Source organism: Phragmites australis, chromosome 10 (genome assembly GCF_958298935.1).
Source record: "Phragmites australis chromosome 10, lpPhrAust1.1, whole genome shotgun sequence".
NCBI lineage: Eukaryota > Viridiplantae > Streptophyta > Magnoliopsida > Poales > Poaceae > Phragmites > Phragmites australis.
In genome coordinates this window covers 16,435,601-16,507,689 of record NC_084930.1, presented here as the reverse complement: position 1 = coordinate 16,507,689, position 72,089 = coordinate 16,435,601, and the positions used below count along the sequence as shown (strand labels likewise).

General features: G+C 47.1%; 1 pseudogene; it reads left to right on the top strand.

The window, feature by feature from the left end:
* Positions 1-30,529: 30,529 nt before the first annotated feature.
* On the top strand, positions 30,530-56,173 carry LOC133930128 (uncharacterized; annotated as a pseudogene).
* The last annotated feature ends 15,916 nt before the right edge of the window (positions 56,174-72,089 follow it).

Genomic DNA, 72,089 nt, shown 5'->3' with positions numbered 1-72,089 from the left:
TCCCGCCTCGTTATCACTCGCCTCAGAAGTCGGAAGGGCATGCGTCCTTTCGGTTTCCCACCTAGGCCATACCAAGAGCCTGGGCCAAAAAGACTACAAAGACCGCCGCAAGAGTTTGGCACCTGATGACAAGCCACGTGGCACCGATGCTGTGATCAGCCTCGAAGAAATAGGGCCCCATCCGCAGTCTCTGGGCCATCGCCTGCCGATGAGCCCGGGGGCTGCTGTTGGTGACATGGGAACCAGGGGTCCCCGAGTCCCAAGGTCTGGAGAGCAGAATGCCACGTGGCGCCTTCCTTTGGGGACCATCTCCCCGAAGCCCGAGAAGACCCAGTTCGGGGAAGGGTGCTCGGGGCCATGAACAGTGGTTCTCGAGTACCCATAGTTCCCTGAGGAACCGAGAAGACACAGTACCGAGAGGGGTGCTCGGGGCCATGTACAGTGGTCCCCGAGTACCCATAGTTCCCCGAGGACCGGAGAAGAGCCAGTTTCGGGAGGGGTGCTCGGGGCCATGAACAGTGGTCCCCGAGTACCCGGAGTTCCCCGATGACCGAGAAGAGACATATCTGGGAGAGAGCGCTCGGGGCTATGAACAGTAGTCCCCGAGCACCCAGAGTTCCTTGAGGGCCTGAGAAGCCCCTTGCCGGTGAACCCCACAAGGGCTCAGCGGTGAGGTATCAATTGGTGGGAGGTCCGATACTGCATTTAAGAGGGAGCGTGGCCAGTCACTTCCAAGCACTCCCCCCACGCCTGTCGTACTGAGTACGTTAGTCTCTGCCACCGCCTGGCAAGAAGACGTGGGGACATTTAATGCGACGGGTCCCATCGCATGTCACCCTGCGGGGCCCATAAGGGAAACGGCTTGGAGATATCGTCGCTGGGCTCAAGGTATATCTCGTGTCCCCCTGCTGTGTCATACCAGCTCTGACCGAGCGGGCATGCAGGGTTGTTTGGTGGCTGCCCGGTGGGCCCCCCTGCACCTGCTAAAGTTGGCGTAATGAGCGACAGGACCGGCCGAGGGCGCATTTTCAACCTCCTCTAACATCAAACTGCAGCCCCATGATGGTTGCTTTCCATTTATGGCTCATGGGAACTTGTGCCCTCCTTTCTGGGCACGCCAAGCCTCCCCTAACAAGATAAAAGGGGGGGGGGGTGCACTCCGGAGAAGAACAGGTCTTGACACGCCTGAATAAGCCGAAGCATACGGCACACAAGTCTAAGAAGCTGAGCAGAGGTTCACCAAGCTCAAAGCAAGACCGAAGCTCTAGACTTAGACAAGAAAAACCTTGTAACACAAGAGATCCAGAGAGAGGCATTCCAAGAGCATTAATAGCATACACACTGGAGTAGGGTATTACACTCCGTGCAGCCCGAACCTATCTAAAAATCCCTTGAGCATTTACTCCTACTAGCAGACGATCATCCGTCCCGCCTACATCTCACATACTCGCAGTAAATCCACGTACGAGGTAGATCCAGAATCAACCCCCCGGTTGAATCTCAAAGGGGGTCCCTCAGGATCCCCGCTTGTGGAGTTCATCCTCCGACAGATACAAACTCAAACTCTTCTACTACCTTTTCTAGGTCCAATGAGGTGAGCAGATCACAAACGTTTTCCGAAGATACGGGTATAAAGGTAATGTGACACAAACTCAAACTTCGGAACTTTGGATTGCTCTATTTTTGCTATGGAGTTGCTACTCGAGCTTTGTTGGAAAATGCTCGATATGAAGGTTCATGGGGATGTCGGAGAGCAACTAGAAACAGAAAATCTCCATCTAGATTGTGGAGGCGAAACCGAGTAGGTGGTAGAATTCGAGTAGTGGTCGAACCCAAGTAGATAGTCGAAGCGGCTATCGGTCGAACCCGAGTAAATGGTCGATGTGACAAATGGTCAAACCTGAGTAGGTGGTTGAACCTGAGTAGATGGTCAATACAACTAGAGGTTGAACTAGAGTAGGAGGCCGAAGTGACTAGTGGTCAAACCCAAAATACTCAACAACTAAAATAGCAAAGACTCGACACTAGAATCTAGAACACGATGGCTAAGACCACAATAAAGACACTGACAATGGGCTCAAACTCAACAATGCAAAAACTGAAAACAGAATTGCAAAAGGCACAAAGTGGATTGGATGGCGGAAAAACTAAGATCTAAATCTTTTTGTTGGGCAATTTTCTGGACTGTAGGTAAATGAACATGACTAAACAAAGGGGATAACTAAAATTGCCTAACATGCAACCAAGGATTTGATACCACTTGATGGGAGTATGCCTAATCTTCCGAAGATAATATGATAACTTGATTGGTGGAGTTTCGACGTTGATGATCCAAATGTTCCGATCAGAATAGATAGAGAACCCTCGCAACCACTACACCACTACTCCGTAGTTATCAACAATGCCAAGATACGATTGACCTTGCCAAGAAGGTCTTTCCTGCAAGAGAATCGATAACACAAGCACGAATAGGTAGGTGCAATCTAAATATTGCTAATTACCAATGAAGTACTCAAGTTGGAGTTCCACAAACGGAACAAGCGGTGAAACTATCTAAAACAAAATAATTCAAGCAAAACCCGAGCCTGAAATACAATGACTACTATATATAGGGGTTGTAAGGATATCAACCTAGGGTTGTGCAGCCATAGAAAGAGGCATACACAACCTGGACTCCGACCCTGACACGCTTACAAGACCTGACAAGGCCCAAAACGATGATGCAACAATTTATTTCATTAACTTTGACTAAACTATAAGGAATCTATGGTTGATACTATATTCATTGGAAAGGTCTTGTCATAAGCTTTCCAGAAAGTCCAAGAATGCCTCAATTGGACACCATATGCAAAAGGTATGCCCATTTTGTTGATGTGTTATCTTGTGACTCGACCTCCAGCTCGAGTAAAGTTTGGAGTTCGACTAGGACTAAACTTGGAGTTTGAGTAGACATGGTCTTCGAGTGATGTTGTCCAAATGAGCTTGTGATGCTTCTCCCATATTCCTAAGTGTTGGGGGGAAAATAAACTAGCCTGAGGATAATGGTTGAAGATCACGATCCAGGTCCCTCCAGAGCCTTGATCTCCGGACCCTCTGTTAAAAGCTTGATCTTTGATGTCATCAAATCCCTTCACGGTACCCTTTCATACCTACGAAGCCTTCCCTTGGCACCAGCGACTTGATCTCCCGAAGCCTCCCAAAACACGACCTCCTGAAGCCTTGGTCCTCCGAAGCTTCGGCCTCCCGAAGCCCCAGCCCTCTGGGGTCCTGCTTCCCAAAGCCTTCATCACCTCCCGGTGACTAACATTAAAGGCCTAAGCTAATGGACGCCACTCTGACACCCCAGCATGATGGAGGCTATCCTGACACCCTTGACAATTCGGCGTCGGGCCACAATCGATGACCGGCTCACCCCCTTCAGGACGTAGGCACCACGATAATTACCACGGTGAATATTTATCTCCCCAATAGGGTAGAAGGTAGTTATCCAGAATAAGGCCCAGTAATTTGGTCAGATCCTGGATATTTGTACATTATGATAACTTGTACGCCAAGCTATGCACAGTACTATAAATAGGAGGCCATGGTTTTCTGGGCAAAGGAGACAGGGGGAGGAGGATGGGCAAGATAGCAAAAAAAAGACACAAAGGTGAAAACACACCAAGTCACGCTGTGATACTCCTCCCAGAGTGATACATTTTTCTACCATCAATACATCATGGTTTTTCTTCCTCTTAAACTTCATCTCCAAGCTTGAATCTCCTCCTTAGAAGAAACTCTCACCGTACTTGCTATGTCAAGTGCTAAGAGAGGTAGGAATCTACCAGGAAAACCACCAAAGGGTTAGCTAAAACCACCATACCCGCCGTTGCAAGCATGCAACCATATGCATGGCTGCCTCAGCCATACACACCGTATGCATGCTCCAGCCCTGCTGCCGTGTGGGACGGCGTTCCTCCAACCTTGGCTAACTCGAAACCTTGGGTCGGTATAGGAACTCCAGACAGCGCGGAGGCCTTCCAACCTCTGCACGACGAAGACCTCACCGCCTCAGGAGAGGATGCGGCCAAAGCCACGGCCAAGCAGGCAGCCTTCCAATGGTTTTGGGTGGTCCAACCCAGGAGTGCTCTCACCTGGGCTTGGCCCCAGGTATCCCCTTCGACTACACCTGGGATACCCTGAGCGAGCCAACATCTTCGGAATGTCTATCCACCTAGCGCCCTCCTTGGGCCCCTCGGGGGAAAGAGGGTTCCAAGGAGATGGAGGGCTCCAGGGTGAGCAGTTCCCAACAGCGCCTCTGACGCCACCCTCGCAACGCCAACTGTGCACAGGGAACCCCTAGCCCACCTCGTCCGAGGAGGCATAGTTAGAACCACTTCGGCCCCAAAGGCCGATGCACCGGGCAGCCTCGATGGTCTTCCAAGGGGGGAGCAGACCCGGGGGAAACCATAAGCTCTAGGACACACCACCTTTGACAACGACCCCAATGACAACTCCAAGCTCCAGTGCCCCCGGATGCACACGGGTGCATCCTGCACGGACCAGGGCATGGCCACAACACCAACGACCAGAGTACCTCCAGAGCCGGGCATCAGCTTAGGGTTGATGGGGTCGCGGACCACCTCTCTCGACTAACCTTTGACTATGCCTCCAACATGCCATCGCCTGGCTCTGGATGGATTACTTCTGGGACCGGGCAACGGCTAAAGGCTGAGGGGGTCAAGTACCGCCTCTCCCAGCCTAGCCACAAGCTTCGAGGCCACCAAACCTCACAATAAAGGCCTTATTCCTACAAAGGTAGGCTCACTATTAACCACCAAGTAGTTTACCTAGTGATCCATCTTTCATACGGCCAGGTTAGAGTCTCTTGGAGGCCTCCAACCTTACTGCTAGAAGTCTTTTTTCAATAGATAGTCAATAGGTAGAAGTAGTGGAACTTAAGTTATATTCTCACTTAGCATGAATAGTTATATAACCTAGCTATGTTTTATGCTACAACTAGCTTTTTATTGCCAACAGTAGACTGTAAAACTTAGCTAGTATAACCATGCAAAATCCCTACACTCCCTCAGACGCATCGTGCCTAGGTCGCCTGGGGGGCGAGTCTGCCCAAGTTTCCTGGAAGGCATTGTGCAACCTCGGAAGTGTAGTTGCCATGTATCAAGGGATTTCCTTGACAGACTGTGTTGCGGCACCACCCGTAGGACATCTTCGGGTGGCGTGACAAGCCCACGTACCGCGGACATAGCATGCCTAGGTCAAGTGGAAGGCAAGACTACCTAGATTTCCCGGAAGGCTGTATCACCCAGTTTTAAAGGAACAAAACCGGGCACAACACATGTATGCCAGGATCAAGTTTCATACATGTGCTTACATCGTTAGTAATATCATCACAGTGCCTTTATTACAACATCGTATTTAACTTAATACAAAAGGACCCGAGGGTCTAAAGAAAACACAGCGGGGAAAACTAAAGGGTCTTCAGAGTCAGCGGCTCCATCTTCCACAAGCGCCGACCGGGGGCAACACAGCCTAGAACAGCAGTTCTGGGTCGAAGTCATCATCGAAAACTCCAGCTTCATTGCCAGCTTCTGAACAGCGGTAGGATGCAGGGTAGGGGACAACAAGTGTGAGTACAAAGATTGTACTCCGCCAGTGTAGGGAAAAACATGATATGTGGCTTATGTCAAGGAATGGACTTTGACACTGGCTAACAGCACTAAGCAACTATGATCTGCCTACGACTCCAACATCAGGCATCCTATTTACTAAGTGAAAAGACACGACTATATCCAAAGGTTCGACTCATCGGATTCCATCCGACTACCAAGACTCACCAGATAATTACATTACCTGGCTACCCCAACCCACCATACCAAACCATGACCCCAACTAATCCTGAGGAAGTCCAAGCTCGCTCTTATCCGTGAGCACGGCTGATCGACCAGATTGACACTCTGCAAAGTTTGCACTGCTTTTCCCACGAGTTGTGATTTCCTTGTTGCTCCAAACTTCCAGGGTGTGGAGTAGGGGTCTCACTACAAGGCCTTTACAAAGCTCCCTCTAACCCGTAGGCACCCACTGAGGTTTCACCGCTAACAGGCAATTACATTGCTGCAGAAGCCCCCTCTTGTGCCACTATACTGACCTATGGTGCCCACGAAGCTAGAAGGTAACGAATTAGTTGGCCAGGCTGTACCCATATAGGTCTCGTGGTTGTGTGGATAAAACTTGGTTACATGCCCAAGAACCGGTCCTTAGGACCCCACACAGATACAAACACAAACATGCCATAGGCTCCACCTCAAACCATCCATTCTGTTGGGGAAAAACCTATACCATGTTGCTACAAAAAGAATTACCATCTCCCAACATTGTTGCATAGTTCATTAATCAATATTAAGATTTCCCAACCAAGACTGCGCTAGCATAAACTACCCATTTTCATAACATGATGAACAACGGTGACAAGGAAAATATTGATTCAAAACTAGTAAACCCTAACATAGGATTCATGTTTAGACAAGCATGCATTCTGAAGGTTGAAAACTACACCTGCAATTCTAAAATAGGATAAATACACTCAAGGTCACTTGCCTTCGACAGGGTGCTGCTCAACGTCTTCAAACACTTGATCTTGCGGATTCTCGAACTGATCACCTCCTAATTGACAGACCGGAAAAGACATACAACACGAAAACCTAAGAACAGTACACCAAATAGTATTGAAACTAGACAAAAACCCTACAAAAAGATTCTACACGTCGCTACGAACATTTGGGCGCAAAAATCGCCCAAATCAGAGCTAGAGCAAAAAGTATTGAGCTTTTGAAGTTATAGGGGCTATTTTGCAAATGTTACTTGAATTTCAGAGAATTACCGAATTGTTTTTATACTGAAAACCTTATTTATAAAACAAATCCAGGAGTTTCTATAAAAGTACAGGGCTTTTATAAGGTTATAGAGAAATCTAGGGGCTAAAGTGCAAAAATACCACTTTTCCCTAATTAAAACAAATATAAATCTGACTGGGTAAATGGATGATGATGTGGCATTGCTACGCGGGCAAAAAGGATGAGGTGGCCAGCTTATGTGGGCGATGAGGTGGCAGTTCTTTGCCGACTGGGATTACATAACACACGTGGCGACACACGATTGGCTCAGCGAAGGGGTAAGGCTATATCTAATCGTGGCCGCCCACGAGAGATTCGACGGCCAACAACGGATGAGGGAGAAAGGGGCGGCCGGCGGCAACAGAACACGGTGGCGCCGCTGCGGGCACGACCGGAGGATCGCCGGTGAAGCACCAGATTATGCTACGGGCTACCAAATTCAACGGGAAAAGGCTCAATCGAAAGAGACGGCGACAAGGAGTCTCACCAAGGGCTTCTCGACGGCCGGAAGAGCTCGGGGACGGCGAGCGGTGATGAGGAGGCGACGGTGGGCTCGGAGCTCAGCGGGAATGGCTTCCGGTGGTGAAGGGACGTCGAGGAGTGGTGGGGTGGACACCACGGGAGCTCACGGATCCGGAGATGTCGTCGGTGAGGGCCGAGACTGCTCGGACGTGGAGATCCTGCACGGTGGAGCTCCTCGTCGGAGCTCAGGAAGAAGGCGATGCCGACGGAGAAACCGAGCGGAAAAGAGGGCGTGAATGGGTGGAGAATAAGCGGAACCTCACGGAGGTGGCCGAGGGCGGCTTAAATGGGCGCGGGAGCGATTGGAACGGCCGGGCGCACGGAGAAACGGCCAGTGACAAAAATGGCCATAAGAGCGTCGGTTTCCCGCATTCAATCGAGCAATAGAGAGGGGAAACCGTCGGGGAGGAGGGAATAGGGGGCGTGGAACCCGGCAACGGTGTTTAATTGGTGAGATAGTGTGTGGGGCGGCTCGGATTTGAATCGGCGGTGGTGTATTTTGGGAAAAAATGGCCGGCGGCCGGAGGTGGGAGAAGCAGAGCCGTGGCTCGGGCGAAGTGGCTTGGCGCGGGGCGGCTCGGCGCGGGCCCCGCACGTCGGAGAGGGATCGGCGGATGAGGCCGGCTCGGGAGCGGCTGCAGGCCGGCTTGGCCAAAGGGCCAGCGCGGGGAAGGAGGAGGCGGCCCACGAGAGAAGGAGAAGGGGGAGGGAAGTTGGGCCGAGGGAGAGAGAATCGGCCTAAGGGCATTTTTCCTTTTAGAAATTCTTTTTCCAATTTGATTTTCAACAATTTTCATATAGGGGTTTGAACGAGCGATTTCTAGCGAATTTTAACAAAATTTTCCACACAATAAAAACCTTAATGCATCTCTAATGGCATGAATGCATCAAACATTATCCTAGGACAATTTAAACTTAGAAATTAATTTTCCTACTGAACAAAATTGCAACCACCTATTTAATTTCTAGCAAAATTTTAAATTATTGCAAAAATTGAAATTTGGGGTGTTACAAAGGCATTGCATAGTCTCGGTAGATAGTGAGACCCACACACCGCGGGCGCCCCTTATGCCTAGGTCACCTGCAAGGAAATTATGCCCAGGGTGCCCTGGAAGGCATTTGCATAGCCTTGGGTGTCGAAGCCATGCCCCGAGGGATGTCCCCGGTGGCAGAGTTGCCGGTGTAGCATATATAGGTCACCTGGAAGGCAAGACTACCTAGGTATCCTGAAAGGTATTGTGTAGCCTCGATAGTGTGTAGATGCGGTTATCAAGGGACTTCCTTGGTAATGTAATTGCGGCGCCCCCGGGGGATTTCTCCTGAGGCATGACAAGCCCACGCACCAGTAAGAATCACTTGCCTAAACCCAAGGTCACCTAAAAAGGTTTCGCAGAGGGTAGGTTTTGCCCTGGTAGGAAGTGGAGCCCACACACCGCGGGCGTAGCATGCCTAGGTCACCTGGAAGGCAAGACTGCCTAGGTTTCTTGGAAGGTATTGTGTAGCCTGTATAGTGTGTGGACGCCGCATATCAGGGGACTGCCCTGATGTGAGGATGCGGTGCTCTGTGGAATGCTGTCGCAAGGAATCCTCTCTGCATGAAATGCTTATATACCGCGGGTGTCGCTTATGCCTAGGTCTCCTGCAAGGCACATTATGCCTAGGGTGCCCTGGAAGGCATTGCATAGCTTCGGTCATATAAATGCCATGTGCCAGGGCACATCCTTGGTGGACAGTGTTGCGGTGCACCCTAGGCGTTTCCTCGGGAGACGACAAGTCTCCACACCGTGGGCGTAGCATGCCTAGGTCACCTAGAAGGCAAGACTGTCTAGGTTTCCTGGAAGGTATTGCGTAGCTCAATAGTGTGTAGGACCTTCAGCATTAATACATGCCAAGGAACCTTACAAAAACCTCTAACAAAAATGGAGAGCCTTACAAAAACCTCCAACAAAAACGAAGAGTCTTATAAAACCTCTGGTAAAAATGGAGAACCTTATAAAAACCTCTGACAAAAATAGAGAGTCTTACAAAACCTCCGGAAAATAGGGAGCACTTTACAAAATCCTCTGACAAAAATAGAGAGTCTTACAAAATCTCCAGCCAAAACGGTGAACCTTATAAAAACCTCCGACAAAAACGGAGAGTCTTACAAAACCTCGGGCAAAAACGAAGAACTTTACAAAACCTCTGACAGAAATGGAGAGCTTTACCAAACCTCCAGTAAAAACAGAGAGCTTTACCCAACCTCCGATAGAAACGGGGAGCTTTACCAAACCTCTAGCAAAAACAGAGAGCTTTACCAAACCTCTGGCAAAAACGAAGAGCTTTACCAAACCTTTGATAAAAACGGAGAGCTTTACCCAACCTCCGATAACAATAGAGAGCTTTACCAAACCTCTGGTAAAAATGAAGAGCTTTACCAAACCTCCGGCAAAAACGGAGAGCTCTACCAAACCTCCAATAAAAACAAAGAGCTTTACCCAACCTCCGGCGAAAATAGAGAGCTTTACCAAACTTCCGCACAACAGAAGCCTTACAAAACCTCTGGAAAAATGAAGAGACTTCCAAAAACCCCGTGATGGAGATGTTTTCCTGAAACTTTGCCGGGCGAAAAGGTTCTGAAAGGACCTAACGGGAAAAGTACCTCAGCATCTTGAAGGCTAATGCCTCCATGCCGAAGGGATACGAACCCCGCTAGCCTCCAAAGAGCACCACACACAGATCAGAGGGGTATAAAAATCCCCCTCCCTACAGGGAAAGGTATGACCTGCGTGACTCAAACACGTATGGTAAAAGGTTAAATCATTACCCTCCCATATCCTTTAAAAACACATTTCATATGTCATCTTATGAGTCTTATGCTAACATTTAATAAAAGCCCACGCTTCATGGTATGGGAAACATAGTGGAACCCTCGACTATCCATTGCAGAGACTGCAATTCATGGCAGCGGTTAAGGGCCAAGGGGGTCGTGGACCACATCTCCTACCTAGCCTTCGGCTTTACCTCCGACACGTCGTCACCAGGCTCCAGACGGAATATCTCCAAAGCCGGGCAGCAACTAAGGGCCAGGGGGGTCGCGGACCACCTCCCCCACCTAGCCTTCGGCTTTGCATCCGACGCATCGTCGCCAGGCTCTGGACGAAATACCTCTAGAGCCAGGCAGTGGCTAAGAGCCGAGGGATTGCGAACCACCTCTCCCGCCTAGCCTTCGGCTTCATCTCCGACACGCCGTCACTAGGCTCCGGACGGAAGCCCTCCAGAGCTGGGCAGCGGCTAAGGGCCGAGGGGGTCGCGGACCACCTCTCCCACCTAGCCTACGGCTTCGCCTCTGACACATCGTCGCCTTCAACCCGGGCAGTCGCTAAGGAACCCGAAGGGTCAAGGACTACCTCTGGAGCTCGTCTCCAAAGGTTCCAGATGGATTTCGCTAAGTTAGAAATCTGGAATAAATTAGGAAGACGATACCATACTCAAGTCAAGGTTAACTGCTTGCTTGTAGGGCTGTGGAGACTCCAACCAGGTAACCCTGGCTTTATAAACGGGCCATGTGACCACATAGGTCCGGAAGATGAAGCGGGATGAACACCACCGTGTACCCCCTATTGAACACCTAGGGTGGCCAAGGCCATATCCGGTTTCCCTCCAACACGTGGCAGCGCTCCATGATGAATGCCTCGTTTTCTCGCACGGACATCCCATCACATTAATAACTCAAACCCCTTTTGGCGCGTGACAGGATGGTGGGCACAAGACCATAAATGACCCCCCGCATTATCCAGTCAGAACACGGCAGTAGTACATCTTGTCCTGCCAGGAGAACGCGTGGGATTCTCCAAACCCACACGTAACCTCTACTCTAGCGACCTCAAAGGACAGAGAATTGCCATCAGACATCCATGATACTATACCAGGCTGGGGTTGATTTTTCCTCTGCATCCTCTCCCCCCTCCGAAACATCAGGGCCTAAGAATGAGGGGGTACTGTTGGGGTGAAAATAAACCAACCTGAGGATAATGGTTGAAGATCACCATCCACGTCCCTCCAGAGCCTTGATCTCTGGACCCTCTGTTAAAAGCACGATCTCTAATGTCATCAAATCCCTTCACGGTACCCCTTCGTACATACGAAGCCTTCCCTTGGCACCACCAGCTTGATCTCTCAAAGCCTCCCAAAACACGACCTCCCAAAGCCTTGGTCCTCCGAAGCCTCGGCCTCCTGAAGCCCCGGCCCATTGGGGTCCTTCTTCCCAAAGCCTTCACATCCTAATTCCATGCCTCCCGAGGCCCGCCTTCGCGAAGGCAGCAGGGTGAGTCAGCAGGCCTTGGGAAAGATCTGCTGGAAGGGGAGCATCGATCGTGCTTTGCTTGCAAGGAAGTGACTGGCATTAAAGGTCTAAGCTAATGGACGCCGCTCTAACACCTCAGTGTGATGGAGGCTTTCCTGACACCCCTGATAGTGCAGCGCTGGGCCGTAATCGGCGACCGGCTAGCCCCCTTCAGGGGGTAGGCACCACGATAATTACCATGGTGGATATTTATCTCTCCGATAGGGTAGAAGGTAGTTATCCGGGATAAGACCCAGTAATTTGGTCAGATCCTGGATATTTGTACATTATGATAACTTGTACGCCAAGCTACACACCGCACGATAAATAGGAGGCCATGGTCCTATGGGCAAAGGAGAAGGACGGGCAATATAGCAAAAAAAAAGACACAAAGGTGAAAACACACCAAGTCACGCTGTGATACTCCTCCTAGAGTGATACGTTTTTCTACCATCAATACATCATGGTGTTCCTTCCTCTTAAACTTTGTCTCCAAGCTTGAGTCTCCTCCTTAGAAGAAACTCCCACGTACTTGATGGGGCAAGACGAACTCTTGCCCCAACACTAAGTAACAAAACATCATAAGAATTTAGTGGAAACCTATCCAAGAAAATATGAACGAGGAACGAGTTAACCTAGTGGTTCAATTGTCGTGCATGTGCTCTTGTAATTGGTCCTTGTATCTCTTGAGTAGTGTTGCACGTATCCGAAGGAGTGATGTCCTCATCATTTGCCAGCGAGTGAAAGCCGAGCACTAGAAACCATCCAGTTTGCTACAACCTTTGAAGATACCTGAATGGAAATGGGAAGAAATTGGTATGGATTTCATAGTTGGTTTACCACATACCCAATCAGGCTATGATTCTATATGGGTTATTGTGGATCACCTCATGAATGTAGCTCACTTCATCCCAGTTAAGACTACATAAAATGGATCTAAGTTAGTAGAGCTATACATGTCAAAGATTGTGTGCTTGCAAGGAGTTTCGAAGAGAATAATGTCGGATCGAGGTACCCACTTTACCTCTAGGTTTTGTTAGAACCTACTTGAGTCTCTTGGATATGAAATTGAAATTTAGTTCGGCATATCATCCACAGACAGATGGACATAGAAAAGTGTAAATCAAATAGTCGAGGATATGTTACGAGCATATGGTCTTCACAACTGTAATAGTTGGAACAAGAATTTACCTTGCGCGGAATTGTTGTATAACAATAGCTACCAGTGCAATTTATAGATGACTCTATTCAAGGCATTATATGGAAAAAAGTGTAGAATGCCTTTGCATTGGAGTGAAATTGGAGAAGGCCAAGTGTTTGGACTCAAGATACATAAAGAAGCTAAAGAGCAAGTACAGGCAATACAGGAAAAAGTTAAAGACATCTCAATCTAGACATAAGAGGTATGCAGATAACCATTATCGAGAGTTAACTTTTGAGATTGGAGATTATGTATATCTCAAGGTTTCACCTTTAAAAGGATTTTGTCATTTCAAGTTAGATGCAAACTAGCACCTCGATATATCAGACCATTTAAAGTGATTGCTAAATGTGGAGAAGTGGCTTACAGTTGGAGTTGCCGCCTAAGCTAGAGGATGTGCATGATGTATTCCGCATATCACAGCTGAAGAAATGTCTAAGAGTGTCAGAGGAATAGTTACAATTGGAGGAAGTAGATCCTCAAGAGAATCTGACCTATTCAGAATACCCAGTCAAAACGTAGAGATAGTAGAGTGTGTGACTAGAAGAAAGGTCATACGTATGTGAAAAGTACAATGGAGTCACCACACTAAGGATGAAGCAACTTGAGAACAAGAAGAAGAATTAAAGGCATAGTTTCCTCATCTGTTTGGCGACCAGCTAGAATCTCAAGGACAAGATTCAATTAATGGGGGTAGGTTTTGTAACAGCCTAAATTCTGAAGGTTCAGAATTAAATAAATCATAAAGTATATATATACGTGCTTATACATACATGTATGAGTATATATATGAAAGGACTATTTTCGTTAGATGAGAATACATATATATAAACAAATGATTGCTTGTTGATTGCTTATGTAAGCTAATATATATGTGTTTAAAGTATATGATGTATATATATATATACAAGAGAATACAAAGAAATAGAAGAGAAAAGAAAAGAAAAGGAGAAATAAAATATTAAACTCACCTTGGGCCAAAACCCGCGAGGTATCCCATCTCTTTCTCTCTTCTCTCGGCCTGCCTGGCTTCCAGCTCGGCCACCCTTTCCTTCTCTCTTTCTCTTTCTCTCTTGAACTGACACCAGACCGGCCCATCTTCTCACACGTCAAAGTAGCTAGCCCATCCTTGTCTCCTTCCTCTAGCTGCTCTCTCCTCCTCTCTGTGTGCTGTTTAGTAAGAACAAGACAATGGTGACCGCGCAGTGAACTTGCCAAGCCTGAGTCAGACTCCACCCGAGTTCGCTAGAATGCATCCACCTACGTGTCATGAAGCTAAAGTCCGAGCTGGTTTCAAATGAGCCCCACATGAGGAGATTGAACTCAAGTTCAACCTACCGATTGAAGGACATGAACGAAATTAAGCTAGGATTGGAGCTCGAGTGCTTCTAGAAGATGGGTGGTTGATTTCCTATGCATTTTGCGAACTTTTTGCCTAACTTAACTACACCAGAGCCCAATTTGAATTGAAGATCAGCTTGGAAAGAGGAACACAAAGACCGTTGACTCTAAAACCCTAATCGTATCAACTTAGGACTCACCGATGGCCCTGGGTATAAATGGAGACCCCCTTGACCTTCTCTGGAGCATCATGGAGCTTTTGCCCAAATCGCCGAGGACAAATAGCCACCGGAGCCTCATCACCGATGAGCTCCATGACGGAAAATCGCAGCCTCACGTCACTAGCCCCATCCTGACATTGACGTATGCCCTAGCTGAGTTTGCCATCTCTACCAAATGCTTTCCGCCGCTCATCGGAGCCTTTGGGCCAGGGGAGCTCAACTCTGATGAGGGTCCAGCCAAGCGCCGTCGTTCAATAGTTATCGTCGCTGTCTATCATGCCGGAGATGGGCATGAACATGTGATAGCTATCAGATTAGAAGGGAACGACAGGGATTAGGCTAACCCATACCAGTTCAATAGATTGACCTAGATCTGTCCATCGCTCGATCAACGGTTAGGATTTAATGAATCCCTAACGACATCAAGATGCCTGTTAATGTCGTTTGTTGCAACATCAGCGCTTTTGCATATGTGGCAGTGCCACATCAGCGATGTGCACACGTGGCAAACACAATCGCTTTCTTTTTCTTTTTCTTTTGTTTTAATGTCGTGCTCACATGATAAATCGTATATATGACACAATAATTTGGTTTTCATTACAAAAATAATTCTAAAAGATAGGAATAATTTGAAAATAAATTCTAGTAATGTTTAATAATAGTTTAATAGTTTTAATTAATTATTTTTAATGTTTCTATATAGTTTTATAATTCAAATAGATGTTAGAAATTTTAGAAAAATCCTAGAAAATTCCAGATGACTCTGGAAAAATTCTAGAAAATTTCTAGCAACATAATTTCATCTATAGATAATCTTTTTGGTCATGTTGTAAACTTTCAGAAGCTATAACTTTTAAGTCATAGCTCCGTTTTGACCCATTCTTTTGCCGAATTGTTCGAAAAGGTGTGGTCTTATGTGTGATGTTGTTTGTTGTGTGATATTTGGTTAGTTTTTGGATCTTATTGTTTATGTGTTGCCTTTTTTGGTTATGTTTGCTAGTAGACGCTAATATTCTAAAGGAGCTAGAATGACTGCAGGATCAAGACTTTGAATACCAACTGAGTACATTGAAGACAAGTTGAGTTCTTAAACATATTTATCCCAGTTTTTTAAAATGTTTATTTTACAAACATGCATGCTAATAATTTTATCAGGAATCCCAAGAGTTAGAATTTACCCTAGTTTTTCCTTATCATCCTTGTAGCCATGGTATGGTTTTGGGTTATGGAAGGGTAGATGATGCTTAACTTTGCTTTGAGAGGGTGATCATGATAATTGCACTACGAACTACATAATGGTCCTATGTAACAATGCTAAAAGATGGGGTATATTTTTTATCAATATTGTATGGGAATTTGAGCAATGGTTTGTTGAGACTGTTATATGAGGTATGGTTGGGATGTAGTAGTCTTGCTAAAAATCTAAGGACTAGTTCGTGGAGTGATTTTTCCGAGTCAACAATACAACAACAAACCTGGGCTAGTTTGGGCCTAACCAATTAATTTGCATACTCTTAACATTGTGTAGACCATCCGGTTGTGTGGAACGGAAGTATGTGATTCCAGGATGTTCCAACGGCGCAAAACGGAGCTTCTGTTGATGAGGTTTATTCACGCAGAGGTGAAACCTTAGCGGGTATGCACGTGCTGAGAGGGGAATTGTAAAGGCTTTGTAATGATTTCCTGGTCTCACACCTTAGGATTATGTAATTGTTTGATCAGCATGGGCACAATGGATAATCATGACTTGTGGATAAAGTGTACAACCTTTGTAGAGTGTAAAACTAGTTAATTAGCTATACTCACGGTTACGAGTGGCAAGAAAAACCTCATGTGATTAGAAGTAGGTTGTGTTAGGGAACGGGTAGGCTGCACTAGCGCAAAACAAAAATTTCTACCACAGCCAATTAGGAAACCATGGGAATAGAGGATCATGGATCATTACCACTAGACACGCAGTGCAATAGAAGAATAGTCAGAGCAGACCGGTCTAGCGTCATGCACATCGATGTGAAGGAAGCAGTCAAACTCAACACGGTTGTTGTCGGTGGATGAACACCGCGAGCAGGGATCCTGAGGGACCCTCTTTGAGATTCGGCAGGGGGGCTGGTCCTGGAACTACCTCGTACGCGAGATTAATGCGAGTGGGAATTAGGTAGGATGGATCGTCAGCTAGTAGAAATGAATGCACCAAGAATTTAGACAGGTTCAGGGCGTGCGGAGACGTAATACCCTACTCCTGTGTGTCCAGTATGCTGTCAATGCTCCTCTCCTTTCGTCTCCCTCTTTTTCTTTTTTCTTTTTTTCACAAAGTGCTCCCCCCTTTATCTACCAGGGGGAGGCCCTTTAGCGAGTGCCCAAAATGAGGGCACAAGTTCCCGTAAACAATAAATGGAAAGTGACCATCATTGGTCTATAGTTGATGTTACAGAGGGTTGAAAATACATCCCTCGGACAGTTCCATCGGTCTACGTGTTCCAGCATTAGCAGCGCAGGGGCGCCCACCGGCCAGCTTCTGAGTACTCTGTCATGCCCGTTTGGTCAGAGTAGGTCTGACGCTATTTGATTTAACAGGGAGATAAGCCTCGAGCCCATCAAACATATCTTCAATCCATCTTTCTTCATGGGACCTGCCGTATTAATTGTGCCAATGCCTTTCTGCCAGGCGACGGTAGGGACTGACATATTCAGAGCGGCATGCATGGGGGAGAGTGGTTGGATGTGACCGTCGACGCTCCCCATTAAATGCGGCATCGGGCCTCCCACCGACCGACACCTCATCGTGGAGTCCCTGCAGGGTCCACCGGCATGGGGCTTGCCGGGTGCTCGGGGCTCTCTGGGTGCTCGAGGACCAACTGTTCTTGACCCCGAGCACCCACTCCCGGACCGTGCTTCCCTCGGGTCCTCAGGGAGGTGGTCCCCGATGGAAGACGCCGTGTGGTACGCGCTGTTCGGGCCTTGGGACTCGGGAACCCTCGGATCCTATATCACCAATAGCAGCCCCTGGGCCCATCGGTAGGCGATGGACTAGAGAGTGAGGGTGCAGCCCTATTTCTTCAAGGCCGATCACAGCATTGGTGCCACATGGCTTTCTATCACCCGGTGCCGAAATCTTTGCGGGCCCGAGCTCTTGGTATAACCCAAGGAGGAGCCGAAAGGGTGCGCGCCATTTCAACTTTCGAGGAAGGCGACGATGAGGCAGGAGACGCCCAGGCTTCCGCGCGGACCAAGGAAAATGTGCCTCGCTTATTGCGCTGAGGAATAAGGCGTTTGAAGTTCCAGCGATAAAAAGGGGAGAGGCAACAGACCATCGCCTTCCTTCATCGCCATTCTTGCCTTCGCCATTCTTGAGCACTGGGAGCCTCTCTCAGCCTTCAGTGCATCTTGACTCCAGCCACTTCCAGTGCATTTCCCACCCTTGAAAATGCAAAGGGCAGGAGGCGGCCGTCGGGGAGCGTCGAACGACGGTGCCATTCTACCAAAATCCTGCCTCTTTAATGAGGAGGGCGTGAAGAAGGTGCGGAGGCTTATGGTCCCCGCTGGCCAGCGGGGAGCATCGGTGGTGACGCCAGCCACCCATCCGCTCGCCCCGCGTGGGCTGGTGCAGATCGTCATTTTCGCCTCTTTCGTGGCCGCCGGTCTAGTGCCACCGTTTTCAGCATTCTTCATGCAGGTGCTGGACACCTACGGCGTCCAGTTGGCCCACCTGAGCTCGAACTCGGTGGAGATCCTGGCAGTCTTCGCCCACCTCTGCAAGATGTTCGTAGGGATGCCACCATCTGTGGCACTGTTCTGGCACTTCTTCATCCTCCGAGCGGTCGAAAAGAAGAAAGGGTCAAACGATGTAGAGGTCGTGGGCTACTGTAACTTTCGCCTGCGGGAGGGTGTCGGCGACGCCTACATCTAGTAGGTGATGCGTGGCAAGTGGGATGACTGGCGCTAGAACTGGGTCTATGTTGACGTCAGTCGCCACGACCGCCTTTTGCTACCCTCGGTCGCTGGCGGAATCCAACAAGTGGGTCTGGGAGTCCGCTCCTGTGGAGGATGCCCGCCTGCACCCAGTGCTGAACCGCATCGAAGATCTGCATCGGGCGGGGCTCACCTCACTAATGGTGGTCATTGACTTCCTGCGTCACTGGCTGGCCCCCCTGAGGGAACACGTCCGTCCCGCCTGGATGTACACCGGGTCTCACGATATGACGAGTACGTGTATAGGCGACAGTGGGAACCTCGATGAGGGGGCCCTGGCGGCGCTGCTCAAGGTGATAATCGGCGTCGAAGACCTCGCCCAAGCGGTCCTACCACGTGAAGACCTAGCGCTCTGTTTGTACCCGGGCTGGACGGCTCTGTAGGAGTTGATGCCGATCTTTGATGCCCAGGGGCCGACGGACCGCACGAGGCGCCTAGACCCTGGGGCACTACACATTCCTGGGGTGGATGATAATGGAGGGCGGGGCACTACCGCAGATGATGGCAGATCGCTGAGCCAGTGTGCAAGGGGAAGCGTTCCTAGTTGCCCATCACCCTACCGTCCTCGCCCTCTCTGTCGCCATCACCTCCGCCATCCCCCCGCCGAGTCCCTCGGCCAACTGCTGGTGGCGCGACGGCCAGTGGCCGAACTGGCCAGCCCTCAGGAGCAGGTCCCGGGGTGGATGCTGGGGCCAGTTCACAATGACCTGGGGGCCAGAGCCCACCCCAAAAGAGGAGAAGGCAGGAGCCCAGGCCGGAGGCCCCTGAGTTCTAAATCCCGCAGTCCCGATGGCGGTACCACAGTTCAAAAACCATGTAAGCCCCTTTTTTCTTCGAGCTCGTTTTTCTCGTGTTTTTGCTCGGGGTTGACCTCTTCCCGTTCAAGGCCGCCCAAGGGCTCTTCAGGAAGCCGAGCATCTCCCGAGCAACCGAGGCCTCCCCCTGGCCCTGAATTGAGAGGCCAGGCTAGCTCTGCCCTGAGCACTCTGACTGGGGAGGAGCTACCAGCTTCAGGGGAGGCCGTCGCGACAAGGGTGGCACTGGCACGGCCGTCATCTGGTCGCCGAGTGCCTCTACTGAAAAGGCGCGGAGTCAATTCAGCTCTCGGCCATCCCCTGGCTAGGCCCCAGAACCCCTCCCCGAGGTGCTGAGGAGTGCTCGGGAGGTCATCGGACGGCTTGAGGCGGCCATCGCGGCGGAGAGGGCTGAGCTCAAAGAGGAGCGCGCCACCCTTGTTGATGAAAGGGGCCGGCTGGAGGAGGCCCGCAAGCTCCTAGAGACCCATGTGGCCATGGCCCGCATGGCTTATGAGAGGTCCCTACAGGAGCTGACCACGGAGTGGGAAGCCTTGGAGGAGGTCCGCGAGGAGGCCGTCGCCGCACAGAAGGAGGACAAAGGCTTGGGGCAGCTCGTGGCGAAGCGCGACCAGGCGTCGAAGGAGCGCGCCGGCGAGCTGGCCACTCCTGAGGAGCAAGTTGCTTTGCGCAAGAAGGAGGTTGCCTTATGGGAGGAGGCTATTGGCAAGAGGGAGGAAGCCTCGCTATCTGCTGAAACAGACCTCCGCCGCCAAGGCCAAGATCTCAGACACGACCGCGCCGATGTTCTCCACTAGGAGGAGCAGGTTGCGCTGCGTGAGATGGACACCAACCTGGTGTTGTCAGCGCTCGCCGCCTGGGAGGAGAGCCTCGCCAACCAGGAGGCACGCGTGACTGCTCGAGAGCAAGCCATCGAGGCCCGGGCTGAGCAAATAGAGCGGGCCCGCACCGAGGTGGCTGCAAAACTCCAGGAGGCACAGGCCACGAAGGATGTCCCCACCGGCAACAAGGGTCTTGAAGCTCAGCTGAAGAAAGCCAAGGAGGATCTTAATGTCGTCCGCCAAGAGCGAACGCATGTTAAAGCGATGATGCAGGACGTCTTTCCGCAAGCGCGGGGCTCCGTGGAGGCGTTGGGCTTGGGTCCATGACGGTGGGTTCCCAAGGGCTGGACACGCTAGGTCATCTTGCCCTTGGGTTCTCGGAGATCGCTCGGCGCCTCAAGGCTCTCCCCACCACGGTCCAGGAACTGGCGACCCAGGAGGGGCGTGCGCTGGCCTAGGATGTGGCCGAGCACATTCTCACCTACTACCGCAGGCGAGACCCTGCCCTCCCACTGGAGCCAGTGCGGCAGGGCGTGGTTGAGGCGGATGAAGACGCTGCTCAGGCAGCTGTCCGCGAAGTTGCCACCGAAGTGGCAGAATTTTTTGTGTGGGAGCCGGGCCTAGGCAGAGATAGTGGTGATGACGCGTGATCTCCTTCATGGCCCGCAATGAGTTAGGGTTTCTCTTCTTTTTGAAAGTTGTAATTCTGGAAGTGATTCCCTGTTGATTGGCTCCCTTCAGTATAGTAGAAGCCGCCCTTGGAATCGTACTCCGTTTTGTACTTCTCCTTCCTTGATTTCGCTTGTACTAATGCCTGGGGTGGCACTGACCAGGCCGAGCACCGGCAGTTTACCCCCGAGAACAAGGTTCCCCTAGCCACTCATGCTCAAGCATAGGATCCTGTGCTCAGGGCGTGCAGCCCCCGGGCTCTTGCGGGTACGCTGCTGCTGAGTCAAATGGACACAAACTGTTTTGCTCGGGAAGTGAGTCCACTTGGCACGGTACCCGCCGTGACTCGTGAACGCTTTTTGTCTCGCGACCTCTCAAACATATAGACCGGAGACGCGCACAAGCGGAAATGCAACCAAGATTCCCCATGGCTCGGTGGTGTCCGGGGTAGGACTAACTAGGCTGAGCACCGATAGCCTGACCCCAGGGACTTGGTGGTCCCAACCACTCATGCTCGAGCGGTAGGACTACCCGAGAACCCTAGAGACTCGGTAGTGCTCAGGGTACTACCATGTCAGCTGGGCACCACAGCCTACCATAAAAGACTTAGGTCAGCGATCGCCGCCGCCTGTGCGGTACACCGACTATGGTTCATCTTTGTCGTTCCGAAAAAGCGAATACGAGGGTGAGGTTTTGCACGTGAGGAGATCGCCTCGCCGAGCACATTAGTACTAGAGGGTTCCGAGAATAACTCAGGAACAATAGTTATTACATATGTATGAACGGAAATTCACATGACTTTTTTATGAAGATACCCCAAGTAGTAACTTACCGAGTTGGTGTTAGCCTCCCGGCCGACCAGGCTAGGAAAGGGTGGATGCCCCGGTGCTTAGGGTGCCCGGGAACGTGGATTCCATTGTGCAAAGTGCTTTAGCCCCCAGGCCGTCCTTTTAGCACCCGAGCATTTCCCAGGGGCTAGGTTGTCCCGACCACTCATGCCCGAGCAGTAGGATTACCCGAGAACCCCAGAGGCTCGGCAATGCCCTGGGTACTGATGCCCTGGTACTTGGGTTGCTTGGTTCTCGAGAATTTCCCTGGAAGCTTAAATGGGCATGGTTTCTTTGCTTGGTGCGCTTTGTCACTTTCTCTCATTTTTCACCCGCGTCCTCTCAAAAGCCCAGACCAGTGAAGTGCACAGACGGAGATACGACCAAGAGATCCCATGGTTCGGTGGTGTACGGAGTGGGACTAACCAGGCCGAGCACCGACAGCCCACCCCCTTGGGACTAGGTGGCCCCGACCACTCATGCTCGAGCGGTAGAACTACCCGAGAACCCCAGAGGCTCGATAGTGCTCAGGGTATTGCCACAGCAACCGGGCACCATAGCCTACCACAAAGGACTTAGGTCAGCGATCGCCGCCTGCGCCGCATACCGACTGGCATCCATTTTTTGTTAGCGGGAAAACGAGAGAGAGCGTGTTTTTCACGCGTGAGTCGAGCATCAAATCAAGTAGATTAACACATGGATTCCAGAGAAAAACTCAAAACAAGAGCAATATAGGTGTATATTAATGATTCATACAGATGTGACAAATTTAAATAGCAAGTGATAACTTACGTGGTTGGTATCGGCCCCCGGCCAACTTGGGCAGGGGAAAGACCCCTGGCATAGTTGGCCCGAGCACAGACACGCTTACCTATGGATAAAATTTGCGAAGGTGCTCGATGTTCCATGCATTCGGGAGAGGCTGTCTGTCCTCTATGGCCAATCAAAACGAGCCTTGTCGTGGGGTACTGGTCACGACGAAGTGGCCTTCCCACATGGGGGAGAGCTTGTTCTTTCCTTCGCGAGTCTGAGCACGTCGGAGAACCAAATCCCCAACCTCGAGCGATCAGGCCCGGACATGGCACTGATGGTAGTGCCTCAGGTTCTGCTAATATCTAGAGGCTCGGGCGGCAGCTTGTCGCCGATGCTCTTCCAAGTACTCGATGCCGTCGCACCTTCGCTGTTCTTGTTCACCCTCCGAGTATGCATTCATCCGAGGCGAGCCGAGTGTAAGCTCAGAGGGAAGGACAGCTTCAGCGCCGTAGACGAGGAAGAAAGGAGTCTCCGTAGTGGCTCGGCTTGGCGTGGTCCAGTTGGCCATAACACAGTGGGTATCTCATCGATCCACCCTTTCCCATGCTTTGCAAGCACGTCATATGTCCGGGTCTTGAGCCCCTTCTGTATCTTAGCATTCACACGCTCCACTTGTCCATTGCTACAGGGATGAGCAACAGAGTCAAAGAAAAGCTTGATCTCGAGGTCCTCGCAGTATTCCCTGAATGGGGCACTTGTGAACTGGGTGCCATTGTCGGTGATGATCCTGTTCGGAACACCGAAGTGACATGTGATGCCGTGGATGAATTGGACCGCCGTGTTTTCGTTGACCTTGATTACTGGGACCGCCTTCGGCCACTTGGTGAACTTGTCGATAGCGACGTACAGGTACTCATAGCCCCCGACTACTTGGGGGAATGGACCCAAGATGTCCAGCCCCCAGACCGCAAAGGGCCAAGACAAGGGGATGGTATGAAGAGCCTGTGCTGGCTGGTGAATCTGCTTTGCATGGAACTGGCACGCCCTGCAGCACCGAACCAGCTCGGAAGCGTCCAGGCGGGCTGTTGGTCAATAGAAACCTTGCCAAAAGGCCTTCCCGACCAGCGTGCGGAACGATGCATGGCCACCGCACTCACCCTCGTGGATCTTGGTGAGGAGCTCATTGCCTTCTTCCCGGGTGATGCATTTCAGGAGGACACCGTCCATGCCACGCCGGTAGAGATCTCCATCTACTAAGGCATAGCGTTTGGACTGTCGTGCAATCCTCTCTGTAGAGGCGTCATCCTTGGGAAGGATGTTTTCTTACAAGTACCATCGGATCTTGTCGATCCATGAGGGTTCTTGAGGACTACCAGCAAGTGCAACGCACTCATCGGGCGGGGGCACCTTGACGGGACCTCCCACTGAAGGTGCGGCCTGGGTCCCCTCGGCTGAGCTCGAGGGTTCCCCTTCATCCTGGTCGGCAGAAAGGATGGATGGCCGAGTGAGCCTTTCATCAAAGGTTCTAGCTGGGACGAGCACCTGGGCAGAAGCCAGGTGGGAGAGGTCATTGGCCACTGTGTTGTCGCGGTGGGGTATATGCCGCAGCTCAAGGCCGTCGAAGTGCCTCTCCAGCCTCCTGACTTCTGCCATGTACGCCGCCATCTGCGGGTCCACGCACTATTATTCTTTTGATACTTGGTTGACTACCAGTTGAGAGTCACCTTTGACAAGCTGATGAGGACATCACTCTTTCGGATACACACACCGAGTATTCCTCCAACAATAGGTCCATTGACACGAGCTCGTGCACGTCAACTAAATCATGAGGTGAGCTCGTTCCTTAGTGTTCCTTTATATTTTGATGAGGATAGGATGCTACTGAATAATTGTGATGTATTGTTACTTAGGAACACGGGAGAAGAACAGCAAGGGAGCCCAAGCCAAGGTGGAGGTCCAATCAAGTTCGAGTCCGTTTCGGAGTCCAGGACCAGCCTGCACTAAAATTGTCGCCCAGGACGCATACAGACTCCATTTTCGACGTTCTACACATGGTTGGAAAGCTAAGGAGATATGCTTTCCAACGGGACTGGTCCCATGTCCAAATTCTTTCTGAGTCAACAGGAATCATCAAAACAAGTGGACGTCCAGAATCTGTCAGGGTGTTGCGCCACCATCTTTTGGGCCGTTGGGCCGTGTATCGTGTTGGAGTCTATTAGGGACGTGTCCAGGGGTCCTTGGCCGACCCTAGTCTTTTATATACAGTAGCCGCTGCCCTAATTAGGGTTGGGTTTTGCTTAGATATTGATCTACACACAGTTGTGAGATTTTCGCTCTTGTTCCGGACCGACTAGGCCGCCGCAAGTGTTTGTGGAACCCCGACTTCGAGTGCTTGAATTCAATTCGTAATATTTCAGATTGTATCTTCTACGTTCTTGCTTGTGTTCTCGGTATGCTTGCAGGGATTGAGCCTTCTTGGCGAGGTCAACCGTGCGACACGGTTGATAACCATTGAAGCTGTGGTGTAGTGATTGCAAGGGAGACGATCTATTCGAGTCGAAGCCTTTGGATCATCAATGTCGAGTTCTCCACCCACCGACTTATCGCTACCTATCGGAAGATCAGGCCAACATTACTCATCAACTGGTATCAGATTTTCAAGTTGCCCGTTAGGTAATTTCATTTTCCCCTTTAGATTTGTCTGTTTTTCATTACCTAGAGTCCAGAAAAAGCCAAAAAAAAATTCCGTCAATTTCCGCTGCCCTAGAACCCTTTGTGCCTTTGCATTTCTGTTTTCAGTAGCGCGTTGTTGAGTTCGTGTCCGTGGTCGAGTCTTGTTGCTGGTTTAGAGTTGTGTTCTTGGTCTTTAGTCAACGCTCTGTGCTGTTTTGATCACGCCGCTATCCCATCGCCACCATCCCCACCAACAAGTCGAGCTACCACATTACTCGATTTGCCACCGTGAGCTGCCTTGTGTTACTTTCCGCCACGCCAACCTTAGATAGATCGCAAGCCACCTTGTATCAATTGCCCTGCCACCGCTGCCCTCCTTGTTCCTCTCGCGTTCCACAAACAGTTGCGACGGCCTAGTCGGTCTGGAATAAGAGCGAAAATCTCACAATCTGTGTGTAGATCAATATCTAAGCAAAACTCAACCCTAATTGGGGTAGCGGCTACTGTATATAAGAGACTAGGGTCGGCCAAGGACACCTGGACGCGTCCCTAATGGACTCCAACACATTCACAGCCCAACGGGCCAAAAGATGGTGGCGCAGCACCCTGACAGATTCTGGATGTCCACTTGTTTTGACGATTTCTATTAACTCAAAAAGAATTTGGATATGAGACTAGTCCCGTTGGAAAGTCTATCTCCTTAGCTTTCCAACCATATATAGAACGTCGAAAACGGAGTCCGTATGCGTCCTGGGTGACAATTTTAGTGCAGCCTGGTCCTGGACTCCGAAACAGACTCGAACTTGATTGGACCTCCACCTTGGCTTGGGCGCCCTTGCTGGTCTTCTCCTGTGTTCCTAAGTAACAATACACCACAATTATTCAGTAGCATCCCATCCTTATCAAAATATAAAGGAACACTAAGGAACGAGCTCACCTCATGATTTAATTGACGTGCACGAGCTTGTGTCAATGGATCTATTATTGGAGGAATACTCAGTGTGTGTGTATCCGAAAGAGTGATGTCTTCATCATCCTGCCCCTCTTGAATTGGAGTCATCCTCGACGCAATGACATCTTCTTCTCCCAAGTAAGGCTTCAAATTTGAAATGTTAAATGTGGGACTAACCCTATAATCTGTAGGCAACTCAAGCTTATATGCATTATCATTGATCTTTTCCACAATTTTAAAAGGACCATCAGCTCGAGGCAGCAATTTAGACTTTCTCAAATCAGGAAATCTATCTTTGCGCAAATGTAACCACACAAAATCACCAATTTCAAAAGTAATATGTTTCCGACCTTAGCTACCATAAGTTCTATACTTCTCATTCATCTTTTCAATATTTTTCTTAGCCAACTCATGCATTTTTAGAATCAAATCAGCACGTGTCTTAGCATCAAAATTCAATTTCTCGGATGTTGGTAGAGGCAGTAAATCAATAGGGGCACGGGGATTAAAACCATACACTACCTGAAACGGACTTACCTTAGTGGTGGAGTGAACTGATCTGTTGTAAGTGAACTCAATATGTGGTAGACACTCTTCCCACGTCCTCAATTTTTTCTTCAAAACAGCCCGCAACATGGTGGATAATGTGCGGTTCACAACCCCCGTTTGTCCCGTCGGTTTGAGGGTGATATGTCGTCGAAAACAGCAGCTTTGTCCCAAGTTTATTCCAAAGTGACCTCCAAAAGTGGCTCAAAAATTTTGCATCACAATCCGAAATAATGGTGTTAGGCACTCCATGCAAGCGAATGATTTCCCTGAAAAACAAATCAGCTATGTTTGTAGCATCATCGCTCTTGTGACAAGGTATAAAATGTGCCATTTTTGAAAAACGATCCACAACGACAAATATACTATCCATCCCCCTCTTGGTCCTAGGCAATCCTAAAACAAAATCCATAGAAATATCCTCCTAAGGCACACTAGGAACAGGAAGAGACATATAAAGTCTATGTGGGTTCAAGCGAGACTTAGCTTTATTGCAAGTAGTGCAGCATGCCACGTAGCGCTCGACGTCGCGCCTCATCTTAGGCCAAAAGAAGTGAGCAGCCAGTACATCCTCGGTCTTCTTCACTCCAAAATGTCCCATCAAACCACCTCCATTCGCTTCCTGCAAGAACAATAGGCGAATAGAGCTAGCTGGGATGCATAGCTTGTTAGCATGGTATAGCAATCCATCATTCAGCACATATTTATTCCAAGTTCTTCCTTCTTTACAATGTTCAAAAGCATCTTTAAAGTCCAAATCAGTAGCATATAATCCTTTAATTGTTTCTAAACCAAAAATCTTATGATCGAGTTGGGACAACATGGTATAACGTCTAGATAACGCATCTGCAATAACATTATTTTTACCTTTCTTGTGTTTAATGATATAAGGAAATGACTCTATAAATTCAACCCATTTAGCATGACGTTTGTTCAGTTTGGCTTCGCTTCTAATATGTTTCAAAGCTTCATGATCAAAGTGAATAATAAACTCCTTGGGTCAAAGATAATGTTGCCATGTTTCTAAAACTCGCACTAAAGCATATAACTCCTTATCATAAGTCGAATAATTCAGAGATGGCCCATTCAATTTCTCACTAAAATAAGCAACGGGTTTACCTCCTTGTAGTAGCACTCCTCCAATTCCAATACCGCTAGCATCACATTCTAACTCAAAAGTCTTACCAAAGTCCGAAAGTTGGAGTAGAGGTGAATGCGTAAGCTTCTCTTTCAGCGTATTAAAAGCTTGTTCTTGTGCTGGCCCCCATTGGAACGGAACTTCTTTCTTTGTCAACTCATTGAATGGGGCAATAATGGTGCTGAAATCTCTCACAAAACGCCGATAGAACCCTGCAAGGCCATGAAAGCTTCTCACCTGTGTGATAGTCCCAGGGGTCGGCCAGCTCTTGATGGCTTCAATTTTAGCTTCATCCACTTCAATTCCCTGTGGAGTAACAACATAGCAAAGAAAAGCAACTCTATTCGTGCAAAAGGTGCACTTGTCAAGATTAGCAAACAAACGTGCCTCTCTCAAAGTAGTAAAAACAGCACGTAGATGAGCAATGTGTTCTTCATATGACTTGCTATAGATCAAAATATCATCAAAGTACACCACCACAAATTTTCCTATGAAAGCACGTAAAACCTCATTCATCAATCTCATGAAAGTGCTAGGTGCATTAGTTAAACCAAAAGGCATCACTAACCACTCATATATACCGAACTTAGTTTTGAAAGCAGTTTTCCATTCATCTCCCAATTTCATTCTTATTTGGTGGTAACCACTACGCAAGTCAATCTTTGTGAACATAATAGAACCACTCAACTCATCAAGCATGTCGTCTAGCCTAGGAATAGGGTGAAGATACCTTATTGTGATATTATTAATGACTCTACAATCAACACACATGCGCCATGTACCGTCTTTCTGATGAACCAAAAGAACAGGAACAGCACACGAACTAAGGCTCTCTCGTACGTACCCACGGTCCAACAGGTCTTGGACTTGTCGCTGAATTTTCTTAGTCTCCTCCGGATTGGTCCTATATGCAGCGCGGTTTGGCAAAGTCGCTTCCAGGATCAAATCTATTTGGTGCTCTATCCCTCTCAATGGTGGCAGCCCCGGGTGATGAGGACATCCCAGCCATCCGTAACCCGAGTGCATCGGTTACGCCGGCTGTGTCACTTACACCATCGGTTACGCCACAAGTTACACCAAGTCCAACTAAGGTTACACTTCAAGAGACAAGTGCAACACCGGTTACACCAAGCAAAGCCATGGATACACGCGCTCAAGCCTATGAAGGACCCGTTACACGCAGCCGTGCAAAGTTACTCCAACAAGAGGTGCATACTTTCCTCTTTCGGTTACACCTTGATATTGATGAGAATTATATACTGCCTAAATCGTGTACTCTTATGTTACTTAGGTTTACACAAGAGGCGACAATATCGGGTTACATCGAGGACGCTGAGGGTTACGCCAAGAACACCAAGGCGGCTGCTCCCGAGGAGAATGGGTTACGCGCCAAGACCCAATGTTACACAGCAACTGCTCCAACTTCCAAGGCAAAACTGTACCATCTCGGGAAGAGACGGGGGTCATAATATACATGGTTGGAAAGTGCTTCAAGTCTAGTTTCCAACGCAACTGACGGCACGTCATTTGGACTTCCGAGCTAGGAGTAATGGCCATTTTCGTGAAGACTGCGCAGAAGACCCCGAGACGCGCGGGAATTAAAGACCATCTCGGGAGTGCTTCACCTGTTGGCCTTCCACCTTCCCAACGTGGAGACTTCAGTTCATACTTATCTTAGAGACTTGTTACTAGTATAAATACCCCTATGTACTGCTGCAAAAGACAATTTAATTTTGATCATTTTGAATGAACACATAACCTGTATGGTTTGCAGCCGAGCTGCTGAGTGCCTTGCACACCCCTGTTCTTCCTTGTTCTTCCTGGACTTGTGAAGAGATCCCTCTGGGGTCCTCTACTTCGTGCTCTACGGTTTCCAGTACGGCTGCACCGTTTTGTGTGGATTAGTTCCGGTTTGTGGTTCTGCGGTCGTTCGGAGATCGAGTCGAAGTCTTCGCGGTTTCGGTGCCTCTCTCCCCGTCGCTTGGTCGCATCCAACCTTGGCAGGTATAAAGCTAGTTATCCTCCGCTGTTCGCAGCAAGTTATCTTGTGATTTCCAACCTACTGTCATGAAGATCGGGCCACCCCGAGGAGGTTTCCATCGGTACCTTGCTGTTGGTGATCTCCGACCCTTATCATGTGGTAATCAGAGCTATCGTTGTCACGGTAGGTTTTGTTATCACCTACTTATCTATCTATTCGTTTACCATCTACTACTGCTTTTATCCATCACATATATTTGTTTCGCCATATCCTACAGTCCACTAAAAAGCCAAAAAAAAAATCCTATAGCCATTTCGTGGTACTGTTACTTTGTGTTCGTTTCGTTCATCTTGTTGCTAGTCACCATCTTTGTTCTTCCGCCGTACTCTTGTTTAACTTTTATCCGCACTCCTCATATGTCATCGTGTGTTTGCTGAAAAAAAAAATCTGAAAAAAAAAGAGTGTGAAAAAAGTATAAAAAAAAAGAAGAAGAAAAAAAAAGAAAAAAAAAGCAAAGAGGGCTGTGGTGCACTGACAGCAGCATTTACACATCATTTGAACGGTTACACCACTTTGTTACAGTACCATAGCCTCCCTTGAACAGCCACCTATAGCTCCACAAAAAGCCGTAAACCGGACCTCTCGTTTCGTAATCCTTTCGACCGCTTAATCACAGCTGTGTTATACCACTTTGAGCACATTCACGGTCCTTGAGAACGAGCAAGAACTTGGGTAAGCAAGAGGTGAGATTGTGTGTTTCCACAAATTTACCTATTCCACTTTTTCTTGCAACTAGTCTAACATGGCAGGATCCAATTCGAGTGTTCATGGTGGGAACCACGGAGATGAAGAACCCCCTGTTGCACGGGCTGAGCTACGCCAAATGACCAACTCGCTCTTGGAGGCGATGGAGAGGATGTTCAACGAACATCTTCCTGCAGCGGGTGGTCGAGGTCCACAACATCAACATGAAGACAATCACCGTGAAGAATTTGGTGATGAAAATTCTGGTTTTGGTGCTGGATTTCATGGCCGCAACGGCAATGGTCGTGGTGGTCATGGTGGAGGGTGTCGTGCTGATTTTGATCAGCGTGGTGGTGGACGGCGTGCTGAATTTGATTATCAGCGTGGAGGAGGACGTGGACGTGATCGTCGTGTACATTTTGATGATGAAGATGAAGTTCATGATGAGTATGAGGAGGGATTTGATGATAATGAAAATCCTTTTGGTCACCATAGGCATTTTGGACAGCCACATGAACATCGTCGTGGTGCTGGTCATGATGGGGAAAATCATCGTGGTCGTCGCAATAGAGATGATCCGGATAGCATTGCTCGTGTAAAGTTAAGTGTCCCAAAATTTTCAGGGAAAGAAAATGCTGATGCTTATCTTGAATGGGAGGAGCAATGTGATCAGATTTTTAGAGTGCATAATCTTTCTGATCAGAGGCGTGTCAACCTTGCTTCTGTTGAGTTTTCAGGTTACGCTCTCACATGGTGGAACCAAGTTCAAGAAAATCAACGTGTGTTGGGACGTGATCATATCAACACATGGGCTGAGATGAAGAGAGTGATGAGAAGACGCTTTGTGCCATCAAGCTATCAGCGTGACCTCCGCAATAGGTTACAAACATTGAGACAAGGATCAAAATCTGTTGATGACTACTTCAAGGAGATGGAGTTACTCTTGGTGAGATCTGGAATTAGAGAAGATGAAGAGTCAAAAATGGCAAGATTTTTGAATGGTCTCAATGAAGAAATTTCAGGTTTTGTTGAGATGTTTCCATATCATAATTTGCAAGACCTTGTTGATCAAGCTATGCGCACCGAGAGGAAAATTCAGCAAGAGGGACGAAGAAGGTCTTATAGGAGCCAATCAATTTCAGCCCCATGGCGTCGGCAGCAGCCCGGTACCTCTGTTGGTGGGGGAAGATCACAAGGAGTTGCTGCTAGGCCTTCTCCATCCATTGGTGCTGCAAAGACAACGGTTTCTACTGCTTCTTCACCTGCAATTCAGCAAGAACAGCGACGTCCTGCTGCAAGTACAGCAACCCCTTCTGTTGCATCAGCTGCTGCTTCTTCTTCCCATACCCGAGGCATTGTTTGTCACAAGTGCCAAGGTCGAGGACATGTTGCTGCTCAATGTCCTAGTCGAAGGACCATGATTATGAATGAGCAAGGTGAATGGGAATCTGAAAGCGAACCTGAGGAAGAAGCTCCAATATATGATGAAGAAATTATGCAAGATGAAGGTGATGAAATTCAACCTGATGATGGAGACAATAATTGCTTCATTTCTCGCCGAGTGCTTAGTGTTACTGCTGTCCAAGAAGAGAATAATCAGCGGCACAATCTTTTTCACACCCAGGGCATGATCAAGGACAAGTTGTGTCGAATCATTGTTGACAATGGCAGCTGCAATAATATTGCAAGTCAAGAATTAGTTGAAAGATTGGGACTGAAACAGCGGCGCCACCCTTCTCCATACAAGATGCAATGGTTAAATGATTGTGGTGCGCTGCGTGTAACAAACATTGTGACCGTTCCCTTCTCCATTGGGCGGTACAATGATCATGTGGAGTGTGATGTGGTTCCAATGGAAGCATGCCAATTGCTGTTAGGAAGACCTTGGTTGTATGACCGAGATGCTCAGATTTGCGGTCGCGCCAACAAGATTGTTCTCATGTACAAAGGAGAGTGCATCACTTTGCTTCCTTTGTCACCGGAGGAGATTGTGAGAGATGATCTGAAAAGAAAACAGCGAGTGAGCGAGAACCACTTGCGAGTGACCCACAAACATAGTGAAGGAGTGTTTCCAAAGCCAAATAAAACTCCACAGCTGCAAAGAACCGAGCCAAAGGGAAAAGAGGGTTTAGTGATGATGGCTAGGAAGGGGGATTTAAAAGAATTGAGTGAACCCAATGCTGTGTTCTATGTACTCCTGTACAAGGACAATTTTCTTGTCACTAACGACTTACCCTCTACTTTGCCTAGTGCTGTTTTTGATGTGTTACAGGAATATGAAGATGTGTTTCCTGAGGAAGTACCACCAGGGCTGCCACCAAAGAGAGGAATTGAACATCAAATCGATCTTGTTCCTGGTGCTCCACTTCCTAACCGTGCACCATATCGCACCAACCCGGAGGAAACAAAAGAAATTCAGCGCCAAGTGTAGGAGCTCATCAACAAAGGTTATGTAAAGGAAAGTCTATCACCTTGTGCTGTTCCTGTCCTTTTAGTTCCAAAAAAAGATGGCTCTTGGAGAATGTGTGTTGATTGCCGAGCCATTAATAACATCACCATAAGGTATAGACATCCCATACCTCGACTTGATGATATGCTTGATGAGCTTAGTGGTGCTATCATTTTCACCAAAATTGATTTGAGAAGTGGCTACCACCAAATCCGAATGAGAGAAGGAGATGAATGGAAAACAGCCTTCAAAACCAAGTTTGGGCTGTATGAATGGTTGGTAATGCCATTTGGTTTGACCAATGCACCTAGCACCTTCATGAGATTGATGAATCATGTGCTTAGAACTTTCATTGGCAAGTTTGTTGTTGTTTACTTTGATGATATCTTGATTTACAGCAAGTCTCTTGATGAACATGTTGAACATATAAAATGTGTGCTTGCTGTTTTGAGGAAGGAATGCTTGTATGCTAACCTTGCCAAGTGCACCTTTTGCACCGACAAGGTTGTGTTTCTTGGTTTTGTTGTTTCAGCTCATGGCGTGGAGGTGGATGAGGAGAAGATCAAAGCTGTTCGTGAGTGGAAGCCTCCACAAAATGTGAGCCAAGTGCGAAGCTTCCTTGGACTTGCTGGCTTCTATCGTCGGTTTGTGAAAGATTTCAGTTCTATTGCTGCCCCCAATCAACGAGTTGACAAAGAAGGACATTTCATTCCAATGGGGGGAAGCACAAGAGAAGGCATTTGAAGAGCTGAAAAAGAAGTTGACATCAGCCCCACTCCTTGCACTTCCAGATTTTGGTAAGACCTTTGAGATTGAATGTGATGCAAGTGGTGTAGGGATTGGAGGCGTGCTCATGCAAGAAGGAAGACCCATTGCATACTTCAGCGAAAAACTAAGTGGTCCAACTCTGAATTATTCAGTTTATGATAAAGAACTTTATGCTCTTGTGAGGAGTTTGGAAACTTGGCAACACTATCTATTGCCCAAAGAATTTGTGATACATTCAGACCATGAATCTTTGAAACATTTAAAGGGCCAATTAAAACTGAACAAAAGACATGCTAAATGGAGTGAATTCATTGAGTCTTTTCCTTATATTGTCAAATACAAGAAAGGAAAGGAAAATGTTGTTGCAGATGCTTTATCTAGACGTCATGCTTTGCTGTCCCAACTTGATGTTAAAATTCTTGATTTGGAGAACATAAAAGATTTGTATGCTACTGATTCATTCTTTGCTGAACTATTTGCAAAATGTTGTGATGTCAAGGGATGGGAAAAGTTCCATTTACATGATGAATTTTTGTTTCGAGCTAACAAACTTTGCATTCCAGATTGCTCTGTTCGCCTAATGCTTTTGCAGGAAGCTCATGCCGGAGGACTTATGGGCCACTTTGGTGCCAAGAAAACGGAGCAAGTGCTGGCTAATCATTTCTTTTGGCCAAAGATGCGGCAAGATGTGGAGAGACATGTTCTTCGCTGCATAACATGCCACAAAGCTAAGTCACGCTTGAACCCTCATGGTTTATACACCCCTTTGCCTATTCCTAGTGTTCCATGGGAAGATATTTCTATGGACTTTGTTCTTGGTTTACCTCGAACAAAGAGGGGGAGGGATTCAATCTTTGTTGTGGTTGATCGTTTCAGCAAAATGGCACACTTTATTCCCTGTCATAAGAGCGACGATGCTTCACACATTACTGAATTGTTTTTCAGGGAAATTGTACGTCTACATAGAGTGCCACGTACCATTATGTCTGATCGTGACACCAAGTTTTTGAGCTACTTCTGGAAGACCTTGTGGGGAAAACTTGGAACAAGGCTGCTGTTCTCTACAACGTGTCATCCTCAAACTGATGGGCAAACCGAAGTTGTGAACCGCACGCTATCAACTTTGTTGCGAGTTGTCCTAAAGAAGAATCTGAAATTGTGGGAAGAAAGCTTGCCTCATGTGGAATTTGCATACAACAGGGCGGTACACTCAACCACAAAATTTTGTCCATTCGAGATTGTTATGGTTTCAAACCTACTGCTCCCATCGATCTTTTGCCTTTGCCTATGCAGGAACGTATGAACTTTGATGCAAGCAAGCGAGCTGAATTTGTAAAGAAACTTCATGATCGAGCAAGAGAAAACATAGAGAAGATGACCAAGCTGTATGAGCAGCGTGCAAACAAAGGGCGCAAGAAGATGTTGTTTGAACCAGGAGACTTGGTTTGGGTGCACCTACGCAAGGACCGCTTTCCTGAACAACGCAAGAGCAAGTTGCAGCCCCGAGCCGATGGTCCATTCAAAGTGCTTCGCAAGATCAATGACAATGCATATGAAATTGATCTTCCAAGTACTTATGGTGTGAGTACAAGTTTCAACGTCGCCGATCTGTCTCCTTTCTTTGGATTGGAAGAATCGAGGACGACTCCTTTTCAAGAGGGGGAGGATGATGAGGACATCCCAGCCATCCGTAACCCGAGTGCATCGGTTACGCCGGCTGTGTCACTTACACCATCGGTTACGCCACAAGTTACACCAAGTCCAACTAAGGTTACACTTCAAGAGACAAGTGCAACACCGGTTACACCAAGCAAAGCCATGGATACACGCGCTCAAGCCTATGAAGGACCCGTTACACGCAGCCGTGCAAAGTTACTCCAACAAGAGGTGCATACTTTCCTCTCTCGGTTACACCTTGATATTGATGAGAATTATATACTGCCTAAATCGTGTACTCTTATGTTACTTAGGTTTACACAAGAGGCGACAATGTCGGGTTACATCGAGGACGCTGAGGGTTACGCCAAGAACACCAAGGCGGCTGCTCCCGAGGAGAATGGGTTACGTGCCAAGACCCAGTGTTACACAGCAACTGCTCCAACTTCCAAGGCAAAACTGTACCATCTCGGGAAGAGACGGGGGTCATAATATACATGGTTGGAAAGTGCTTCAAGTCTAGTTTCCAACGCAACTGACGGCACGTCATTTGGACTTCCGAGCTAGGAGTAATGGCCATTTTCGTGAAGACTGCGCAGAAGACCCCGAGACGCGCGGGAATTAAAGACCATCTCGGGAGTGCTTCACCTGTTGGCCTTCCACCTTCCCAACGTGGAGACTTCAGTTCATACTTATCTTAGAGACTTGTTACTAGTATAAATACCCCTATGTACTGCTGCAAAAGACAATTTAATTTTGATCATTTTGAATGAACACATAACCTGTATGGTTTGCAGCCGAGCTGCTGAGTGCCTTGCACACCCCTGTTCTTCCTTGTTCTTCCTGGACTTGTGAAGAGATCCCTCTGGGGTCCTCTACTTCGTGCTCTACGGTTTCCAGTACGGCTGCACCGTTTTGTGTGGATTAGTCCCGGTTTGTGGTTCTGCGGTCGTTCGGAGATCGAGTCGAAGTCTTCGCTGTTTCGGTGCCTCTCTCCCCGTCGCTTGGTCGCATCCAACCTTGGCAGGTATAAAGCTAGTTATCCTCCGCTGTTCGCAGCAAGTTATCTTGTGATTTTCAACCTACTGTCGTGAAGATCGGGCCACCCCGGGGAGGTTTCCATCGGTATCTTGCTGTTGGTGATCTCCGACCCTTATCACCGGGGGTATCTCAGCTGGAAAGACATCCTTATACTCCTGCAAAAGGTTAGTGACAGCAGCAGGCAAAGAGCTAGGTATGTCATCAATTAAAAATAGAACCTCTTTGCATACCAAAGCATAGCACAAAGCATCATTATCTTGAATTTCAGCAAGGTCAGATTTAGTAGCAAGCATAACACCACCCTTTAACTTAATGCCTTCGGACCTAGGTGTGTTCTTCTCTTTCTTAGGTGGGAAAACAGATTGAGCTACTTGCTAATTTTCAGATTCCAAAACACGTTCTTTCTTTTCTTTTTCAGCTAGCGCTTTATCACATTGCACAATTTCAGCAGGTGTCAAAGGAAGCAAAGTGATTTTCTTTCCCTTGTGCATGAGAGAGTATTTATTACTTCTACCATGGTGTGTAGCATCTCGGTAATTGCATGCCTATTTCGACACCTTTTATTTGAAATAAAATTATCTTCAAGTCAATGTCCTACTAATGAAAAACACAAAGATTGCATGCCACATGTTCTTTATGCTAGTGCTGCTAGAAATCTCATGTATGTTATGATTTATACTTGACTATATTTGGCTCATGCAGTAGTGTGGTTAGCAGATTTATGCATAATCTTGGCAAATAATATTTGAATTCTATTAAGTGGATTCTTCATTATTTGAAAGATACTGCTAATTTTGGCTTGATGTTTCAAAAGAATAAGGTGAAGGCTAATAATGTTATTGGGTTTGTTCATTCTGATTATGCTAGTGATCTTGATAAACGAAGTTCTATTTCTAGATGTATCTTCAATTTATGTGGTTAAGCCGTCAGTTGGAAAGCTATTATTCAGTCAATTTCTACTCTTTGTACTACTAAAGCAGAATATATTTTAGTCAGTGAAGGTATTAAGAAAGCTATGTTGTTGTGAGATCTAGTTTTCGAACTTGGTATTCCACATGATATTATTATTGTTTATTATGGTAGTGAAAGTAATATTTGTTTGACCAAGAATGATATTTTACATGCCAAGACCAAGCACATATCAATACCAATAACCACTTATGCATGATATTGTTTCCCAAGGGCAAGTTATTGTAGGGAAGATACATATTGAAGATAATCCCATAGATATGCTTACCAAGTCACTCCCTAATACTAAGTTCAAGCATTGTCTGGACTTAGTAGGTATTTGTGGTGCTTAGTAGCCCTTTGGGGTTTCATAGAAACTTTCTACATGAACATATTTATAGGGATTTTTTAGTCAAGGGGAGGTTTGTTGGGATATGCCTCAAAGAAATAAAACTTAGTCAGATATGACATCAAAAAGGAGTCTATAAATATGGACTACCATAATAGAGAACTGCTGCAGAAAGGGTCATCCCTGCCCCTCTTTCATTGTTGGTTCAGTAATAAATGATGGTGATAATATATCATTACCAGTTTGTGAGCTCCAGGCGCACATAAAAAGTCAATCCATCATGAACCAACAGTCATAGTGATTATCACTGCCGATTCTTGTTATGAAACGATAGTGATACATCACTGCTAGATGGTAACACGAACCAGCAAAGGTATTCAAATTATCCCCATTAGTTCTTTGCAAGAACCAACAATGATATTAGTTGATCAAAACATGTGCCTTTAATAACCGACATCAAAAGATGTGCCTTTAATAACCAATAGTTCAACAAATGATGTGCCTTTAATAACCGACAGTGATATTAATTCATCAAAATATCTGCCTTTAATAACCCACATCTCGTCTCATTCTTACCAACTCTTCATCCCAACATCATTATCATGGTGAAAATAATTAAGCCTATAGCTCGCAAATGATAGAACTCCAGTGACATATGCATTGCTAAGTATTTCAGATAAATTTTAAGTTAGACATTAGCATTGTTGTCTCTAGGTTAAAAGTATTGGGATCAACAATAACAAGATAGGAATAAATACAACAAGATAGGCTCTACCCAATTCCCGACATCAACTAGCTAAATATGCATATACGACACATAGCAATATCTAACAGATTGACCACCAATTCACCAAAATATGGGAGAAATATGATAGACACCTTGCCTTGGTGCTCAGCTTCACAAACAAGATCAACGACGAAATTATTCTCAAAAAAACCTAGTCACTCTCCAGTTCATCGATCTCTAAAAGAGGGAACGTGCATCACACTAAGCATGATGAAAGGCCATAAAATATGCTTTCTAATGCATGATCATGAAAACATTTGTAAACAAACATTTGAAGAGATTAGGCTAGAAAGGATATAAGCATCACAAGAGATAAACAAGGTTCACTGTGTTATGGGTGGCTGGCAGTTAGATCATGAGGGTCGTATAGAGAGGAAATCAATACTGAGTAAACCTGGCAGTAAGACCAGACTAATGGAGGTCAGACCGCGGGGTCTGGTGGTCAGACCAGCCAAGTGGCGCCTGAATATAGAGTCCGACTTGAGTCTAACTGGCCAAGTCTCATCTTGGTGGTCAGACCAACCCTCATGGTGGTCATACCGCTAGGCCTGGCCGGCAGCACCTCAACGAGGTCACTGGCGAAGGCTCCGGAGATACCTTCAACCAAGGGTGGTACCAAAATAATCTACAAAACTACGTTAGTGTATTTTAGGTGGTTTGGGTGACATGCATGGGGCCAAAAGCTTGGTCTACATGGATCAGCATTGATGGCTAGGTGGAGCTCAGTCCTATGGCTATGAGGCATGGAGGAAACTCATGGAAAATGATGGGACAAGGGTTGGGGAGCTTTACCTTGGTGTGGGGAAGATTTCTTGAGGGTTCGCCAACTCTAGGGAAGCTCCAAAGTGGAGATTGACTCCGGGATGCTCTAATTGACCTAGAGGTTGAAGAAGGCATGGGAAGCTTCTCCGGTGGGAAGAAAGTAGGGAGGAGCTCGGGGAAGTCTTTGGGAAGCTCAAGGAAGCCATCTCCATCCATCTCTAGCCATCATTGTGGTCGAGGTGGAGCTTTCCTCTCTCTCTCTCTCTCTCTCTCTCTCTCTCTCTCTCTCTCTCGATTTTTGGGTGAAGAAGGCTTGGGGCTTGATCCGGCGAGCGGATGCTTCGGGATGAGCTCAAGCATGATATTGGTGACCTTCTCCTTCGATCTTCAGCTTCCATTGAGCTCGAGGTGGAAGAATGGTGAGGGATCCTCTCTCTCTCTCTCTCTCTCTCTCTCTCTCTCTCTCTCTCTCTCTCTCTCTCTCTCTCTCGGGTAGGGATAGAATCAACGAGTGAGGGAGTGAGAGGTGATCAATGGGTCTTAAGTGGCATTATGTGCCTTGGTGGTCAGACTGTGGGGAGGCCCGGTCAGCCAGTGGGCTAACCCACATGCTGAAAGCTCTCCCTCCTTTTTCCCTTTTGTACAAAATCTTCCCCCTTTCCTTCTTAAATGTTTTTTAGGTATTTCTAAAAATTTCTAAACAATTACCACTCATAAGCATATGGTGGGAACTCACGTTGATTAACGACGTAACATTTTTCAAAAACATTTTTGAACACTTATAACAAAAACCAAAAATATGAGTTATGATGCCATGATGCATATGCATGCTTGATGACTAGGTTACGGTTTTTGGGATGTGACAATCCTCCCCCCTTAAAAAGAATCTAGCCTCGAGATTCAGCAAACTCAAGGGAGAGTGTGATGGGTCAAATATCACTACAAAGTGGGAAATAGGAACATCTTGGTAAGAAGACGCCCTAAGGGTTTGGTTCGACATGTAAACTCATCGAACATCACGAACAGAAACTCATCGAACCTCTCTATGCTCTGGTAGCTAGACCATAGCTAGGCCTGGTTAGACCATGGCACAGTGGTGGTTGGACCACAATCATGGTACTTAGACCACCATTTGGATAGAGGGGATTTTGCTCTGGTTGACTCTCACGGTCAGACCATGAGCTGGGCAGTCAGACCGCCATGCGGACTCTCACAGTACTGCACACATCTAGCAGTCATACCGACAGGGCATGGTTGGACCGCCAGGAGGGGTCTTTTCTTAGCTGAGATTGTTTCTAAGTGTGTTCATCGGAAAAATTCCCAAATGTAAAGATGACATAACTATGATCATCCTACAACAGGGGAGAATGCACAATCAAGGATAAGGTGGTGCATGGGTATGCATAGCCTAGCTCACTTCTCATAAACACATTTTGTGCAAAGTCAACAGTCACACCACTGGCACTGGTGGTCAGACCGCTGGGAGGTCTATCACCAGGGATGTATTTCCAACCCACGTTCTACACATGTTACACTTTTTAATAGCAAACAAAAAAAAAGATCCAACATCCATGACTACATTACACTTAGGGGCATAATATAGCTAATTAACCGTCCTATTGTCTGAGAATAAGAAGCTGTGGTCTAATTCGCATTACCTAAGTTCGACTATCTTTAGTAAACTGGCTTCAGTTCCTATGCACCTATTTAGCTAATACCCTAGCGTAGAAGATGTGCTTCTCGTACATCTCCATCGTGTATTGTCTTTGTAGGTAGCTCCTGCCATTGCATCATGAGCTAGAATAGCATGAATTTGAGAGAGAGGACCAATGGCAAAGTGAGGAACAACAGAACATAGACCAAGAATTAGATAAGACACAAGTCCTTAATAAAAAAAACCGGAACTAAGTATGTTTTCAACTCGCCCTTAATCCATCAGAGAACAAGGTAAGTTAGAGAACAAATTGAGTCATATTAACAAGCACAAGAAAAGAGGTAGCTCTAAGAAAAGGAAGGAGTAAAAGAGAGCACACACTTAGAGTGTGAAATTAAGCATTAATGAGTTTCTGTAATGATGTTGACATATTTTACTTAAAACTACCATACTACTCTAACCTATGGTCAACCATGCTATGAGGACCCATCCAAATTGTATTCGAATTAATCAAATTGGATGATCATTTAATAAGATGATAGGTAGCACACATCCGTCTCTCAATGTGTCACGTGCTAACCCACATCTTACCACAACAATCACAGCCACTAAATGATTAAAACGAATTCAATCCCGATAGTCCCGATATGTGTGTTTTGATAATTCCCAGGAAAGCTATTATCCACACCTATCTCTACCAACATGTATATCACAACATCATGATTATACCAAAGCTCAAATAATTACATATTGATAAATTAAACAAAATACAAGTATCATCTAGCATAATTATACATAAATAGCAGAATAACATCTAAAGAAAACAAAGACTGGTGGAGACATTTGCCGACAAGGAAACCAATCGGGGTTAGTAACGGTATAGCAACTACTCATCACCACACTACTCTCAGTGGGGGCATAAGTAACCAACTTCTAAACTTTTTCTACAAAACAATCAACAAAGCACGGTGAGTACGAAGGTACTCACAAGTCTTATTCGTATGGATGTATATATTCTCGACTCCAAGAATAATGCATTTGGATGATTTAGCAAGGAATAGGCCACAAGTTTAAATTGAATTATGCGACAAGAAATTGATCTAACAAATTAAATATGTGGGCACTTACTTATCCTAACTCTTGGTCTATCCTAGCCTAACCATAAGAACATTACCATACTTACATATGGACATACTCTCCTCAACATAAACCTTCACTAGCCACTTCCCAACACACCACATACGACCACCATCGGAACCCTACAACTGATGCGGATGGACATAAGCGTGCTCATGACCAATAGGGGAGTACATATTTACCCACAAGACACAAGACCACCCTCCATACAACCCATCGGTTACAAGTGATAATTCATGATATAACCGTTCACATACTCACCTCGAACCTTTGTTCCTATGACCTAGTATGTGGAGGCCACCTAGGTCTACTCCCAGAGCAACCTTAGTTTCCTCTACAAGCCTCTCACTCACATCATGGGTGCATGAGTCAAATGAATGCAGTGACTTACGATACTTGGCTCATCCTTACTCTATTTGGATATGTGGTAGCATGGAATGGTGCTTAAGCTACGGCACCAACGATCGGTGCTTAAATGATGTAAGCGGTCTATATCATACGGGTTCCTCTCCCAACCTGCCCCTAGAACCGCCCACCTCTCATCTCATTATCATCAACTCTTCATCCCAGCATCATTATCATCGTGAAAATAATTAAGCCTATGGCTCGTGAACGATACACCTCTCGACTTGTACCGGCGGCCTATGCATTGCTAAGAATTTCGAATAAATTTTAATTTAGATATTAACATTGTTATCCCTAGGTTATAAGTATTGGGTTCAACAATAACGAGATAGGGATAAATGCAACAAGATAGGTTCTACCCGGTTCCTGACATCGACTAGCTAAATATGCATATATGACACATAGCAATATTTAATAGATTGACTAGCAATTCTCCAAAATATGGGAGAAATATAATAGATGTTTGCCTTGGTGCTCAACTTCATAAACAAGATCAACCATGAAATTCTTCTCAAGAAAACCTATCACTCTTCGGTTTGTCAATCACTAAAAGAGGGAAAGTGCATTGCAATAAGCATGATGAAAGGCCATAAAATATGCTTTATGATGCATGATCATGTAAACATTTGTAAAAGAACATTTGAAATGATTAGGCTAGAAAGGATATAAACATCACATGGGATAAACTAGGTTCACTATGTTCTAGGTGGCTAACGGTCAGACCGTGAGGTGGGGGTTAGATCGTGAGGGTCAGACAGAGAGAAAATCGGTACTGAGTAAACCTGGCGATCAGACCGAACCCATGGTAGTCAGAGTATGGGGCCTGGCGGTTAGATCAACCAAGTGACAGTCTGACTCCTGACTATAGATTCTGACTTGAGTCTAACCAGCTAAGTCTCATCCCAGTGGTCAGATCGGACCTAGCGGTGATTAGACCGCTGGGCTTGGATGGCAGCACCTCAGTGAGGACATCGGCGAGTGCTCCGATGATGCCTTCGGCGAAGGGTGGTACCAAAACACTCTACAAGACTAAGGTAGTGTATTTTTAGTGGTTTGGGAAACATGCATGGGCCAAAAGCTTAGGCTCCATGGACTGATATCCATGGCTAGGTGGAGCTTAGTTCTATGTCTATGTGGAGTGGGGGAACTCGTTAAAAACAAGGGGAAAAGGGTTGGGGAGCTTTACCTTAGTGTAGGGAAGCTTGCTTGAGGGTTGGCTGGCTCCAAGGAAGCAGCGATGTGGAGATCGACTCCACGATGCTCTAACCGGCCTAGAGGTGGAAGAAGACGTGGAAAGCTTCTTTGGTGAGAAGATGGTAGGGAGGAGCTCGGGGATGCCATCTCCATTGATCTCTGGCCATCATGGTGGTCGAGGTGGAGCTCTACTCTCTCTCTCTTCTGGTTTTTGGGTGGAAGAAGGCTTTGGGCTTCCTCCGGCGAGGGGATGCCCGAGGATGAGCTCAGGGATGATGTGGGCAACATTATCCTATAATCTTTGGCTTTTGTTGAGCTTGAGGTGGAGGAATAGTAAGGGATCCCTACTCTCTATCTCTATCTCTATCTCTCTGATGGGGTTAGAATGAACCAGTGAGGGAGTGAGAAGTGGTCGATGGATTTTAAGTGGTATTCTGAGCCCTGGTGTTCAAACCATGGGGAGGCCCGATCATACCTTGAGCTCATCGATGTACTGAACGTTCTCCCTCATTTTTCCCTTTTCTACAAAATCTTCCCCCTTTCCTTCTTAAATGGTTTTTTGGACTTCTTAACCATTTCTAAACAACTCCCACTCATAAGCATATGGTGGGAACTCATGTTGATTAACGATGTAACATTTTTCCAAAACATTTTTGAACACTTAAAACAAAAACCAAAAACATGAATTATGATGTCATGATGCATATGCATGCTTGATGACTAGGTTAGGGCTTTTAGTGTGTGATGTCAACAGGCCGACAAAAGCACAACAGAACAACAAGGTGCGAACATGTCACACCTGGTTTTAATGGCCAAAACCAAATGCAGCTTATGTATGCCCAGGATGTTCAACAACAGGTGAAGTAACAAAAGCAATACTTTTATTAAATAAACGTTAAACTCTTACAAAATTGATATATATTGTCTGCTATAAAGATATCTACAGCGGAACAGAAGCACTGGTGCCCAACAACACCGCAGGCAACTGACCGGGAGACACACGCCTAGAACATCACAACCTCGTCTTGATGGTCTTCAACATCTTCACTCACTGAGCAGCAGCATACATGTCGCATGGTGTAGGGAAAATAGCAAGTGTGAGCACATGACGCGCTCAGCAAGTATGGAAAGATAATGATATGCAGGCTTATATCAAGAATAGGTTAACAAATGGTATTTTCGCGTAAATGCGAGTAATGAAAAAATATTTAGACTCAAAAGCATTAAACAATTATTAAGTGAATGTAACCCATACAGTCCAACACCCAGCATACAAGGCTCCCCACCTTGCATACCATAACCGTCTAGTACTCCCTGTACTATAATCAAAACTACAACCATCTAGTACTCCCTGTACCAGAACCATAACCACAGCCATCTAGTACTCCCTGTACCAGAACCATAACCACAGCCATCTAGTACTCCCTGTACCAGAACCATAACTACAACCAAACTCATAACCACAACCCACTAATCATGTGAGGATCCAAGTCTCTCATATCCGTGAGCACAGCTGTTATAACAGTTTTACACTTTACAGAGGTTGTCCAGCTTTCCCAACGAGTCAGTGAATTCTATGTTGCCGTGTTCGCGAAACACTTAACACACGCCAGTGGTGTGCCGCCAAGAATCACTGCATGACATTTGCCACCAACTAGAGACTAATTCAGTATGTGTCTGCCCACTAGGTTTAATTGCCAGGCTTTACGCGAGTTCAACTCCTACCCAGAAGCCCCCTTTTGCGCTGACACAACACACATTGGATAGACCCTAATTAGTATGTCACGCCTTACCCATATCAGTCTCGTGGTTGGTACGTTACTCTTGGGTTGTTGCTCCACGAACCGGTCCTTACTTAGGTTACTTGAGCAAACACTAAACCAACGTCATAACCATGACAACCATCAAAACCACTTTGCTCAAGGCCTAAGGTTCCATGTTGCTAGACCATTAACACATTAACGACCATTGTTGCATATGTTTATTAGTCAAGATTATGACACTTCTCAACATCCCAAAAGCATGGCTAAGCAATCTATCCATAAAAGATACCTAACCATAAACCATCTAGGTTCCAATGGATGATAAGGGAAAATCTAGGGAAAACCCTAACATAGGTGACTACCCATCATATTGACACTGCATGCAATTTTGTAAAACAAAACATTTAAAAACATAGGTTCAAGATGATCAAGGACACTTGCCTTTTACCCAATGCTGCTCAGTGTTATCGAAATCTTGGTCTTGAAGTCCCTCGAACTACTCCGGAACATTATCGACTATTCGCGAGAACTACCGACAAACAACACAAAGAAAAACACTAAGAACAACATACCAAACATCATCAAAACACTTTAAAAATACTATGGTTGGATAGAGATGATTTTAGAAATATTTAGATGCAATAATCGTCTAAATTGGAGTTAAGATGAAAAGAGAACATCTTTCGGGAGATGGATTAGACTAAAAAGGAAATGCTGATTTTCCTGAACTATCTTCCTATGGGAAAGGTTTTATTGCACAATCACTGTGTTAGGCTTGACAACATTATTGCGCAAGATTCAAGAAGTGTAGGGCTGACTAGACTTCGCTAACTAGGCTAAGGAGAATGATGTGGCACTAACTTGGCATGCTATGTAAGTACCATCTTAGATTAAAGAAAGGATACGCTGAGATCTAGTATCGACCACCTATGATTGATCAAAAAAACCAAAGGTTGCGCTTCTTGGTTTAGGATACTACTGGTGACTCTATGTAGCGGTAGTGGTTCGGGTCTCATCGGAGATGGCAATCAGGCGCGTGGCCACAGACATCGATGTCGGCTTCAGTGAAACGAGGGAAGCATGGCATAGAACGCGGAAAGACTAACTCAGCGGTATGGTTGGTTTTGGAGGGGGTCATCCAAGGTAGCGGCAAAACAATGATGACTGCTTCTAGGTTTGGTGGTGATCGCGAACAGATGCAAGAACGAAGACGCTTGCGTTCCAGGAGATTGGCTATGAAATTTGAGTAACTGTTTGAACAAAGATGTTCATATATCCCGGGAACACAATGCTCTGGCATAGTTTTGGGTAGATCATCCACTGAGAGGAAGAACGATCAGCAGAGATGAGATGGGTGATGGCTGCGACGTGCTATGGTTGGCAATGGCGTCCTGGTCGTGTCGCTGCACAAATGGGGATGGACTCCTAGGGTCATGTAGAAGACTCAATGGGACACGCCGTGACGTGGTTGGTGCATCCGTACGGCTTTCAGATTGACGGGGAACGAGAATGCAAATCCGGTACGTGCACAGAATGCGTCCAGAAACCGGACAGCGGGTATGTCGACCTTGATTACACTGGTTTGGCTTCTCTATTGGCCGACCTGGTTGGTGAGGGCATGGGGAACATCATGGGACATGCACCGGTGAAAGGACTTGGTGATTTGACCTCTGGTCGGTCAGGAACGTCGATGCCAATTGGCTACAGCGCGGCCGTTTTGTCAATATTTGCATTTAAGGCCGTTTTGAACTCTGAAACGTCATGCGAAGATGAGGCTGTCCAGGACTCCGCGAAAATTTGTAGATTTCGTGGATCCTTTGTTGGGCCATTTAGAAGATTTGGCTAAGGATGTGGACTTGAGCAAGATTGAGCCTAAAGACACTTTAGGTATATCTAGGGTTTAGAAAAGAAACTTTTACAGAGAAATTTGAATAGTGTTTGAATTTGAATTGAGCTTGAAGTGAATTTAAGAGAAACAAAAAATTGAGGTTCAACAAGAATAGGAGTAGATAAGGAATTTGAATTTGGATTTGGGTAGAATTTTGAGAAAGAGGAGAGATTGGCGTTAAACAAGGATTTGGATAAGATTTGAATTGACCTGGAGAAGAATCAAGTATGATCAAGGATTGAATAGATGATGAATTCAAAGATTTTGAATTCCAACCATTAAGATCCTTAACTTATTCACTACTAAGTTTTGTAAAACCTTTTCAAAATCTTTTTCACTCAAAACACCAAAGAGAAAGAAAATGAAAAAGAACTTTAATGCATTTACCTGGCTCCTAACAAAACTCAGCATGCAATGCACACAAAATAATAACCTATATTGATTAATTGTTTATGAAAATAGGTTTTAAACCTCTACTACTGGTGAAGCTATTCATTAATCTTGGAAAATTTGAGAAATTTGAGAAATCTGAAAATCGAGGTGTTACAGAACATGACTACTAACTCTACTCCTCATACACGTCTTCATCTCCTGTGAAGTTGGCATCATGTCCTCATCTGAATAATAGCAAGGATGAGTATGAAAGGTACTCAGCAAGTCCTATACTATTGCAAGGGGTCGATAGATGCATAAAGGATGACTCAAGGACAAGGCTTCACGGTTTAGTTTTTAAGCATCAAGCAGTTTCATGTAGATATCCAATTATATTCTCTACTGTTAACTTGAAATAGTTTAAACAAGGTAACAAGGTATATCTGGGGGTTTTTGGTCATGAGAGGGGCTACACCTCACTCTACAGACCTTATCATTGTATATGTTACACCTCCAGTACCACACAGCTCCTGGTGGATCGAGCTAGCAACCTCATTTTACGGACATCTAGTCCACACACTCACTCATCAAAGATACACACGTCCCGAATATAACCAAGTGAGGTCATTGCTTTCCATGTCCATGAACATAGACACGGATATTCGAATAGATTTACACTATGTAGAGGTTGTACATTGTACCCACAGGATATGCTCAGCGTCCAACCGTTGCAAGTAGACGAGTGAATCATACCGAGACACTTCAATCACCTTCCATTGCTAGACTATACTATGAGACACCCCATATGCTTCTGGTCTATGTAAGGGATGCTAGGGTACCACTTGGACCTTTGTAAAGAGTTTGGTTAAATGAACATCCCGCGAAGCCCCTGGTAGATGCTTTGGTTCTCATTGCTCCCTTGGCCTCCTAGTAAATTGTCCAGCTTGATCGAGAGATGGAAAACTCATGTCATGCCCATAACAAGAAGCATGGTTATACTTAGGGTGCCTTAGCATGATACCATAATGATTCGGTACTTATATGGCCGAGGCATACATCTTCAAGCTAGTAATGAATACCACGCAGGTAACTCAACACTTCCATATCCCACACCATATCAAGGATTCCACAATCACCAAAGATTCATGACGTATGAGTTGATTTGACATTTAATGAAGCGATATCTCTAAAGAGATGTATTCAATCCTATGCACACTAGATATCAAGGCATTGTCTGGTGCGCTCCCATGGCCCAACTCGCACCACACCACGCTGGCCTTCTCCCGCGTGCTCACCCACTCCTGTGGATGCTCGGCCGTCCATTTGTTCACCATCCACCATCGCTCATGCATGCTCTTTCCTCCCTATCCTCCAGGGCAACCCAGTGTCGCGCCTCGCTGTCTCTCGCCACTGTGACAACCGGCGAGCCACTTGCCTCTCTCACATTTCCTGTCACGTGCTTCCACTCCTTTCCCCCTCTCTTAGCTCTCTCTCACCCGCAACCCAAAGCTCTTGGTGCCCGCGACTTTCGCGCACGTGCATGGACCGCGTGATGCGCCCACTCCCCAAGAACATGGTCGGCACTGCCCTGCCACCTCGATGTCGCACGTGTTTCCCAAGTTGCTCGACGTAACGTGCTGCACCACCTCTCTCTACTCACCTCTCTCCCCTCTCTTCTATAAATAGTGCACCTAGCTCCGTCTTAACCCTCCCCCCTTTCCACTTCGTCTCCGCCACACCCATTCTCTCCACCACAACTTCACCATCACTGAGCCACCATCGATGTGCTACTGAGGAGCTCTATGAGTTTGACACCGTCCCTGTGCCGCCGCTCGTTGATCGAAGACCCGACGGGAGCCGCTCACTTAGGAAGACCAAGTCACTCCACCGCTTTGACATCATTGCTCCGTCGGCTGCCTTCCAGTTCACACAGTCTCAACATTGGTGAGCCTCCCACTCCCCCCTTGAGGCTGTGTAGATACCATGTAAGCATCCTCATAGCTCCTTCTCGTGCGTAGCCGCACATAGCCGTAGCATTTTGCCTCCGCCGCCTTGAAACCGTCTGCCACCGGTGTGCTTTTGCTCTGTGTTGTGGCCGGCCATTGTGCTGTGATGCCTAGAGGCACTAGGCCTCTTTTCTTTGTAGGTTGGCACCTCCTAATACAGGGGAGGTGGTAACCAAATTTTCCTGGGCCATTGTCCCCTCTCTGGACACCATCTAGCGTTGATTTCACCGCCGATCGCCGTTGATGAGCTCCTCGCCACATCTACCATACCATGTAGGAGCCCGGTGTTGACTTCCCATCGTGAAACCCATCATAATCCCAACTCCGGTGAGCTTCCCAGTATGCACCGCTATGGATTCCTCATCGCCAGCCATTTTTCAACTCCCCTTCACTGCTCACGGTGCGCCAGCACGCCTGCACGCCCACATGCCTGCACGCTCACGTGGATCGGCCTTGGGGCGTGGCTCAGCATGGTCGAGTGGGCCACAACTCAACACAGTGCGTCATTGGCCAGGCAGGCTGGCCCAGTCGCTAAAGGCCACGCCCCTATGGGCCAGCCCAGCTCCCGTAGCCCGCTCTCCACCAGCCGAAAACCCAAGTGGGCCAGTACTGTGCAGCCTGGCCTAGCCCAAACAAAGCCCAATCTGGCCCAACTAGTACTGTTCATGTGGGCCCCACCTATGGATAGTGCTATTTCATATTTTCCTGATTTAATTATAGATTAAATCTTCTGGAGCCATAACTTCTTCATTTTAGCTCCGATTTCAGTGATTCTTTCACCGAAAATCATCTAAAATCGAGATCTACTCATCTATAACATTGTGATATCCATTCGGGCTCATTTGAATTTACATTGGTGTTATTTCATTCTTCTCTAGTATAGTTAGTTGTTGATCATAGCTGTAATTGCAGAAGCACACGATTTCTACGAGTTCTGCGCAGGAAGCATCAGGAGTGAGAAAGGTCATGATTACAACCAAGACATCAAAGAAGACTCTATAGATGCAAGTCCTATATCCTTGATCATACTGAACCTATGTTTTCAAAATGTACACATAATCAACTAAAACTAGACTTATATCACATGTGCTATATATTATGTTTTCTTTGAACTACTTGTAGTATGTAATCCTATTAAGAATTGCCATACCATACATGTATCATCCAAAGTACATACCACCCTAGGATTACCTGTTGTTATCTATATTATTGATGGATGACACCCCTATATCTAGCATGCTTAGGATTGAATACGTCTCCCTGGAGACATAGCTTTTAAAATATATCTCTTCGAAGATATCAATTTGTTGTTATCAATGTTAACTCATAGACCATGAATTCTTGATGGTTGTGAATTCTATGATGGTTGTGTAATCCTTGATGTCGTGTGGGATATGGAGTGTGGTGTGTGAAAATGGGTGAGAACTGATTTGGAGAGGGCAGGTAGAGTACTACTCTGGGTGAGGATGCTCCTGGGGGCTCGAGTCTCCTTTGTTGTGTTCATTGTTAGAAGATACCTGCTTCGACTGCTTAAGGACCGAGTCATGTCGCTTCCATGCCTTAGCCATCCCCTGAAACCATGCGTCCTGGATGGGCAGAACTTGACTTCTCCTTCATCGGACTGGGTTGGGCATCATACTAGGAGGCTGAGAGCAAGGAGAGACCAAGTGCCTATATGTCCCTCTGTTGAAGGTTGCTAGAACCAGCCTAGGCTTAAAAGGGGGCAATCCTTCAGTATATGGCAACACTGGGACTTGGTGTGTCTCGTAGAAAAGTCTGGCAGGAATGGTGTTTGGGGGGTCTCAATATGATTCGGTCCTCTGCTTGCAACGGTTGGAGGCTAAGCATATCGCATGGGTAAAGCCATACAACCTCTACAGAGTGTAAATCTATTTGAATAGCCGTGTCCATAGTCATGGACATGCGAAGGAAAACCTTTTTGACTAAACTCCGGGTGTGTGTGTCTTGATCAGTGAGTTTGTGGACTAGATATCTGTGTGATGTGGTTCCTGGCTCGATCCACCAGAAGGTGTGTGGTACTAGAGGTACACCAGGTATGATGATAGGGACTGCGGAGTGAGGTGTAGCCCCTCCTAAGACTGAAAACCCCCTAGATATAGCTTGTTACATTGTTTTGGAACCACTTGAATTGTTGTGAATGTCAGTAGTAGATGACACCATAAATACCTGCATAAAATAGCTTTACTCTAAAATTATAACCGTAAAGCCTCGTCCTTGAATTACCCCATTATGCATCTATCAACACTTTGAAAGTAGTATAGGGCTTGCTGAGTGTCTTACATACTCACTCTTACTATCATTCAGATGAGGAAGTTGATGCCAACTTCGCTAGAGATGAAGGTGAGGATGAAGAGTAGTCTTAAAAGTCGCGTTCGCACCCTAGCTGCTTGTGGCTTGGGATTTTGCTTCCGATGTGTTTTGATTGGCCACTAGGCTAGGTTTGTAACATACATATTGGTTTGTAAACCTTTTATACTCTGAACCTTAACACTTATGTACGAAGTTTGACTGTGATACTACAACTCTTATACTATGCATATCAGCTACTTGATCTAGGGATTGATACATGAGGTACAGGAGATTCCAGGAATGAGGGGTCTTACAGGAGTGATATCAGAGCCATGCTTGGCTGTAGGATGTGATGTTAGGATAGAATTTCTCGTGTCTGTCTATTTTCCAAAAACTATGTTGTCAAAACTGCTTCCATACTTATCTTCTGTTTTGTTACCTTTGGTGTTGGGGTCGTTGTTAAGGACCCCCAACAGCTCCATGGCTTAACCAGCCCGGCCTCCCGAAGCCTCGACCTCCCAAAGCCCCAGCCATCCGTAGTCCTACCTCCTAAAGGCTCTGTCTCCCGAGGTCTCGGCCTCCTGAAGCCCGAGCCTTCCGGAGTCCTGCCTCCCGAAGGCTTAGCCTCCGAAAGGGTCAGTTTCCCGAAGCCCCAGCCTTTCGGAGTCCGGCCTCCCAAAGACTTCACCCCCCAGAGCCATGCCTCCTGAGGCCCCCATCTCCAGCTGCTTCAGCCAGCTTCCTGGAGGCTACGGGTGAGTCATCAGGCCTCAAGAAAGATCTGCCAGAAGGGGAGCGCCAGTTGCACTTTGCCTGCAAGGAGGTGACCAGCATTAAATGCCTGGGCTAGTGGATGCCGCTCTGACACCCCGGCATAATGGAGGCTATCTTGACACCCCTGACAGTGTGGCGCCGGGCTGCAGTTATCGACCGGCTCACCCCCTTCAAGGGGCAGGCACCACGATAATTACTATGGTGGACATTTATCTCCCAGATAGCATAGAAAGCAGTTATCCGGGATAAGGCCCAGGAAATCGGTCAGATCCCAGATATTTGCACATTATGATAACTTGTATGCCAAGCTATGCACGACCCTATAAATAGGAGCCATGGTCGCCTGGGCTAACAAACGAGCTAGATAGCAAAAAGACATAGAGGTGGAAAAACACCAATTCACGCTGTGATACTCCTCCCAGATCGATCTATATTTTCTAGCATTAATACATTCGTGGTGTTCCTTCCTCTTAAACTTCGTCTCCAAGCTTGAGTCTCCTCCTTAGAAGAAACTCTCGCCGTACTTGCTGGGGCAAGATGAACTCTTGCTCCAACAGCGCGCCGTCCGTGGGGACCGAACTTAGAAGTGCTAAGAGAGGTAGGATGCTACCCAAGAAGAAGACCACCAAGGCCGTGTTGATGGTGGTCGTCCCCCTAGTCATGCCTACACGGTAGTCTAGCTAGCTTTAAGCAAGCGGCGCCGACGACGGCCCCCAAGTTAGGGGGAACGAGAACTTTATGGCCATCGCCGACCCAACCATAACCACAGCTGCGAGCGGCACCAAAGGGTTCTCTACCCCAGAGACCCAGCAGCAGCAAGGCGAGGCCCCCGCTGCACCCCTAGGGGCTGCGACCGATGCTACTGCTGATAACACCATTCCGCCCGAGCGGCAACCACGCTTGGTGGCACCCCTGGCCCAGATGGAGGAACTATGGATAATCCTACAGGACAAATAGCAAGCTGCCCACACCATTGCCACTGCTCCCAAGACAACCGGCATGGTTCTGACCCAAGCTCCATGAACAAATGAACCCCTTAGTGCAAGGACCTGGCCCGTTCGGTCCCTGCAGCCTCGGAGCCGGCGTCGTGAGGACCCCCTGCAAGACCACGACTCTCCCCTGCGGGCTAACCTGCAGGCTACACCCTTCATAGAGGGTTTTGGGACCCCAAAGTTGCCCAAGTTTAAAGGCAATTCGGACCCTGATGAGTTCGTTCGATCCTAAGCCCTAGCCATAGAGGCCAGCGGGGGCGGACCGGCCACCATGGCTAAATGCTTCCCCCTCACCTTAGAAGGGGTGGCCATACACTGGTTCTAACCATTCACACCTGGTCAAAACTCTGAGACCTCTTCCGCAGCAACTTGCAAGGCACCTTCATCGAACCAGTAACCTCCGGTAGCCTGTTCACTATTAGGCAGGAGCCAGACGAAACCCTTAAGGACTACTTCCGAAGATTCTCCCAAACCAAGGTCCAGATTAGGGGCATATAGGACTCTTCGGTCATCGACGCCACGACCCAGGGCCTGGCCGAAGGCCCCCTATATGATCGGCTAAACTGATGTCCAATATGGATGGTAGAAGTCCTCATGAGCAAATTCGAGGAATATGCGCAAGTGGAGGAGGAGAAATTCTGCTGGAGACGCTCACAAGCTAGCGAGGCTTGCCGTCCCAATTCCGAGAGGCTGCACTTGTAGGTCGGGTCGTCACACACCTCCACTCCACTAGCAAAGAGGAGCTTCGAGGAGGCTCTTACCGCCGGGTCCCAAACGGGGCGGCAGCGACAATGCCAAAACATCAGCAATATCAGCCCAAGCCACAGGGCTCCGAACCAAAGCCACCCCATGGGACACGACCGGGGATGCTCCGGAGGCCTCTCGGAGTGAAGCCACGCTCCAAACCAGCATTCCGAGGAAGAATCCTGGTGCACTCTACACGACGTTGGACGAGGACATAATACTGACAACTGCCGAACCCTCACCACCTTCCGAGAGGAGTACCTCGGGAGGCAGCTAGCCTTTGCCTCAATTGATGGGGCCCCCAAGGGGCGGTCCGAAGATCGCAGGTCGTCAGCCAACCGCCGGGTTGACCATCTGGCCCTAGAGAATCCTCTGTAGCTTTCCCTACCTTCGCCACCCCAGTCATCTCCGAGGGGGTAAAATTTCCCCACTCTGATGCCCTGATCATCTCAGCCAACATCGCCGAAGTCGACGTCCAAAGAATTCTGGTTGACAGAGGCAGCTCGGCGGACCTCCTATTCATGCATGCCTTCAACCAGCTCTGAATTCCACGAAGCCGGCTCTCACAAAGCAATAGACCCCTCTAGGGATTCAATGGGGCCCCCCTCAACGCCCTAGGCCAGATGGAACTCCTGATCATCTTCAGCGAGGGCTCCGCATCATGATCCGAGTTCATCACCTTCGATGTTGTGGATGTACCATACGCCTACCATGCCATCCTGGGATGGGGAACTCTAAATAGATTCGGAGCTGTACGCCATCACAATTACCTCTGCTTGAAAATACCCAGACCCCATGGCTAATAACCGTCCATGGTGACCAAGACCTGGCTAGACGCATCGAGTATGAGCACCTTGCTCTACTCCCTAGTCGCCACATCCACGCTATGACACAGGAGAACTCGGAGAACCCTCTGTCGGCGCATCCCGAGCACTGCTGCCCTCTGAGGCCACAACCGGAGGGGGACATAAAGTTGGTCCCCATACACCAAGACCAACCTTACCGGACCTTCTGAATTGGGGGGACCTCACCTCCGGGCAAGAAGAACAACTTCTGGCCATCTTGCAGGGTAATCTCGACACATTCGCATGGTCCCTATAGGACCTCCCAGGAGTCGACCGTAGCATTATTGAGCACTCACTTCAGGTCGACCTGAAGGCAAGGCCCATACTCTAGGGGCTTCGCAAGCTCTCTCTGGAGCGGGCAGAAGCTGAAAAGGAAGAAGTCCAGAAGGTACTAAAAGTCGGTGATATCCGAGAGGTCATCCACTCTGATTGGCTCTCCAACACCGTCCTGGTCAAGAAACACAGCGGAAAATGGTGTATGAGAGCAAGACCAGCTTCATTACCCCCTTCGGAGTGTACTGCTATGTCTGAATACCCTTTGGTCTTCAGAATGCTGGGGCCACCTTCTCCCACCTAGTGCACAAGGTGCTGCAGCAACAGTTGGGCCGCAACGTCAAGGCCTACATAGACGATATCGTGGTAAAAAGCCAACTAGAAGCCAACCATGTTGCTGACCTGCAAGAAACGTTCAACAGCCTCTGGGCCATTGGCGTGTGGCTGAACCCAGAGAAATGCATATTTGGCACTAGGGGTGGAAAGATGCTAGGATATCTCGTCTCCCAAAGAGGCATCAAGGCCAATCCAGGCAAGATTCACGCCATCGTAGAAATGTTGCCTCCTGCCAATCCGAAAGAAGTACAATGCCTGGCTGGCCACCTCACGGCCCTCAGCCTCTTCCTCGCAAAATATGTTAAGCACAGCCTCCGCAAAATATGTTAAGCACAGCCTCCCCTTCTTCAAAACGCTGAGGGGTTCTGAACCATTTAGCTAGACGCCGGAATGCCAGGCGGCATTCAAGGCCCTAAAGGCACACCTTTCCCACCTCGAAACACTTGCGATGCCCCTCCCTAATAAAGGACTACTCCTATACTTATCCGTCTCTGTGTTTGCCGGTTTGTAGTTTCGCGGCGCAACCCTTGGATCGTACCAGGCCTTAGTTCTCTTGATGTAGTGATCGAGATTCTGAATGGCATGGAGCTGCATGTCTTCGGTAAGTTCGAGGGAGAGCTCCCTTTCTCCGTCAGTTTGTGGAAGTTGTACCCTGTGTGAGCAGCCCTTGACCTCGGTGGGGGTCATGGCCTCGTCTCCATACAGGAGGCGGAAGGGTGTGAACCCGATGGCCTGCGTGACAGTGGTGCGAAGGACCACAAAACCTTGGGAAGTAACTCGACCCATAGGCAAAACATCGATTCGATCAATCATAAAAGAAGGGAGAGAAAGAAACAAAACAACAAGCTAACACAATGCAAGTTGTACATAGATAACATACAAAGAGTCTTTGCATATAGCTAGCCGCTGTACATCGAATCTATGCCCAACAAACTTGATAGCCTGCTACGCCTCCCTGTAGCGCTATGGCAAGACGAGCGTGCCTGACCGCCACACCTCCTGGGAACACCACGGGACCTGGAGAGTCATCCCCAACAACTGCGCATAGGAGGTTGACGTGAGCCCCCTCTGCGAAAAGAGGTACTGCCCAATACGGAGACTCAACCTCGGGAATACAAAGGATCTACCGGGAAAGGATACGAGTCAAAGGTTGTGAAGTCCAGCTCTTCCTCCTCCTACCCCTTTGGCGAGGCCTTCGTGGCCTGTACCTTTTCCACCTTCACCTCGTCCAGGATAGACTCAAGAATTTCTGAAGGCACTCTTCCGTTAGAACCCTGGGGAAGGACAAAGCATTGTAGGAAGCGTGAGCTGGCAACCTCCTTGGTTGTTCGGGCTACACACTAATCATCCCTTGCAACTAAATATATATCTAGAGCAGACACAAGGGGATCCTCCAGCTCGACCTTGACCAAGACATCGCCAGCCACCTGCGGATCAATACACCCCTCGGAATCGCAGGGCAAAATGAAACAACTCAGCCATCAAATGGATGGAGTAGCCCTCGACGCTCCGGACGCACTCGATCCCTCCCCAGAGGCACTATCCAAGATATGGATGACGCCTCCTCTGGCCCCGGGCTGCCATACCTATACACACAGATCGAACTCTAGTTAAACTCAAAGCCGCAAACATTCCAGAAACGACACAGGAAAGCCATAAGAAGACAGGTGTGGTTCCATCAAATAAGGAAAAAATTATATGGGGTAGTCAACATGCTAAAACTTGACCCCCTCGGGAAAGAAAAGAAAACAAAAGATAGTCTGCGGCAGAGCTACACCTCCGGGGCATCCACACACGGCTCTGGCGGGGCAACAGCACCAGACGAAGAACCTCCAGAGGGCCATGAAGCGCCCATAGACTCCGAGTGAAGGACCGAACCTCAACGTAGAACTCGGGCGAAGGCTCCTAGAGGCACCCGGAGTCCCCTGACCGGCCATGGAGCACAACGTCATGCTCCGGCCATGCTTCACCTGTACACCACAGCCACATCCACTGAAAACACTGCGGTAAGAAACCACGAAGGATGGCAAAGGGCAATAAGGGTGCATCATAGGGATCTTACTAGGTAGAATGCCATGAATGGCTCCTGAGTCAGACCAACTGCCAGGAAGAGCACCTTTAGTTTACCCGCAAGTCGGCCCAGCACATCGTCCTTTCAGGTGTACCTCTCCTACCATCACCTATAGCAGCAGCTATAGCAAATAGCAGGATAGGCCCCTCACCAGTTCCAGCCGCTAGTGGAGATTTAGTGCCCGTCGAGCCAATTCAGGATGGAGATATGGTGATATGCACCAATGACTTGGAGGAGGAGGACCCTAGCGAGTATAAGCTCATTAGTGACCATGACAACGACAACGGCGTTGACAAGATCTTCGACCCCACTTCCACCCCGACACCAGTAGGGACCCTCTCACCTACTGAGTCAGCTGTTGGTAACGCCACTGATAGGTCTGTAGATAATGCATGAGGACAACACGTTGCAGCTAGTTAGCAGTAGGGGTAGATCCTTTTGTAGTTAGATGCTCTATGAGCATGCTTTTTGTCATTTGTACATTGAAAACTTTTGTACTAGTAACCTAGTAGTGTTGTTTAATACATGTTGTTCATGCTTGTGTTTACTATTGATTCTTGTTAGCTCTTGATTGCATGGTTAGCAAAGATTATCCTTGCTTTTATCTTGCTTCCCTCATCTTTTAGCTGCATCTTAGCTCTTGCCTCCTCTCTTATCTTCATAAAACAGATGCAATCATCCAGGCAATCCTCTCATCTTTGGCAACAACGCCAGATCGTACCTATCAATGAAGCCCTTGAGATGGGATCTAAGGTCACACGCACGCCAGACGTACAATAGGGTCCCGAGGAACGGCTTCTACGGGCCTGGGAAGAATGAAAGGTAGGGTCGCTATGAGGACCCGACCAAACAGTATTCGAACTAATCATCAGGCAGATCATTGACATAATCACAACTATGACGATTAATCAAAATACCACTCTGGCTGTCCCAGCACATGTTTTGTGCCCAAGGATCGGAACACATGCCTTCCAACATATTCATCACAATATAGTTTAATAAAGAGCAGGTAATTAAACATTTATATTACAAGTCTTTAAACATGTAGTTGTTTCCACAATTTACATCAAAAGAAAATAACAACTATGCAGCGGAAGATAAACCTATACAACAAAAGCAGATGATGCCACATGACCTTAGGCACCGTCCCAAAAGTACTGAGTTTGGAGTAGAGTGTGCTACTCCTGCCCGCCACCCTGATCAACAGGCACAAAGTAGCCGAACACCACCTCTTCCTCACCGACCTGTGAACCTACAACAACTTAAGGGCAGCACCCTGAGTACGAAGGTACTCGCAAGTCTTACCCAGTATGGGTATATATATTCCCGACTCCAAGGATCATGCATTAAGCTGGTAGCAAGAATTAAACATGGTTCAGTTAATTAAGTGGTAATCCTCCTAGACATTGGTGTGAGCAACTAGCTTAACCAACTTATATGAAAGTACCCTACTATAACCAACAACTGAGCATATGTAAATGTAACAACAAGTATATTAATGTGAACAAGTGCCAACTCCAACCACCAACCACCATACCCAGACCATAATCACATGCCCAACCATCAACCTCATGCCATCATCCACAAACCACAACGAGAACTCTACAATCGGGTGCAGATAAGCGATAGACACGCTCATAACCAAGAGCATGACAGTTTGAACTATTTATACACCCTGCAGGGTGATACTCCTGGACCCACAAGACACGAGGACCATACGGCTTGTGCCACTTGCTAAAGTGTACACTAGGGGTACCCACGATAACCTTTTCCAACCAGCCCCAACCGTGTGGGGCATGCATCGCTTGGCGCGGCGATACTATAACTACTCCTGGAGCAAACTAGATAACACTTTAGACTTTCAAGTTAACACAGTGCAATATGATAGATGCTTGCCTTGCTGCCCTGGATCAGAAAGATACAGTGCGAAGGTATCACCTTCGGCCTGCGCAATCGACTGATCAGCGGTCACTATAAGACATACACGCGTACAATGCCATGAGTATGAATAAAGTGCAACAATAAATGCCTCAATATGCACAAGATGAAATTCCATCAAAATATGCTTTACAATGCATGAAACCCTTTTTCCTAGCTAGAACAAGTCATAAGAAAACTAGCAAAATTGGATTCACCCACTTTAGGCTTGTGAAGAATTATCGGTGAATTAATGAAGCTTTAACCTAATTAATTAATCTCAAAATTTTAATTCAACATTTAATGACTGGGGATATTTTTAATAGATAGAGTAGTTTATTATGAACCAACAAAATTGGTTTTATAATTTTGGAGTTACAAAGAATTTATTATGGATTTTACAAGTTTCAGCCAACAGAAAACTATGTTGAAACAGCTGACAGCGGTCAGACCGCAGGCATATGGGTGGTCAGACCGCCAAGAGTCGCGGTCAGAACACCAGAAACACGGTTAGACCTCTCGCGTATAGAGGGTTTTGGCCCATGGTAGTCAGACTGGCCCCTTGTGATGTTCAGACCGCCCCCACTTACTAGGTTTCTCACCCTGGCGGTCAGACCGGCCTGGTGACGGTTAGACCGCCAGCACGGTGACAGAACACCTTTTTAAAACTCTAGACTTTTGAGGGGCCGCTGACAGAGATTTTGATTAAAACATCAAAAACGGTTTGGACTAAAATAACTCTAGGACATATGTGAACATTTCACATGGATGTATGGACGACATCTATTGCCCAAACGTGTAGAACCCATAAAGTAGATCTATAACTGGAAAAGTTGGGTTCAACGGCAAAAAACTAGATGCCAACTGATTCGACCGATGAAAATATGGAAAGAGGGTATCGGGATGTTCACCTTGTCGTTGGCCAACTTTCTACTAGATCACTTCTCCGCCGGAAAGCTCCAAGCTCCGGATCCGACTTCCGGAAGGTGGACATGCCTAGGGGGAAGAAAACCGTGAATACCAGCTCGAATATTTCGAAACGGCAAAAACCAAATGGATGGATGAGTAGCTCTCAAGCGTGTGGTCACGTGGGTACCACATACGTACCTCGGCTTCGCTTGTAGTGGCGGGAACCAAGGGGGAAAGGGAAGAACTTGAAAGAGAGAGAGAGTGAGAGGGAGAGAGAGAGGCTGCTGCCCAATTGAGAGAGAGAGTGAGGGATATTTCCCTCATGTGGCCCCACAAGTTAGAGAAAAAGTTCGATTTTGCTTCTAATTCAATTCTCTCTCCAATTTTCTTTTCTCCCACCTCATTATTCAAAATCGAGGTGCGGTAGAGCTCCAAAAACTCCGAAAATTTTATGTCGTGATTTAAGTCCTTAGGAGATCCTAATCGTGAATTCGCAATGCAAATTTCAATTTGGCGATCGACAGTGATCCAGATTCAAATATGAAGCTAATGATACATGTTTAATACTAAACATGCAATTACGGATTTTTGGGCGTGACAAACCTCCCCCCCTAAAAGGAATCTCATCTCGAGATTCGGTACGAGTCGGGGAGAGAGCGATGAGCATGCTGCAAGGAACATAGCACGCCATGAGGGACAATCATGCTATGAGAGGCGGAATCCAAAACACACTTTCATTCACATGTCGATACCTAGACACATGAGAGATTCCAAATATGCTATATTACATCCAAATTTACAAGTTCTCAAAGAAATCAAGATACTTAGAGCGGAGCTTATCTTCCCGCTCCCATGTCGCTTCGGCTTCCGTGTGATTGCTCCATTGAACTTTCAAGAACTTGATTGAGCTTCGCCGTGTCTTGTGTTCGGCCTCGTCCAAGATACGGAGTGGCCGCTCACAATATGTCAAGTCCGGTTGCAACTCTTGGGTTGCAACATCAACGACTTCCGTCGGGACTCGAAGATATTTCTTCAATTGTGACACATGGAACACATTGTGCACGGCAGAGAGAGACGATGGCAAGTCCAATTGATATGCTACTTCTCCACGCTGAGCAAGAATCTGGAATGGCCCCACATATCAAGGCGCTAGCTTGCCTCGAACTTGGAATTGGTGAACGCCTTTGAGAGGCGAAACCTTGAGATACACATGATCTCTAATAGCAAACTCAAGGTCTCGATGACGGCGATCTGCATAGCTCTTCTGCCGTGACTGAGTGGTGAGAAGACTCTCGCGGATATTCAGAACATGATCTTCCACCTCCTTGAACAAATCCAGACCTAGGAAGGCCCGTTCGCCGGATTCAGACCAATTCAGCGGCGTTCGGCATCTCCGACCATAAAGAGCTTCAAATGGCGCCATCTTAATACTAGCCTGGAAGCTGTTATTGTAAGAAATTCCACGAACGACAAGCATATGTCCCACTTCTTCCCATAAGTGAGAACACAAGCTCGGAGCATATCTTCTAGAATCTGATTCACTCTCTCTGTCTGACCATCCATCCGAGGGTGATACGCTGTACTATGGAAGAGCTCGGTCTCCATAGCTTCTTGGAAGCTCCTCCAGAAATGAGAAGTGAACTGCAGGCCTCCATTAGAAACGATCTTCTTCAGAACTCCGTGGAGGGACACAATTCTAGTGAGGTACAACTCTGCATACTGCTTGGTGGAGTATGTGGTCCTGACAGGGAGGAAATGCGCAGACTTTGTCAACCGGTCCACGATAACCCAAATGGAGTCATACCCACTCGAGGTCTTCGACAAGCCAGTAATGAAATCCATCCCAATCTCCTCCCACTTCCAGGAAGGAATGGGCAAAGGCTGGAGTGTACCAGTGGGCCTGAGATGCTCGGCCTTGACCCTTCGGCAAACATCACACTCGGAGACATACTGAGCTATCTCCCACTTCATGCGAGTCCACCAAAAAGCGAGGCTTTAGATCTTGATACATCTTCATGCTGCCTGAGTGAATGGATAGCAACGAATTGTGGGCCTCATCAAGAATCTTCTTCCTCAATGCCTCGACTCTCGGAACAACTAGATGGTTCCCAAATCACAGAATGCCCTGCTCATCTTCAGAAAAGCATAAGGCCTGACCAATCTTCCTCTTCTCTCAGATTCGAGCCATGCCTTTTTCATCCTTGTGCACCACCTTGATTTCATCTACGAGAGTGGACTTGATCACCAAGTTTGCAAGAAAACCATCTGAGACCATTTCAAGCCCACGCCGTTGGATATCATCACACAGTGTGGAGTCCATCAGTGAAACTGCAAAACAATGACTGTGAGCTCTCAGACTCAAAGCGTCGGTGAACACATTCACCTTGCCGGTGTGGTAATGCACTTAAAGCTCATAGTCCTTGATCAGCTCGAGCCACCTTTGCTACCTCATGTTCAAATCGGCCCGAGTAAAGATGTATTTCAGGCTCTTGTGGTCCGTGTAGATACGGCACAAGTTACCCATCAAGTAGTGGTGCCAGATCTTCAGAGTGTGCACGACAGCGACAAGCTCCAGATCATGAGTTGGATAATTCTCCTCGTGGCGCTTCAACTGACGGGATGGATAGGCAACGACCCAGCCCTCTTGCATCAGAACGGCCTATGCCGGACGCATCGCAATACACATCAAAACCCATGCTCACATCTGGTTGGGCGAACACTAGAGCGGTCATGAGCAACCTCTTCAAAGTCTAGAAAGCGGACTCACATGCTTCTGAGCACTCGAATACACTGTCTTGCTTCAACAACTCGTTCATTGGCTTGGCAACCTTGGAGAAGTTCTCGATGAACCGGCAGTAACAACTCATGAGGCCGAGAAAACTTCATATATCAGTGACACTCTGGGCCGAACCCAATCGAGCACATCCTACACCTTGCTCAGGTCAACTGCAACCCCGTTCTCTGACAGAACATGCCCAGTAAAGCCACCTCCCTGAGCCAGAACTCACACTTGCTGAACTTGGCGTATAGCTGATGATCTCTGAGTCTGCCATGAACAACACGGAGGTGCTCAACATGCTCTTCATCTGTCTTAGGGTATATAAGAATGTCATCGATGAAAACCACAACAAACTTATCTAATTCCTCCATGAACACCATGTTCATCAAATACATGAAGAATGCCGGCGCATTCGTCAATCCGAAGGACATGACGGTGAATTCATATAGACCATAACGGGTCGAGAAAGTCAGACCTTGATCTTCGAAAAGACTTGGGCTCCAGTCAACTGATCAAACAAGATGTCAATCACAGGGAGCGGATACCTGTTCTTAACCGTGACCTCATTCAACGGACGGTAATCAACACATATCCGCAGAGTGTCATCCTTATTCTTCACAAAGAGTGCTGAACATCCCCAGGGTGAGGAGCTCGGATGAATGAGCCCTTTTGATAGCAATCCCTGAACCTGCTTCTTTAGCTCAACTAGCTCAACTGGCAACATCGTATACGCCTTCTTCAAAATTGGGGCTACACCGGGAATGAGATCAATGGAGAACTCCACTACTCTGTCAGGCGGCATTCTGGGCAACTCATCCGGAAAGATATCTGGGAATTCCCACACCACAGGAATACTCCTCATGTCTATGGTGGGGACAGCCTTCAAGGCGAAGAGACAAGATTTGACACCCTCTAGCTTCAATTGAATCCAGGTGCCGGATGGACCATTTAGAGTATGTAACACCTTGATTTTCAGATTTCTTAGATTTCTAAAAATTTTCAAGATTATTGAAAAGCTTCACCAGTAGAATAGTTTTAAAACCTATTTTCATAAATAATCAATCAATATAGGTTATTATTTTGTGTGCATTGCATGCTGAGTTTTGCGAGGAGCCAGGTAAATGCATTAGAGTTCTTTTTCCTTTCTTTCTCTTTTGTGTTTTGAGTGAAAAAGATTTTGAAAAGGTTTTTACAAAACTCTGTAGTGAATAAGTTAAGGATCTTAATGGTTGGTATTCAAAATCTTTGATTCATCATCTATTCAATCCTTTATCACACCTGATCCTTCTCTAGTTCAATTCAAATCTTATCCAAATCCTTGTTTAAATCCAATCTCTCATCTTTCTCAAATTCTACCCAAATCCAAATTCAAATTTCTCATCTGCTCCTATTCTTGTTCAACCTCATCTTTTTCGTTTCTCTTAAATTCACTCCAAACTCAATTCAAATTCAAACCCTATTCAAATTCTCTGCAAAAGTTTCTTTTCTAAACCCTAGATATACCTAAAGTGTATTTGGGCTCCATCTTGCTCAACTCCAAATCCTTAGCAAAGTCTTCTAGATAGCCCAACAAAATATCCACGGAATCTGCAAATTTTTGCGAAGTCCTGGACAGCCTCATCGTCTCATGAAGTTTCGGAGTTCAAAACGGCCTCAAATGCAAATCTTTACAATACCAAAGTTGTAGGTGTCTTTGAGACCTTCGATTTGAACCTATGGAAGTCCTCTTTTAGATAATGGAGCTGGGAGTTATGGCCCCGAAATTAGTGCTGCGCTGATAAGTCCAAGTTCAAAAAGTTTATCTTGTGGTGCATTTTTGGAAATCAAGATGACGTTTTCAGAAGTTTCAATGACTACCAAAGTTGTAGATCTTTTCTAATATTACAATTTAGAATCAAGAAACGTCCAATTTGGAGTCCGGACGATAGAGATATCATCCTCGGAATACAGAGCTACGAAAAAGGAAACCGTAACCGACTCGAACTCGAATCCGATTCGTGTTTGGTTTGGACTCCACCTCAACCAGCAGCCCCTAGCCCTACGAATATGAGTTGCACGCCATATCCTACCCTTATTCTACACCCAGAAGCCCTAGAAGTCGCTGCTTTCCTATTTGTACATCGCCGGAGCGCCGCCGCCATCGCCCGTGATGCGCTACGTAGTCTACTCCTTGAATCCTCCTTCCTCGACCATCAAAGCATAGTGAGGACCCCTTCTTCGCCTTACTTACTACTGTTTTAGCATCATACTACATCTCTGTCCAAGCCCCAGCCCTGGCCAAAGTCCGATCTACACTACCACGGTTGTCGCCATCGCGGACAGCCGCGGGACAGCCGCGTTGTAGCCGATTGGCATCGACGTTCCTGACCGACCAGTGGTCCAATCATCAAGACCTTTCACCGGTGTATGTCCCATGATGTTTCTCATGCCCTCACCAACCAGGTCGGCCAGTAGAGTAGCCAAACCACTGTAATCAAGGTCGACATACCCATTGTCCGGTTTCTGGATGCATTCTGCGCGCGCACCGGATTTGCATTCGCATTCCCCGTCAAACTGAAAGCTGTATGGATGCACCAACCATGTCACGGCGTGTCCCATTGAGTCTTCTACATGACCCTAGGAGCTCATCCCCGTTTGTGCAGCGACATGACCATGACGCCATTGCCAACTACAGCATGTCGCAGCCATGACCCATCTCATCTTTGCTGATCGTTCTTCCTCTCAGTGGATGATCTACCCAATTTATGCTGTAGCATTGTGTTCCTGGGATATATGAACATCTCTATTCAAATGGTTTCTCAAATTTCATAGCCAATATCTAGGAACGTGAGCGTCTTCGCTCCTGCATCTATTTACGGTCACCACCAAACCTAGCAGCAGTCATCGCTGTTTTGCCGCTACCTTGGATGACCCCTTCCAAAACCAACCATACTGCTGAGTTAGTCTTTCTACGTTCTACGCCATGCTTCCCTCGTTTCACTGAAATACCACTGAACCCCGACATCGATGTCTGTGGCCACATGCCCGATCGCCATCTCCGATGAAACCCGAACCACCACCACTACATAGAGCCACCAGTAATATCCTAAACCTAGAAGTGCAACCTTTCACCTTTTTGATCCATCATAGGTGGTCGATACTAGATCTCAACGTATCCCTTCTTTAATCCAAGATGTTACTTGCATAGCATGCCAAGCTAGCACGCCATCATTCTCATTAGCCTAGTCAGTGAAGTCTAGTCTGTCCTACACTTCTTGAATCTTGCGCAATGATATTGTTAAGCCTGACATAGTGATTGTGCAATAAAACCTTTCCCATAGGAAGATAGTTCCGGTAAATCAACATTTCTTTTTCAGTCTAATCCATCTCTCGAAAACTGTTCTCTTTTCCTATTAACTCCGATTTAGGTGATTCTTGCGTCTAAATGTTCTAAAATCATTCCTATCCAACCACAGTATTTTTAAAGTGTTTTGATAATGTTTGGTATGTTGTTCTTAGTGTTTTCCTTTGTGTTGTTTGTCGGTAGTTCTCGCGATTAGTCGATAACATTCCAAAGCAATTCGAGGGACTTCAAGACCAAGATTTCGACAACACGGAGCATCATTGGGTAAAAGGCAAGTGTCCTTGATCATCTTGAACCTATGTTTTTAAATGTTTTGTTTTACAAAATTGCATGTAGTGTCAATATGATAGGTACTCACCTATGTTAGGGTTTTCCCTAGATTTTCCCTTATCATCCCTTGGAACCTAGATGGTTTATGGTTAGGTGTCTTTTATGGGTAGATTGCTTAGCTATGCTTTTGGGATGTTTGGAAGTGTCATAATCTTGACTAATGAATATATGCAACAATAGTCATTAAAGTTTTAATGGTCTAGAAACATGGAACCTTAGGCCTTGAGCAAAGTGGTTTTGACGGTTATCATAGTTATGATGTTGGTTTAGTGTTTGCTCAAGTAACCTAAGTAAGGACTGGTTCATGGAGCGACAACCCAAGAAGTAACGTACCAACGACGAGGCTGATATGGGTAAGGCGTGACATACTAATTAGAGTCTATCCAGTGTGTGTTGTGTCAGCGCAAAAGGGGGCTTCTGGGTAAGAGTTGAACTCGCGTAAAGCCTGGCGGTGAAACCTAGTGGGCAGACACATATTGGATTAGTCTCTGGTTGGTGGCAAATATCATGCAGTGATTCTTGGCAGCACACCACTAGCGTGTGTTAAGTGTTTGCGCAACACGGCAACATGGAATTCACTGACTTGTGGGGAAAGCTGGACAACCTCTGCAGAGTGTAAAACTGTTATAACAGCTGTGCTCGCAGTTATGAGAGACTTGGATCCTCACATGATTAGTGGGTTATGGTTATGGATTTGGTTGTGGTTATGGTTCTGGTACACGGAGTACTAGATGATTGTGGTTTTGGTTCTAGTACAGCGAGTACTAGACAGTTATGGTATGCAAGGTGGGGAGCCTTATATGCTGCGTGTTGGACTGTATGGGTTACATTCATTTAATAATTGCTTAATGCTTTTTGAGTAAAAATATGTTTTCATTACTCGCATTTATGCAAAAATACCATTTGTTAGCCTATTCTTGGTATAAGCCTGCATATCATTACTTTTCTCCACTTGCTGAGCGCGTCATGTGCTCACACTTGCTATTTTCTCTACACCATGTGACATGTATGCTGCTGCTCAGTGAGTGAAGATGTTGAAGACTATCAAGACGAGGTTGTGACGTTCTAGGCGCGTGTCTCCCGGTCAGTTGCCTGCGGTGTTGTTGGGCACCAGTACTTCTATTCTGCTGCAGATATCTTCATAGAAGACAATATATGTTAATTGTTGTAAGAGTTTAGCGTTTATTCTATAAAAGTATTGCTTTTGTTACTTCACCTGTGACATCCTTATGTGTGTTGAACATCCTGGGCACACATAAGCCGCATCTGGTTTTGGCCGTTAAAACCAGGTGTGACAGAGTAACTGTCCGCTGGGCACAATCTAACACAACCTTGTTTTTGGAGAGGCAGTTCATCCCTAATATAATATCTATTCCCTTCGAGTTCATCACTAGTAAATTTGCCCTGAAAGATATCTCGTTGATGATCACTGAGGCGTTGGGCACGCATTGCTTAACAAGGATCTTGGCTCCAGGTGCATCTATGAGGTAAGGTGGGGGAATGGTGCTAACTTTCAACCTATGATGCCAAACATAACTTGCTGCTATGAAGCAATGAGAAGCTCCAGAATCGAAAAGAACAATTGCAGGTGCAACAACAGAGTTAGAACGCATATGCAACGTACCCATCAGGACGGTGTCACCCTCCTGAACGTCCTCGGTGGTGGTGTGGCGTGCTCGACCATGCTTAGGAATGTGGGTCGCCTGAGAGGACTAAGGCGCCGACTGAGCCGGTGGTGGCCATGGAGCAGTCACTGCGGCTCCCAGCCTCAGATACAGGCAATCCTGCACGTAGTGGCTGACATGGCCGCAGTTGTAACAAGGGCCGCTGGGGCCACCTGTCACGCTGCTCCATGAACCGACCAGTCGTGGAGGCAGTCCTTGTGGAGCGGAGAAGGCTGGGTGCTGAACGAGCCACATCAGACGTGGAGCACCTGACGCTCGCATGCGAGATGGTGGAGGTAGACTCTCCGTGCGGGCATGTTGCGAGCTCCCACCTATGGAAGGCGAGGAACCCCTCTAGCGCTTCTTCTCCTCCTGGTGGTTCTTAAGCTTGAACTCCAGCAAGAGAGACGTGCTCACCAATTTGTTGAAGTCGGTGAACTCGTGTGCGGACAACCGGTCCTACATCTTCAAGTTGAGGCCATTGACGAAGCGACGTTGCTTCCGTTCGTTGTTGCTGATCTCATTTGGAGCGTACTGTGCAAGGTGATTGAACACCTGCATGTACTCCATCATGGTTCGGCCTCCTTGCTTGAGGTCCTTGAACTCCCGCCTCTTGATCTCCATGAGGCTGCTCGGGATGTGGAAAGAGCAGAAGGCCTCGTGGAACTCCGCACAAGACACTCGATGGTTGGCGGGGTGCATGGCCAAGAAGTTGGACCACCACGCACCCGCCGGGCCCTGAAGTTGGTGGGCGGCGTATGGCGCCTTCTCGTGATCCTCGCATCTAAGGAGAGCAAGCTTCTGCTCGTTCGTCCGAAGCCAGTGATTGGCATCCAGAGGATCCTCAGCCCGTGAGAAAATCGGGGGCTGAGTCGTCAGGAAATCTGAGAAATCATCTCGTCGCCTAGCTCCACCCCCTCCATGAGGAGCCGCGTTGCACATGAGAGCCTCAAGAAGCGCCTAATTTTTCTGGCGGTTCTGCTCAATCATCATGAGCACTTCCACCATAGTCGGCGGTAGAGGAGGGTTGTACTCATTCAACCCCTCTGGATCATTCACATCACGATGAGTCGTAACCTTTCTATAATAACATAAGAAAAGGGAAATGTCAAAATCCGACTTAGCACAACGCATTCACCAGATATATTGTTAGAATCCCGTAATACATGTATATATATCATGCATGCATGAATGCAACATGAAATGACAGTATGCTCGATCCTAGATACCGTTTCTTTCTCGTGCACTTCTCTCCGCAACAAACATCAAAACTCACAAGCAGTTATACTTAGGGGCATAATATTGCATTTTCATACAAATTAATCATGAAGAGGCTTCAACAAATCTTAGTGAGTTGTTTAGGTGAAGTTGACCACTTACTAAATAATGCACTAATTATGTTTAGGATACTTAATTAAACCAACCTCTGATGCCATGCTGTGAAGACCCGACCAAACAGTATTCGAACTAATCATCAGGCGGATCATTGACATAATCACAACCACGACGATTAATCAAAATACCGCTCTGGCAGTCCTAGAACGTGTTTTGTGCCCAAGGATCGGAACACATGCCTTCCAACATATTCATCACAACATAGTATAATAAAGAGAAAGTAATTAAATATTTATATTACAAGTCTTTAAACATGCAGTTGTCTCCACAATTTACATCAAAAGGAAACAACAACTACACAGCGGAAGATAAACCTATACAAGAAAAGAAAATGGTGCCACATGCCTTTAGGCACCGTCCCAAAAGGCCCCTGGCGGTCAGACCGGCCCCTTGTGGTGGTCAGACCGCCCCCCCCCACTCAGTCGGTTTCTCACCCGGCGGTCAGACCAGCCTGGTGGCGGTCCGACCACAACCACGGCGACAGAACACCTTTTTAAAACTCTAGACTTTTGAGGGGCCGCTGATGGAGATTTCGACGAAAACTTCAAAAACAGTTTGGACTAAAATAACTCTAGGACATATGTGAACATTTCACATGGACGTTTGGATGACATCTGTGGCCCAAATGTGTAGAACCCATAAAGTATATCTATAACTGGAAAAGTGGGGTTCCACGGCGAAAAACTAGAGGCCGACTGATTCGACCGACGAAAATATGGAAAGAGGGTATCGAGATGTTCACCTTGTCGTTGTGAACTTTCTAGCACATCACTTCTCCGCCGGAAAGCTCCAAACTCAAGATCTGGCTTCCGAAAGGTGGGCATGCCTAGGGGAAAGAAAACGGTGAATACCGACTAGAATCTTTCGAAACAGCGAAAACCAAATGGATGGATGAGTAGCTCTTGAGCGTGTGGTCGCGTGGGTACCACACAAGTACCTCGGCTTCGCTTGTAGTGGCGGGAACCAAGGGGGAAAGGGAAGAGCTTGAGAGAGACAGTGAGAGGATGAGAGAGCATGTGTGGGGAGAGAGAGGGGCTGCTGCCCATTTAAGAGAGACAGTGAGGGATATTTCCCGCATGTGGGCTCCACAAGTTAGAGAAAAAATCCAATTTTGCTTCTAGTTCAATTGTCTCTCCAATTTTCTTTTCTCCCACCTCATTAATCCAAATCGAGGTGTGGTAGAGCTCCAAAAACTCCGAAAATTTTATGTCATGATTTAAATCCTTAGGAGATCCTCATCGCGAATTTGCAATGCAAATTTCAATCTAGCGATCGAAAGCAATCCAGATTCGAATATGAAGCTTATGATGCATGTTTAATACAAAACCTGCAATTACGGATTTCAGGGCATGACAGTCGCCAACTCTCTACCCAGCCAAGAAGTCCACCAAAGCCATTAAAATAGTCAAGAAACTACTACCCCCACCACCGGAGAATGATCTGGTGGTAGTGATGGCCACTCAACTGCCTACTGGAGGCCATAGCTCAAGTAGGAAACAACAATAGAGGTTATGGGCCTCAGAACAAGATGGTAGAATTTATGAGGATCAAACCTCCAACCTTCGATAGTACAGAAGACCCCTTAGAAGCTGATGACTGGCTCAGGGCGGTCACTAGGAAGCTCAGGGTCATAAACTGTGAGGGCTGAGAAAGTGTGAATCTAGCAACCCATCAATTCACCAGATCCGTAGCGGAATGGTGGGAGAACTACCGTGAAGCATCTGTTGATGCTGATGCAATCACTTGGGAGGAATTTTGTGAATAGTTCTGGAAGTACCATGTACCGGAAGGGATCATGGAAATGAAGGCTAACAAATTCCATGATTTAAAGTAAGGAT